General features: G+C 37.8%; 1 protein-coding gene across 1 annotated transcript; it reads right to left on the reverse strand.

The window, feature by feature from the left end:
* Positions 1-6: 6 nt before the first annotated feature.
* LOC131694875 (uncharacterized) lies at positions 7-33030 on the reverse strand (the record flags this gene model as incomplete). Its single annotated transcript, XM_058983394.1, has 3 exons — positions 7-311; positions 450-624; positions 32068-33030. Coding segments are annotated over 3 exons (1443 nt in total), but the record flags the coding sequence as incomplete, so codon positions are not given.
* Between the last annotated feature and the right edge of the window lie 39059 nt (positions 33031-72089).

The raw sequence follows: 72089 nt of genomic DNA on the forward strand, positions 1-72089 counted from the left end.
CTGTCGCCAATCCAGATAGGCCCCCAGCAGATAGGATATCAGCATGCCCAGGTGACCTGCTATCTTCTGGATGGCACTCAGGAAGCCCCGGATGTCCGGTGATGAGATTTCACTGATGTACACCTGGGTCACGGTGGACACGATGGCACAGCAGAAACCCCCGACGAAGGCGGTGAAAAACATAGTTTCCACCGATTTGGCGAACACCGTCAGGATCCAGGATAGTGAAAACGGGAGTGCCATCAGCGTTAACACTCGTTTCCGGCCGTACTGCATTGCGACGCCTCCGAACATGCCGCCGAATAGGGCGCCTGTGGGAGAAGCGAACGGAAGGATTGTATTCAGATAGGATTTTAATTTCCCTTTCAGATTAGCACCCGAAGACGGCACACGTGCATACTCGTACGGATAACTTTCACTATCAGTTCTAGCAATCATTCGTTACTCACCTAGCAGCGAAAGACTTGCAATCCAGCTTGCCTGCTGATCGTCCACAGAAAAGGCAGTGTAATTACTTCGCTGCCGGAGGTGCACCTCTTGGAGGCTTGCAATCGCTGGGCTGGAGTAACCTTTTCCGAGACCGGCTGCAAGGGGACCGATGGATACTGCGAGGGCTGCGATTATCTAGAACGAGACAAGAATAATCATAAACCATAAAGGCTAAGTTTACTCTTGTAGGGCGAGGAGCATAGTTTGGATCCTATTGGCATTAGCATCTTTGCTTCGATCCTAAGAACTGACGTAATAACAAAAATAACTGGAAAATGGTGAAATATATCCACATGAGCGAAACGAAGGCTCAAGTCGAATGCCCCAATTATTGCACTACCATTTGAACCAATGCATTGAACAAATATGACACACGCTGTTCTAGCCAATGGCTCAAATGGGTAGTGTGATAATACGGACGGAAATGGGCTCATTACCCTATAATGCAAGAAAGTTTTGCATAGGATGTATGAACAACATTTTAAAGATCAGTTTTCCTCTAATTAAGAAAATACAGTGTATAGTACAGGACAAAATCCGACCCACGCCGCGTAAAGCAAGCGCATTTTCACGAAACCACGTTTTTGAACATATGAGCTTGATTAAAAACTGTTTAACATATTGGTACGGTTCAAGGATTATTTTCAAGGATGCTGGACTCGTTAATGACTCCCCGGAAAATAGTTCGATTTTATTATTTTTACCTTTCGCATAGGTTATGCAATCGCTCCACAAATCGACTTGAACTTTTAGTTGATCGGACTTCCGGTTCCGGAGTTACGGGTTAAAGAATTCGATCACAGCAAACTCCCACGTAAACGGGTACCACCATGATGTTGTTCAAATGATACAATCAGTGCTTTATTACTTATGGTCTAGATCACTAATAACCAATCAAAGTAGCTTTGACCTTATTGGCCACCTTCGAACAACAGCCACTCGTGTCCCCTGGTCACTATTGAGCTACGGGGCCCCTAGAATTGAATAGGTATAAACTGCTGTAGAATAGGATAATCAAAAATGATCCCCAGCATCGCGGAACCATTTCTACTCCATGCCAAATTTGACTAAAACCATTCAACCATAGAGAAATTATTTAAAAAAAAACCGACTTAGTCCACCTAACAGTGAGATAAGACATGTCTTACAAATATCACTGTTGGATCATTCATTAGTTTGCAAAACTCATGCGAAAAAGATACCCAACTAGTGGTGGGATGAAAACACTTTCGAGTTCTGCGCGGATAATACCTCGAATAAATTAATCAAATTAGTACAGCTCATTCAGTAAAAAATGGACAATATAAAAGAGTTGTATAATTAATAGAATAAATTAAATTGATTCAAACTAAAAAATTACGCAAAAGGAAACAAAAGGAATGACTGAGCAGAATCAATAAAATTAATAATACGAAGAAAACGAAATAAAATGAATGAAAAATAGAAATAATAAAGTTGAAAATGTGCAACATGAATAGAATGAATAAAATGAACAAAATAAATTAATTGAATAAAATGAATAAAATAAATAAAATGAATAAAAAAATAAGAAGGAAAAAGTGGATTTATATGCTTTGATTAAAGTCCTACAAAGTGCATAGATGAATTGAGTCCATCTTTTTTCATATTTTTTAATTGCATCGTAATGAAAAATGACGCGGTGGGGCAAATCAGACCTCTAAATAGTGGGGTAAATCCGATCGCTTTTTTGCTAAGAAAATGTTTATTTATCAAATTGAAACATTTTTTTTCTTGTCATTATTTATTATTTTTTTGGACAATGGTTCATAATTACAAACGAAAGACACAAAAACGTGATGAATATAGTATTCGTCGAGCAATTGCTCCGATGCCAATGGGAATAACTTTACGTGCTACTCCTCGTAATTTGGACATTCCAAGATTGACCAAAAACATAGGCGGTCGGGTTTATGCCACCATTTATGAAAACAAAAACGTTTTCGTAAAACGAATGTAACTCAAAAATTTCCCAAGACATGAATAAAATGCTATACACTGAAAGTTGCCCAGAAGTCTAACCTTTAATTTGGTATACAAAACGACGTAAAATAAGCATTGTATAGCCAAAACCATTTACTATGTCGGATTTGCCCCACCTTACCCAATATATCAAATTTTGAACAGCAATACAATAAATAAAATATATAAAATTGGTAGAATGAAAAAAATGAAAAAAATGAGCAGAATATGGAAGAAGTGATTAAAAAAAATGCAAACTTGAAATCGACCTTCAGGGATTTTAACCAAATTTGTGAGGAATTGTGCATCTAGGGCCAATATTTGAACCCAAATTTTTGTGTCAATTGAACCACCCCTCGGGCCATGGGAGCACCCCCGTTTTGACAAATTTCCAAAACCCTTGATTTTCTTTTGATCATATCTCCGGTTCTATTTACACTAGGATCTAGCCACAATATGCTTTTCGAAGAAAATTGTCCAAGAAGTCTAGAAAAATATTAAATTTTGGCGGTAGTGTTGCTAACTAGGCGATTTTTCAGTTGAATATTAAACGTTATTTTTCTCTCAATGCATATATTTCATTTTTTTTTGTGTTCTTCAGACATTTTTACGTAAAAAACATTAATAATCTCAATACAATTTGAGCGCATTCTGAGATACATCGATTGGAAGGAAAAACTACAAGTGGCAGCCCTATTGGGTTGCACGAACTGTTGACGTAGGACTATACTACTTAATGTAACATATTTATTTTCTTAGTACATTTATAGTAATAATAAATCAAAAATATTTCTTACGTATAGTTTAAGCACATAAAATCAACATTAAATGTTACATTTTGAACCAAACCTTCTTGGTTATTAGGTTATTTCATTTGCAGTAGGTGATTGAAGCCGATTAAACTTATTTGAAAAGATCTGAAGAAAGAAAACAGAAAATTGTGACTGAACTAATATCTGGAACTAAATCTTTATAGCACAAGATCAACTTTTAAAAGTTGTAAAAACTTTTCGATTGTATGTGGTAAAAAACTTGAACCGGTGAAGAAAAATCAAATTTTAGACAATATAATATAATCATATTTCACAGTATAGACTAAGCTTTCTAGTTATATTTTGCCTTTATTATAACTTTCCTAATGTACGCACACAAATGTAGCGAATGCACTGGTATTAATCATATATCGAAACTATAAATATACTAGAATCTAAACCAATTTGCAACGATTTTTCGAGTGGCAGTTTATTCATTCATAAATAGGTTTTGTAGTGTGTACCTATTAGCAGAATCAAAGTAGGATAGACTGAGTGGAAATGAATCACGTGAAGTGGAAATGAATCAATGAATTGATCGAACGTAAATAACAAACTTTCGTTGTGCTTTCCATCGATCCGCGTAAATTTGTAACTAAGAAAGTTTTCGTCTTTGCGCAACGAAAGCACAGATTGCTATCATGCAGGTTACGCAACCGCTAACAAACAGAGATGCTACATTGAAATCTGTATTTTGGTCCATCTGTGATAACTGAAACGGAAAAAAATAGTGATAAATTTCCGACAAATCAATGGAAAATCACAATATTTCCAAAAAACTATGAAATTTCCATCAAAATGCCAAAAATCTGCCATCTGAAAAAAAGAATCTGTGATCAAAAATTGTGAAAAAATCTGTGACATTACAGAAAAATCTGTGAATATGGTAACCCTGCTAACAAATTATATATACCTACCTCCAATTTCACCTTAAACATTGAACCCAAGCGCACAAAGAAAAATGAATCAATGCTGATAATGATGGGTAGAGCGAAAGAGACAACTAGTACCACGACACTATGTTATTCGTGTTTGCAAATGCTCGAATGTACAAGCGATTTTGTATATGCATAATTGTGTTCGAGATTGTGCTTAAAAGTGTTCTAGAAACGAGCACAACACAAAAGAAAGCATAGTGTTTGAACGGACAAGCTCAATCGCGTGTTGAACGGCACTGGGTACCTGAGCAAAAACGAACATCAAAATTACAAAAAGTAGAAATCATATTTTGATAATGGCAGCAAATTGAAATCTTATTTTGCTATCAATTTTAGATTTTTTAAACATGACAATTTTGCTATCCTTGTTTCTTAGAAGAATTTTCTATGTTTGTATTTCTTTGGTGAAATATCAAAGTGAATACATATATTGTTATCAAATTTTTTTTAACATGTGATGAGCTTTCAATTTACTCTCACTGATAACAGAATTAGTTTTCTGTTTGATAGGACAATTTTGCTGCTCTCCCTTTTGATCTTTTAATCGTTGAAACGACTAAAACGACAACAACCTGAGTAATCATTTGCCGAACATCACAACATCAAGTTTAGTTTTCAATTTGTTGTCAGACTCTGCTCGGGTAGCGTACCTCCACAGCCAGTGTAACGGACTTCTAACTCAGCTGCACTGGCTGTGAAAACACGCAGCGCAGTGATCTGCTCCGCCTGCCGTTCAACAGACAACTGAGCTTGTCCGGCCAAATCCGTTCTTTAAATAGTCGATGATGATGTCATTCATACAAGCGTAGCGCGCTAGGTACACAAATATGTCGTACCGGACTTGGGAAGCGCTACTTTCTGTGTGTAAATGTGCGATGTTTTGACTAAGTTGTACATTATGTAATTTTTTAATGCTACGATATCAAAAATCTTTGGGTTTATCTATTGGAATCTATTCTTAGAAGTATTTCGGAGCGATATGCGCAAAAATAATTGAAAATTTATCGTGAGATGACAGAATTATATGCGTTTAAAATTGGACTTTTTGTTACATACCTTTTTTGTAGAATTTGCAAAGTGCACTGCCATATCGAAAACAAAGACGTAGTCCTACGTCAAAAATTCATGCAAAAACAAGATCCGGTGTACAGCAAAATGGAACATATTATAACAACAGCATTTTACTTCACGTTTCCATTTCCACTGAGTGACATTACTTTGGAGTAACTGAATAGTATGTTTTGAATTATTTTAGAACATGATTAGAAATTTTAGTTCCATATTTCACTGGAGGGCGCCAACGATAACTTTTAAAGCACGAGGACGAAGGAGATTAAATGTTCTTTAAACACTCTTAATGCCCATATAAAACTACATATCCTTGTCAAAAATAATGATAAAACCAGTTATACTCAGTCTTGCATCGATAGAACTGCCGTAATATTTCAATCAAACCATTGAGCATTTGGTTTGTTACTTGGAATCGGATTATAATCAGCGAACACGTTATCGATTGAAAAGACATTTTTGGTGTGAACACTATGTGGTAGTATCATTACTTAACCATAGTAACGTTATAAAGCTGTGAGAAATTTTCAACAAAATTAAAAAAAAATTTGTGCCCTCAAATGTTAAAATTCGCCAAAAAAGACTTTTCTGGTCCGTATACACTACACAAGTCAAACAAATCAAAAACAAAAAAACAAATCAAACGATTCGAATGACGAACACTGTTAATGCCGATCAGATGAACCACACATATCGGTTCTATGGATTCCGAATGATACACTTTTCAACGAACAATTCCATTGTCTGTCGCCAGCGAAAGGAGAAGCGAAACACCATTTACATAATTGCTCATCCTGTGTTGGGATGGGAAGATGGAAATAATTATGTGACATGCATGAAATGGGGAAAGGAAATAAGGCGCCATCAGAATTATAGAGTGCTTTACTCGTTATTATATCCAGATAAATACAGAGGAATGGGATGAGGTGTGTAATAACGATGCCAGCGCTTTATCAACCATCATTCCCTATTTTGTCATCCCTCATGGTTTGTAACGTTTTCAAGCAGGTTGTATTGTTTTATGACATTCTAACACAGGATGGTATATTCATTGGTCTCATTTGAATAGTCTACAGATAAAAAACTACATTCATTTCGTAACTGTATATAGTTATACAATGTATGCTGGACACACCTAAGTTATAATGATTACTGAAGAGTTATTGCTTTAAAGCATATACCTACTGGATCTAACGCAGAGCTGGCATCATAATCGATGGGTTAGCTGCAAGGGAGCTGAGCTAAAAAATTATATTGAAACACGATTTTAAATGGCTGTAATCGACTTATTAACACATTTTAATTAAATTTACATCGACAGGCAACACCCTCCGTAGTTTCACAGCAAAGAAGAAAAAAACTACAGTCAAGGATCTCTCGCTCCAGGCTTCTTCAATCGTTGTGCCGGTCGTAAATCGGCAGGTTCTATGATATTCCCACGTTCAATTAAACGGCAGGTAAGTGGCGGCAAACTACTCGTAATCCAAAGCAATTAGCATATTAAAAAGCATGCTCGTAAAATATGTATGACCAGTAAAGAATGCCCAGGCTTCAGTAGACCTTTATATAGGAAATAGTACCGCAGGTGGTGACGGCGAACTACGCGCGCCCATACGACAGGCAAATCGCAATTCAATTAACCTGTTCCAGTTGATTGAACGACTCAGTAGTAACTGGTCATTCCTATCCAACGCATACATTAGCACATGTGTGGCATTGATACCGATGGGGGCCAGGAATTGTTTAAAATGTATGTTCAATCACTTTTCGCAATAAACAATGAATCTGTTAGCGCGCAACTAAACTTTTTTTCAAAAATATTCATATTCAAAAATACGGTGCGAATTATCTTAATGCAATAATGTGCCTAAATTCACTATACCACCGTGTACGCATTAAACGTCTAAGATATCATCGTTTTTTATCTAAGCTACATGCGAAAGTTTTACTGGAATTGTTTTGGTGAATCCCAGGGAAGTATCTTAGGTTCTATTTTAATCATTTTTTTTATGAACGGCATATTTGAAATGGGTCTTATAATTTCACAGCGTAAATTTTTAGCGGATCAAATCGTTCTCTTCATTGCAGCTCACAATATAAATACGTGCACAGTTGATCGAGCATTTACAACCCCGATATTGACATTTGAAATTGTTTCAATCACATTTAAATACATATTGCCCAAATAAACCATGAAAATAGGTAGTCACATAATTTGTTTAAAATTATGGGTATATTTCCGATAAACAATTCATTAGTTTGCTTATAAAAGTTCAAATTGAAATCGCAGCTGGTTTCGTCAAACTTGCGCCTCTAATCAGCCTATTCTGTCCATGCTACCAACAGTCAGTGAGTTTACTGGTTGGATCAACTGAAGCAAGACTTGATAATTTTTGAATGTTTGCGAGCATAGACGCAATGAATTGGAAAAATATTGTCGATAAAATTAAATTGTACAGTCGAACGTAAAATGTGAACTGTACTTTAACGGACAGTTTATTCATAACACTCTTGCGAGCTATATGTACCGATCAGGTAAAGGTGCACATGACAGAAACATGGCGCTAATTGTGGTACCCATTTACCAGTCAATATAGACGGCTCCAAGGAGTGGCATTGTGGGACCTGTGGTCCCCTACGTATTCTAACTAGAAGCTCGTTTTGTAGAATAATATTTATTTTCCTCAGTCTTTTTTTATTTATCTGTCATTACAAATATTTTGGGATTGTTCCACATGATGTTACGTTATTATATTTTTGCACTTTAATATGCAGTTAGAAGGTTTCTAGTGATATTCAAACACTATAAAATGAAAAGGCAATCAATATAAATTGTATGATCGTGATGCAAGGACTGTTTTAATAATTAAATATTACTAGTATTATATTTCGAAAAATAAACTTGAGTGTCTAGCAATTCCGGTCGAAAAACTTTTGTTGGCAATTTTGTAAAAACACCGCTATGTTCCTCACACACTCATATTTACACATACAATATGACAAAATTAAACAATTTCGCGGTTTGTGCAAATAGAGCACGAGAGGTGTTAGCGAAATTAATATGCGCTTAAAGGGATTTTCCGGCAAAAAAATGAAATTTATTCATATTAAAACGGAAATGCAACCAATATCAATTCAATTACACATAATTGTATAGCATGTAACCGAAAACTCAATATTAAGAAGACATATATCTCTTTCCTTCCTCCATACAAACGAGAAGCGACAGAGGTTCCAGCGCCTCTACTGGAGGAAGGTGGGAAGCTTAATGTAAAAGTGTATATGTATGTGTGCATCACTATGGGGAGTACCACCTTTACCCGCAAGTGGCGTTGCTGTTACTGTCTCCAGACTCTGGACAGAGTTGCCAGTCTTCTTGATATGCAGTCTTCGATATAACCCAAATAACCTCTCAACCAAGAAATATTGAACTTTCATGCAATAACAAGTTTTATATTCAAGAAAATGGATTATAAACGCAAACGGAATTTCAACCCCTGTGAATCGAAAAAACTTTGATGCGAGAGGATAGCGTGGATTGCCTGCAAAAGGTTATGAGCTGAAATTAGAATGCGTCATCTGAGAGGTTTCAATACGTGCACTATTTTATTTTTATTTTTTTTATTTAGTTACATAATCCATCCGACAAAAATAGCCTTAAACTGGTCAAACCATAACATTGGGAACTGCGACACTTTCTGTGCAAACTTATGCGATGGATCAGCAAAATGAAACATATGTTCAATTGCGGAGTAAGTTCGAATGAATGCTGTTAGCGGTTCATTGAGATCAAATGTCGTACGATGAATTCGAGCGCAGGGATCGTTGCGAGGCGCGAAATTCAAGAAGGGGCTGTGTCTTCAGGGATTTGATTTCGATGTTTAATTATTTTGCCACAAATACTGCTTGTTCAGTTTTCCTACGTCGTTTCAGTGAGTCAAGATCGAATAGACGAAAATGATCCGGGTACCGTGGTATATCCAGAGGATTCTGCCAGGGAAGGAATCTCAGTGCAAGTTGAATAAACCTTTTTTTTTCAATCCGAATGATCCACACTAGCTAATGAGAACTCCAAAGCAGGCATGCAGCATAAAGGAAACCGATACTTTAATTCTTGCATGGTGAGTCTCATTAACAAAACGTGATTATTCGGCCTAATACGGTGGCCGTTGACTTCTGGTCTTTCGCATAAGACCGAGCATTCGTGAATATTTGCTGAGGGTGAAAATACAGCGTCGGTTTTCGGAAGTAACTTTCATCTGGCTCGAACATATCAGGCACGCGATGCTGATAACGATCAACAACTTGGTCCAAGCGAAACGATTCATTACGCAGATCAACTTAAAACACGTTCTTGTTTTTAACAACGCTAGATCCCCATGTATATGGATAATCGAAACATTGAAGTCAAATTATATGATCTGGCACCACGGACTTACAAAGTGGCTATTGAACGATTAATGTCGTATTTGGGAGTAGTTGAATCTAAAGCCAAATTTGTGGCTGTTGTTCAATTAATAATGACAACTGCAAGAACAACGTCAGATACCACAACTTCAACGCTACTACCAATGACGGAGGGTTCGCGCTGGTGACCCGAAGTTTGGGCCTGACCGAGAACATCAATATGGGGGCTGTGGCACCTGAGAGACTCAATCAAATGCGTGAAGTTATAAATAGAAGTACCGCGTGTCCGTTTGTATCATTCGTCGCTCGCCTGCCAAACGAGCAACATCATAGCTATACCGACAATAAACACCGTTAACCGTGTTCGAATTTGCACTTGTTTCTTGCTGTGTGCTTCTCACGCACGCGATTTGGAATGAGCAGTTATAGTAATGCTATGGTATGGTTCGAATTGTGTACAGTTAATGATTTGCAAAATTAAGTTGGTAGGGTGGGTTTGGATTGAGCTCAGCACACTGCAGAGTGCGACGTGTTTGTGCTGTTTGTTAGTTAGCGTTGTGGAAAAAAAATTCTTGAGCTGGTAGTTCTTATGTCTAAATACTTTTGGCGGTTTGTAGGTATCTGGGAAATGGACCTATTGGCACACACATTCCATATTTTGGATATACGTGATTCGTTTTTATCACTAAGGTATCTGCTGACATGTTTCTGTAGGTATTTCTAAAGCACGGGCGGACTCAACGAGGTTTGTGCTTACTGAACGACGGGCGTTAGTTGAGGATTTTGGTGGGGTACTGGAGAAAATGTTCATTGTTTTAAAGTCCTTGCACATTCCATTACACTGCAATGGCATTCTATCGAATTCGATTAATAACGATTATTGTTCAACAAATTTGGAAAAAAATCAGCCTTACGACTTACCACAGATAACAGACATTTAAGCTAGAAGGAAATTTCTTATAAATCCTGTGTAAACTTTCAAATTGATAAACGTTGGAAATCCGCGTTTCACTATTGCCATCTACGCAACTGTTTGCTACACGTGTTTGACAACTGCATTTCACCTGCATTGCGTCGATCACTGCGCCACCTACAAACGTTTGTCAAACGTGTTACAGTGTTTTATTTATTCGGAATTTCAGCGGCGGGTATTTGCTCGAGCGTAAACGACTGCTATTTGTGGACTTAATTATAGTTTCCAATAACAATTCACGGCACAAGTTAGAAGGGAAATCTTAAATGTATTCTACTTCATTACGGTTATATCTCAGACATTACCCACCCACCTTTTTGTTCTCATCCTTTATCTAGCTCAAATTTTTACTGATCATATCAAGACGAAACTTTTTCTACTGAAACACGTGTATTTTCCAAACAAACCGATGTGAAAACTTTCCAAATCTGACCATTGTACAGACCATTGCGACTGAATTAATAAAGTGTTCGAATATTCAGTCCTTCATGCTTTAACATTTGATTTAATTTGTCCTAATTTGCTCTAAGCCAATTTGGTAGCACATTGAAAATGCAGCATGACTAGCGAACACCATGTGCAAATTTATTTTATCGCATCATTTTTCAGGGCACAGGCACAATACGTTACTTTCAAAGTTATTGGTTTTTGATAAAGATACAGAATCGATCCTTAACAAGTACAAAGTTACAAATTAATAAAGTTAATAAAAGGAATTATCTAATTCAATTCTTTTTCCATTATGTATTCGTCCTAATAAGGACGGTTTGCTGATAACTGTATTGTGATTCAGGTCGAGAATCCTACGAAACGATTTGAACTTTGTCGCCAAGGCTAATACACACGGTATAATCCAGCAATTCGCCGTACTGCTTCCGGGAACTGTAAACGACAAAATCCTTTCAGTACGCACAGACAAACGCTCTCCTTCCGTAGCTCATGTCAAATGAGAGATGCAACAGCTATCCTGCCAGCAGCAGCAACAATCCTTCTCGTTCTGCTAAGAGAGTAGGCATTGCAATAATGAAATTAGGTCAAAAACATTCCTTTTATATCAAGCGATGAAATTCGTTATTGCTTGTTTTATTTATGTGACTTTAAGCTATAAATTCTTTCGTCACGTAAGCGATGAAATGTGTAGGACGCTTATAAGTGTCGAGATGAGGTCTGTATTAGGGAAAGTCTTGCACTAATTTGTGAAAATTGTATATGTATTCAAACACACAAAAAATTAGTATATCTTTTTACTGGCAATTATTGGGACACGAGAATTTACTTTTTTTTCTTTTACTAATTTTCTTCGGGGTAGCTTTCTTGGCAGGTCCGGTGGGCCGTCTTTAGCTTAGGGGTTTTCTGCTTGTTCGCTGCAGCGTTTGACGGTTTGGTGGCCTTTGTTTAATGGCAGTTGCTACCGCTACGTCGCAGCTTTGGCCTTCTTCGCAGCCGGTTTCTTAACGGTTGCAGTTGCCTTTTTGGCGTTCTCACCACCATCAGCGTTTTTCTCCTCTCCGGTAGTAGCCGGTCTTCTTTGGCAGCAGAGTGGCCTGGACATTAAGCAACAAACCACTCTGGGGAAATAGTCACGCCGGAGAGCAATTTGTCCAGCTCTTCATAATTTCGAATGGCCAGCTGCAGATAAAGAGGGATGGTCCTGGTCTATTGGTTAACACGGGCAGCGTTAACCAGCTCCATTGCTTTGGTGGCAAGATATTCATCACTGCTGACAGGTAGAGGGGTGCTCCTTCATCGACACGATCGGTGTAGTTCATCGACACGATCGGTGTAGTGACCCTTTCTCAGCAAACGATGGATTTGACCAAAAGAACGTGAATGATGCCGTACTCGAATACGGCCCCCGGTTTTATACTGGGTTCAGTTTATGTCCAACCCCGAAGGGGCCGGCCATCGAACAAAAATAATTTACTTCCATCATCAAAGAGGAGGAGCTGGTCTGGTTCGCTTGTAATCAAATTGTACGAACCAATCATGGTGCAGTAGTCATTAACTTTCACAAAATCCATTATTTTCAGTAATTGTGCATACTACAGAACTAGTTACAAAATTGTTTCTTTAAATATGATTTCATTCAGTATAACAGCAGATATTCACGTTCAAAAACTCGGGTAAAATTCCGGACGAATATTTTGAAACGGGGCCGCTATATTGAAACGTTAGAAGTATTCTACCTCAAAAACAGAATTGATCATTAATAAGCAGAAAGTTACAAGTTAAGAGAAATAATTTTCTAATTCGATTATTTTTCCATTATCGAGAATCCGATAAAGTATTCAAACCTTGTCGGCACGTTATTGTTCACTGCTAAAGATACAGAATTAACCATTGACAAACGCAAAGATAAAACAAGTTAATAACTGGAATTTTCTAATTCAATTTTCTTTTCATTACGTATTCGTTCTAATAATAACGGTTAGCTAATAACTATGTCTTGTGATTCGGGTCGAGAATCCTATGAAAGGATTCTAATCTGGTTGGCAGGAACAATACCTACGGTATAAATAAGCAGTTCGCTATCTCGCTTCTGTCGCGCAATCTTCGCTCGGAACTGCGAACAACAAAATCTTTCCAGTACACACAAACAAACGCTCCCCTTCCGTGGCTCATGTCAAAGGATAGATGCGCATTTATCCTGCCAGCAGCAGCAGCGATAATCTACCAACAGAGTAGGCATGGTAATGAAGGAATTCGGGAAGAAGCATTCCTTTTATATCAAGCGATCAAATGAGTGTTACCAAACGATTGAACAAGGCTCTAACGGTAGAAGCGACTCTTTTGCTGGTATCGCAGGGTCGGCTAGCTACCGGGTAATCAAGGGCAACGCGGATCAACAGCAAAAACCTACAACTTTCATATTTTGTCCACTTTTTTATTTGTGGGTATTTATAGTGTGTGGGTGTGGGGTGTAATTTACATTTGTTGTAATGTGTCGTGTGCACTACTGCTATCACTCAACGTACCGTACTTTTGTTGCTTCTGTATATGTGCGTCTCGACACTGATGATGCCGACGGGCGAGATCCCCTCGCGGACGTCGGCGAAACGGGCCGGATGAAGGCTCCGAAGGTTCCCGGTACGATGGTGATCCAGATTGCCGCTGCGCGGACCACAGGGTGTTGCTGGCTTGGATGCAGGCAGGCGTCTTCCCTCCTTGGCAAGCATCGGCGTGACCGCGGCTAACCGCAATGGCCAACACCAAGAGGGGACCCTCCTTTACGATTAGGGCCAGCGGCCCGAGGGTTTGGAATACCGGCGTGCAGCGCCGGTTGACGGATGATGATCCTTTACGGATTAGGCGCGGAGTCCTCCTGTATTCGCGAGCCGAACCGTGTGCTGGATGATTTGAAGTGGTGCGAAGAAGCGCTAAGATGCACTAAGAGGCCCTGGTGAAAATTTTTGCAGCACAAGGTTGCTAAATAAGATGATCGCTGCTTCATGGCAAAATACTAAACTACCTGAACGATCGCAACACTTTTTAAAACTATCTGCCCGCTCCAAAGGGGGGGGAGGTATAATAAACTTCACCAGTGAGATGCGAACTAAACACACGGACGCCTGATTTTAAAAGAGACCAGAGCTGAGAACTACTGGACCTTTCATAATAATTTCAATTATATTTCCCTCCAATTTCTATCCGAAATCCATTTTTAAAAGTTTCGCACCATCCGTGAACAGTGCCATAAGTTCTCGTGAAGATGGCAAACTCTCTTTACAGCGGTACGCACCCTTTAGCTTCCCTACTTACTGTTGTGTATTGTAGCATATGAAACGTGAATGTTCAACAAACAACAAATATTTACAACAAAAATCTAAACGATGGAACCAACATGTGTATGACGCTGATGAGTGTCGAGATGAGATCTGTGTTAGAGAAATTTGTGAATTTTTTTGTTTTCTCCATTTTTTTGCAGATTTACGGTTTCTCAAATAGTGTACCATTAAAATGCACAAATAAATTTGATAGCAATTTTTTACTGGCAATTGTCTGAAACGATTGGTGTTCGAACCATAATAATCCATCAACAAGCAACGAAACGTAAGCGAAAATTTGGCTGCTTTTCACATGGTTTATACAATAATACGGAGTTTTCGATAGTGTACAGTTGCAATACCAATTTGAAGCTTCAATTAATTTTTAAGTTGGACTTTTCTAGATCGATTGGTATTTGAATGACGCAAATCTATCAACAATTGAAAGTGCTACAGTTGTTTGAAATTAAGCCAAAGTTTCGTGACGCGGATCGAATTTCAGATTTTAGTTCTACACCTAGCCCAGCTCCATATAATGGAGAAAAGCATCTTCAATGCTAAAACATTATCGAAAAAGAGAAGAAAAATGAATCCAAAAAATAATGCTCCGAAGCACAAACATGATCGTCGCACAGCTAAGCAATCGCACAGATAAGCAATGAACAACTTCAACTCCACACTCTGGCGATGACGAGGACACCGAAGAAGTCGTCCGCAAGTACAAAGCCAGACGCAGCTGCTGAAAAAACATGTTTTTTTTTAAATTTCTTTCTGCGATTTCGTGATTTTTCACATCATTTGCCACTTCTTTTCTTACCTGAATGATGTCAATGGATTATATTTATCATTTGTGTTATTAATTTTTAAATGATCTGCAGTATTCGTATTTTTCAAATAAAAGTTGAACCGATTATTTTCTAGGCGTGTACATTGATTATTTAACTTCGAATATAGTAACCTATAGTACCATCAGATTTTAAAAATATCGAAAAAAGTACCTTCACCTTATTAGATTTAGCTTTAAAATATTTAGCCAGGCATAAAATCATTATTGCCAAAACGTTGCCAGATGTACAACTTGCCCAACGAATGCTTGTCAAAATCAGTGTCAAAATACCATCGCTCGAGCTCGCCAAAAAAAACTAACCCACTTGACCGCACTCTCCATGAATAATTGTTTATGTTTTTATCAACTTTTTTCACTAGCACGGATGGCGAATCGTTATTAATATACTAGGGATCATGAGCCAGTCCATGAATCAATGGATTATATTCTGATTTCTGTGATATTGTTCACAGGAAGTTATGACCATCAATCACTAAGTTACATATTTTATGAACTACATCATATAAATGGAAATAAATTTTATGATTGTGTGAACTATTTCTGGAGAACAAATGGTGAATAGTGACTAACTTATTCGCGTGGAAATATCCAGGCTGTTTTGATTTTGTGATCTTATTCACAATCAAGAAAACCAGATCATGAACAAGATACAATTAATCGTGGATTAGTCCACATCGTATAGTCGGACCGTAAACAATGTTCGTAAATTTATGAATAAAATTACGAGTCAACCTTTGGTTTATAAATAATGTTCATAAAGTTTTGAACTAGTTCATGTACCGAAGAAACGATTTGGTAATAACGGCGGAAACCGTGACTGAAATATTCAACATATAAAAGCGTTATGCATGCGTTACTGAGACAAAATTGAAAATAATTATAAAACTGAATTCTTGCTCACGGTGTAGTTTTCGTAACGTAAAACCATGATTGTACCAGTATTCATGGACCATAGTATTGTATTCGCGAATCTGGTAACAATTTTTTCTGTGTGTCCTTACTTAACATCCGTGTTTGGAAACGCTCACTGTTTTGTGCCTGATATCTTTAAAATGAGCATAATAGAAGATGATCACTGAGGGAGAACGCTACTGCTGGGCCTAATGATGAGTAAATATTTGTTAATGCTTGCTTAGAAGCCAGATTTTAAACGAATGCCATTTTCCAAAATCTTCTACTAAACGAGACAGAAGAACCGTGTCGGAAAAAAAGTTTCTTTCATTCGATATGCCGAAAATAAGATATATTTTTTCAAGAAGCAATGTCCCTCTTTGTCGCCAGGCTAAAGCCACCTGAGCCGGTCAGTTACATGAATTGGAATGGGGAAGGCGCCGTGAACTCTGTGCTAGTTAGATCAACCAGATCGATTGATCGAAGGAAAACCACTTAGATGTCTTGTTTAGCTTGAAATAGTGCTTGGATTATAATTGCACCACACTACACGATTACTTGATCAATACAATGGATAGAATTGAACGTTGTTCAACACTAAACAGAACACCTAATAGGTTGTGAAACAGAAAGCGGAAATCGTGTAATATAAATTATTTGAGAAATGCAATAAGCTAATCAGCATTGAGCCTTCAAGCAAGAACGGTGTAATACTACTAGACATGAGAAAAGTGTACCGACAAAACTGCGAATCAACACTAAGCAACTGGACAACGTTTAAATAATTCAACACAATAAATCATTCAGCACAACTCAATCCAAAAGTATCACATTCGACGTAACGGTCATTTGTTCCAATTAGTCCCAGTGCGGGTGTGCCAATCCCAAATTGCAGCTTAATATTAATTTGAATAAACGGTGGTTAGGCGTTAACATTCCAACACTAATATCGCGTGCCTTGTTTACCTTTCCGCAAAATTGAAGCATGTTGCGCTAACAATCAAGTATCGTGTGGTACTTTATTAACAAAACGTGTCCATAAAACTAGTACAACAAGGCAATTAGTATTTTTGGACCAGAGCGGAAACCAGCACTTATTGTAGGCAGTTTTCCCATTCACGTGCCACACAGCATACGTTTATTTAGTAGAGAATAGCCGGGTGCTTTGTCCAGTACTCCCAGTTGTTCGTTTTTAATTCTGATAAATTGTTGATGGTTAAATGCTAAGAAATCTTTTCTTGTCAGATTTATGAACAACTCATGAGTGAGTGGTATTAGTCGTTCGTGATTCAATAGTAAAAATCATTGAACTAGTTGCCTTTACAATTGAGGAACGAGTAACCAAAACTAGTGAAAATTGGACACCAAAACTATTTTCCCCGCTTACACGATTTTCGACAGACATGGGAAACATGCAATGACTAAAAAATACCGACTACTATATAAATCGCAATCGATAACCAACTGGATAACTAATTAATGTCAAAGCGGCAACCAGTCATGCCAAACTGTTTCGTGGAGTGTTAATTCGACAACCATTTAATTTGACGTATTTCAGAAAGAAACACCTATAGACGTATTCCTCTTATATAGTTTAGATAAATATGCAAAAACATCTGCTTGATGGTATCTAGTGGTGCTAGATTTTTTATTGATATGTTAATTGCTACCGTACACCGAAAGACCTTGACCCACTACAGAAGCTCTGCGAAGCCAGTCGACGCTGTTCAGTATAGCCGCATCTCGATTAAGTAAGTTATTGGATGCTTTTTGCTTATGCAGATTAGGTAGCCTGAAAGGGTTTATGTTTGTAATAAATTGCAGCCCGTCTTAAATTTTGTACCAGCCATAATAGTGAACAGTGTCAGTGGGACCACATGGACACTTTTATCTTTTCAAATAGTTTTACCGATAGTATTTTATAGCGCTGCATAATACGTGTGGTTTTTTATTTCACACACGGCTAACTGCGGTATCTTTACTTAGTGAGATGGGTGTCTATTTCAATGTTCTGTTAAATAGATACAGTACGAACACAAAATTATTGCCACAAATTTAATTCACCATCCTGCATTTATCGTATGTATCGAATTAAAATTAAATGTGTAGGGCGCTTTTATACAAGTATTTAGCACAATTCATATATTTCGGATCAATCGTTGGAAGTTGTGTGATAAAAGATTATTGGAAGTTGTTTGGTAAGGTTTTTGACAAATTACCTCATTACATCGCAATTCGGAAACTACAATGGCTTAGAATTGCAGCTTGGCTGACTTATTGGTTGTAGTCCCATCTTTCTGACGCAATGCAATGCAATGTAATCAGTTTCACAATGTAATCAGTTTCGGAAGCTTGCGAGCGCTATGCGGCTATAAATATCGCCTAAAAGGACGAGTTCTAGAACGAGTCGATTCTATTCGTGACCTGGGAGTACTCTTTGATTGTAAGTTAAGTTTTTATGGGCATGTAAGTGTGACAACCGCCAAAACTTTTGGGATGTTAGGTTTTTTAAACGGAATTCTGCAGACTTCGACGATTTCTACGCATTAAAGTCTCTTTACTGTGCTTTGATTAGAAGTGTTCTGGAGTACGCTGTACAAGTGTGGTCCCCATATCATGCCGTTCAAAGATCCCGTTAGATTACCGTCATATGCAGATAGATGTAGGGGAAGAGGGTATAATACGCCCCACCCCACAGTGGGACGAGCCCGGACTTAAGTCCATATATGAATGTTATGCGATATTCTCGCTAGTATTTTTCTCCTACCAGCTGAGTCATCGGAGACATTTTTGCGAGATTTTATGTGATTTGAACGTAAAATTTTTGGCAGCTTTTTGAAGGGCATAATTCAAGTGTTTTTGCATAATTTGTCCATAGGAACTACATCCGGTTATTTTCGTTTTTCAAAGAAATGGATTATCCGTGTGATAAAATTACATCGTAAAATCGCCAAAAATAAGTCACTATTTGTTTTAGTTAGTGTCTAGACTCTTTGTCATGATTTTTATTGAATTAGAACTTCTAACGCGATAACAACAACGACGCCCGTGAATGCCCGTGATCACACTATACTCATTCGAAAGCTTTTAATTTTCTCTTTAAAATGAGTACACTAGTTTTGCGAAAACTTGCGATAAACAGTCAAAATTAAAAAAAAAACTGTGAATGGAGGCGCATGGTTATTACTGATATTGAATTTAAATAATCACTTTATAGCTAGAATAATGACACGAATACATGCACAACTTTAAAATAGAATTGAGAGCATGATCTACAAGGGTTTTACTAGTTCTCAAGAGGAAAGGAACCAAGTGGGAAGTATGTTTTTTAGATGGTGGAGGTATTAAAAATGTTTGAAAATCAGTTTTCAACCATCTGGAATAGATTTTAAAATGTTTCTGGAACTATTTCTTGCTAACTTGCGCAATAACTGTCAAATAGAGTGAACACAGTTGAGCTCTACTCATTTGGTGAGACTATGTTGATCCGAATTTGTAAAGCAATGATATGCACACTTAATTTGCACACCAAAAAAATCTGAATTTTATCGTTGACGTAATTGTAAACATGACACAATTCAACAAACCGTAATTTACGAAATGACGGAATATTACCGTGTTCCGTTTAATTTTACATGAAACATATACTTTACATGCGCAATGACATAAAATGACACTTCCTACCATTCAGAACAAACGCTGTATGAGAAGTAAAATTACACGATTTACGAAATTAAACGTCATGTAAAATTAAAATCAAACGTAAAACTAAGTCATTTTTGATGCTCGTATATGTCATGGTCAGGAGACGTAAATTTACACTATTTTTTCTAGGTGTGTGGTTCTACCGAACCCCAGCTTTTTTTCGCAACTTTTACCGAGTTTTACACAGCCGAGCACTCAGCTAACAAAGCGTTTACCGAGATCTCAGTAGAAAGGACGTTTGTTTTGCTGAAATTCGGAAAATGTATCACTGAAAATCAGCAAATCAAATCCACTTTACTGAGCTATCAGTCGAAAATTTTTACTGACTGTTCAGCTGTGCGGAAATTACCGAACTGAGTTGAGTGTGTAGCTTAAGGGTATGCGATATTGTCCAAATAAAATAAGAGCATTTTTAAATATACCATAAACACTAAAAAAGGGATTTGGATATATTTTCATTTAAGATATGAAATAGGCAATCTAAGTAACTTAAAACACACTTGCGAAAAAAAAATTCCTAGACCATCTTGTTGATTTGTGAATGAAATTAAACATTCCACTAAGACGCTCAAAATGTTTGTTTTAAAAATGAAAAAATGTAGCTTTCATATCAAGTAACCCACTAATGAATTAAATGTTCCAAAATTAGTCGAACACATTTTATTTGATCCGTAAAAACAAAATAGTCATTTCTGTAGCCCCACAATGAGGTGTCAATCAATTCGTTTCAATAGGGACAATAAATTCCAGAATTACTATTGAAAAAAAAATCATTATAAAAGACAAAATACACAATTTTGAGCCACTTTAATAAGTAGTAAAGTTAATTTCTATTTTTATAATTAAAATAGAAATTCAGCGCACAAAAACTTCTTTAAAAAATTTTGAACCTTCACAACAAAATATTTTTTTGAACCAACCTAACGTATAATGATTTTTTTTACATGTGTTAATATCAAAAACGATTTAGCAAACGAAAATTAATATACACAAATTTTAAGAACGATTTCGAAAAAAATATATTTTGAGACACCCTAATGAATAGTAAACGTTTATTTTTGAAATATTTCAATATCAAAAACGAATTCAGCATACCAAAATTACACAAAATCGTCCTATTTATCCTATCGATACGGCAAAGTTTGGACTTTAGTACACCTTTTATTCTAAGTCGTGCCACTGTGCACCCGGACAAAATGCCCCAATTTTATTTCCAGCCCTCCCGAATTGTCTGGAAAGCATGCCTGATAACAGTAGCATTTCATGAAATCAATGTTCTAGGTTAGTTTGGAATTTTTATTATGCTGCAAAACAACGATATGCACAAAAGTTTCAAAAGTGCCATTTCGATGTAGTTTCCCGCTATATTTCTATAAGCATTTCAACCAATTAAAAAGAGTCAGATTTGGTAAAGCTATTTCGAGTAGCTTATTAGAATATTGAAGTTCTTACCTTAGTTTTTAGAATGGTTTCAAACTATGTGTTAGTAGACTTGTGTATGTTTTCACAAGAGGTCATCAGCGGCAAAACGCCCCACATTGCATTGTTAGCACAACTGAAAAGCAACTATTTAGGAAATTTTGTATATTAAACAATGTGAAATAATACTTGTTCTAGGTAGTTTTTAATAAAAAAAATGAAGCAGGAACTAATTTCTAACTAATATAGCAATAAATTAGAGTAATTCATGCGGTGATCACATTGTCCAACGTTGAAATATAGTTATTTTGGCTTGGGAGGCGTATTAGACCTGTTTACCCTATGTTGCTTGATTTGCAGAGTTTGGAGATCCGGAGCATCTTTCTGCAGAGAATTTTAATATTCGACTTGCTGTCGCAAATCGACATCGAATCTAGTTGTTTCGCCCAATATTAGTTTGTATGTGGCTCTCCGCACTCTTCGTAACCCCACTAAGATATGGATCTCCAACCATCGAACTTCGTATGGTCAAAATAATCTAATAATCTAATTCCTTGACCTGATTCAAAGTCTGTACTAACAGGTTATCGTGCTCAATAAAATTACAAATTAAAAATTATCAAATTAAACAAAATCTGCAATGTGTTCGATTTTAATATGTCGAAACATAGAGAGAAGTTACTAAGAAGAAACATTTAAGTCACAATACATCTGCGATCATCACAGAAGATTTTGGAGTAAAATAAAATAAAATTCAAAATAAAATTTTCAACACTTTCGCTTCACACGGTTGGGTAATGCATAATAGAGACCCTGTGGTTCGCCACAGCGACCCTTAGTCTCTTGTCCAGTAACAGTACGAGTAACCACAGGAAAGATTGGGTAACCATCCCCGGTGGGACCATGGTAGTATGCTGATAGGGAAGGGGGGCTCCTCTTTTCGGAGGGTGAGTCCATCCGAGCGTCTGTTCCCCATTTTAGGGGCGGCTCAAAACAGCGTCCGTTCTCCATGTTAGGGGCGGCTGATGTATCGTCCTCGTGTCAGCGTGGGACTCTAAACAGAGCTGACACGATGGTCCTCCGGGGGGTTGGGGAAGGCTCAACAAGCCGCCCTGGAAAACTAACCGTTACGAACAATGCAGAAGAAAATACGAATCGGAACAGTCGGCAAAGACCTACGCGACGAAATAAGGACTACGATTGGAAACTCGGTACATGGAACTGCAGGTCACTCTTTTCGACAGGATAGTCTACGACGAACTCCAACCACCTAACTCTGTAACACTGCAGGAACTTTGCTTGACAGTACAAAAGGTATGGAAAAGCGGGCATCGGGCGGCTACTTTCTACCAGAGCTGTGGCACCACCAACGAGCTGGGAACCAGATTTGTAGTGCTGGGTAGGATGCGTCAACGCGTGATTGGATGGACTCCGATCAACGCAAGGATGTGTAAATTGGGGATCAAAGGCCGTTTCTTCAACTACAGCATCATCAACCTACACTGCCCACACGATGGGAGACCCGACGACGAGAAGGAAGCGTTCTATGCGAAGCTGGAGGAGGTGTACGAAGACTGTTCGCAACGGGACGTGAAAATCGTTATCGGTGATATGAACGCTCAGGTAGGACAGGAGGTAATGTTTAGACCGGTAATCGGGCCAAATAGCTTGCATACCGTATTGAATGACAACGGCCAACGATGCGTGAACTTCGCAGCCTCCCGTGGCATGGTAGTACGAAGTTCCCCTGCAAAGATATCCACAAAGCTACCTGAAGATCACCTGACCAACGCACCGAAACCCAAATCGATCACGTTCTAATCGACGGGCGAATCCTCTCTGATATCACCAACGTCCGTACCTACCGCACACCATGGGCCACAAATCGATTTTTTTGGTCGAAAATCCAGAACTTATAAACCGTTAGTACTAGAATTTCAGTGTCTTTGGAACAAATTCTCTACAATAAGTATTCTTCATTTTAGGGAAAACAAAATTGGGGTGGCCCTCTCGATTTTTAAAATAAAAAAATTATCTCCTGAATGAAAAAAGATAGGAGAATATGACCTTCCAAAGAAATGTAGAGAAATTAATTTTGAGTAACTTTGCTGAAGACGTCGAAACTCTATCTTCAACGGTTTTTATTTTACAGCGATTTCCCGTGTTCCGTTTAGGGTGGCTCCTTAAAATTCAGTTTTTTAATTATAACTTCTTTGAAGTTGATTTCTCGTAAATGTCGACTTCAGACAAAAGTTAGCTCTTACAAATGCGCACATTTCTTCTTCAGAGACCAACTCATTAACTTTTATATAAACAGAGTTATTGACGATTTTATGCTCAAAATTCGACATTTTCTAAGCTAAATAACTCCGAAGGTGGCAAAAAGTGGCAATCAATGTTACGACCAACTGATAGTACTTCAAAAACACTACAAAATAAGGGGTACATGGTTTGTCTCCTAGCGACTGTTCATGTGAAATGTTTGCTTGTAAACTCCCTCTGTTATAGAGAATGTATGCGGAATTCATCTAAATTCGCACTTAAAATATATATTAATCATAGTTGCCGTTCTTATATACACATATCCGGATCTCCGATGCAAATCAAATGTAATGGTACTCTCGAAACATGTTATTCTAAACTTGTTTCGTGGAGTGAAATTGTACATAAAACATGTGGTTTTCGGACAACGGTTTATAAAAAGAATGTTTGGAGTATTTGCATGGCATTCGTTTTATTCGCATGACAAAAAAGAAATTATTATCAACGTATTACAATATATTGAAAGCTCAGGTCAGGGGCGGCGAAACATTTTACGCCCGAGTGGTAGAAAGCATAGGATGAGGGGTCCTTTAGTAATGATTTTTTTCCCTTTTTGCAATGCATACTCTTACATTATATTCACATTAAGTCACGTTCGTTTATGCAATTGGAATTGTGGTACATCGATGTTTTCAAATGGGTGTAGTGCGAGATACTTGCGTTGCACATCTAAATTTTTTGAAATGGTTCAAAATTTCGAGTGGGTAATTACCCACTCGGTTATTTTCGAGTGGGTAGTACTACCCATACTACCCACGCTTTCCGCCGGCCCTGGCTCAGATTTACCGTAACGGAAGCACCCTTTGTTTAGCATTAATGATTTATTTGTCTTTTATTAATTATATTATCTTCTCTGTTTCAGCTCACTGTAATTTGCTCTAATAGTTTCCCAACATACAATTTTTTGTCTTTGGAAATTAACAAAAAAAATCCACGTGAACGTTGGGGGACAAGCTGTTCAGCTCTCATTATTAGTATTTTTACTATTATCAAACGGATAGATTGGCAGCCTCCTACTTCGGAGTTAATATGGAAAAATACGCGGCAAAAAAACTTTATCAATGATATCAATCCATTATCCATTTCATAATAACTCGATGAGGTTATGTCGATGGATTAATTGATGCTAATAATGGGTCCTTTATGAATTACTTCAAGCGAGATAACCTACATATTAAAAACGGAAGTTTATACTACTAAGGATGGTGCAAATATGCGATAATTCAACAATTTCGACTGCTCTGGAAGATTCAGGGATTCTGTCAAGTAACAGTTTTTATGTTGATTTTAGGCTTTTAGGATAGAGATTCTATCAGGATTCTTGAACTTTTCACCGAGGAAAATAATGTAAAACTGGTGTTGTATAATATAAATTTTCAGTATTTTTCATTCTGGGACGATTTTTATTAATGGGTATTTTTTACGTATTTCGTTGTAAGTTTTCCACAAAAAACAATAGATAAAACGTAACCAGGTTGACGTACAAGCTCTTTACCCATTAAGTGGGTTATTCCACTTTTATTCAAAATGGGCAGTTTTCTATGCATTAAAAGGTACTTTAATTTATCAGAGTAGAAATTGTTGAAACGCGCAGAAAAAAATTTACCACTGAGAAAATTATTATAGGGACGATCCATAAATGACGTAGCATTTTTTTAGTGATTTTTAACACCCCCCTCCCCCTGGTAATTACGTAGCTTGACGGTAATTCTACCCCCCCCCCTTGTCCACGAAAAATATAAAAAAAATGAAAAACGTTGTTAGTTAGTCCCCTTTAAAAAAGCTACGCAGCACGACATGACCCCCTATCCCTCTGTCGTCACACATCATCACAAAATACAATACTCCCCCTCCCCCATATAATGCTACGTCATTTATGGATGATCCCATGTTAGTTTTTTAAACTAATAAGTTGGTTTCCAAAGAAAAAATAGGCACTTATCAGAACGAAATTTCAAATTTTTTGGAAAATTTACTTCAAAAGTATTTTATTGAAACACTATTTTTTTAAAGGTCAAGCCAAACCAAATAATGAAAAATGCCGTAAAATAAATGCCTCTGACGATATTTAAGGAATTGTCAACAAAGTTACTCAAACATGATTATTTTTTAATTTTCAGTAGGTCTTTATACTTCTATTGTTATTATTCAGGAGAAATTATTTTCATTCCAAAAAGCAAGAAAACCACCCTGTTTTTTACACCGAAATGAAGCGCACTTATTGTGAAGAAATTCTTTTGAAGACTCTGAATGTCTAGCACTTACGGGATATAAGAACTGGATTTTCAACAAAAAATCGATTTTGGGCTCATGGAACAGAGGTAATTTATAAGCAAACATTTCACATGAACAGTCGCTAGGAGACAAACCATGTACCCCTTATTTTGTAGTGTTTTTAAAGTACTATCATATGGTAATAACATTGATTGCCACTTTTTGCCACCTTCGGAGTTATTTAGCTTAGAAAATGTCGAATTTTGAGTATAAAATCGTCAATAACTCTGTTTATATAAAAGTTAATGAGTTGGCCTCTGAAGAAAAAATGTGCGCATTTGTAGGAGCAAACTTTTGTCTGAAGTCGACATTTACGAGAAATCAACTTCAAAGAAGTTATAATAAAAAACTGAATTTTTAAGAGCCACCCTAAACGGAACAGGGGAAATCGCTGTAAAATAAAAACCGTTGAAGATAGAGTTTCGACGTCTTCAGCAAAGTTACTCAAAATTGATTTCTCTACATTTCTTTGGAAGATCATATTCACCTATCTTTTTTCATTCAGGAGATAATTTTTTTATTTCAAAAATCGAGAGGGCCACCCCAACTTTGTTTTCCCTAAAGTGAAGAGCACTTATTGTAGAGAATTTGTTCCAAAGACACTGAAAGTCTAGTACTAACGGTTTATAAGTTCTGGATTTTCGACCAAAAAAATCGATTCGTGGCCCATGGTGCCGCAGTGCGAATATAGATTCGGACCATTACCTAGTTGCAGTATGTATGCGCTCAAAACTCTCGACGGTGTACAACACTCATCGTAGTCGGACGCCAAGGCCCAACATCGCGCAGCTTCGGGACGCCGGGGTTGCCCAAGACTACGCACAGCGGCTGGAAGCAGCACTACCCACGGAAAAACAGCTGGGCGCAGCTACTCTTGAAGACGGCCGGAGGGAGATCCGTTCCGCCATAGGAAGTACTGCTATAGCGGCACTAGGTACAGCGATTCCGAATCGAGGAAACGACTGGTTCGATGACGAATGAAAGCAGTTAATAGAGGAGAAGAATGCAGCACGGAACGAGAAAGAATGAGGAGCGATACAAACAAGCACGGAACAGGCAAGCCTCGGTCTTCCAGGGAAAGAGGCGCCAACAGGAGGAACGAGATCGCGAAGCGATGGAACAACTGTACCGCGTAAACGACACATGAAAGTTCTAGTTGAACAGTTTGCGCAAAGGCTACGCTCCGCAAGCCGATATGTGTAGGGACTTAGACGGCAACCTTCTTACGAACGAGTGTGAGGTGATTGAGAGGTGGAAGCAATAATATGACGAACATCTCAACGGTGAAGCAGCAGAAGACGAAGGCGTTATGGCAACGGATCTTGGAGCACGCGTAGAAGACGATAGGCTGCCGACCCCTGATCTCCAAGAAGTCAAGGAGGAGATCGGTCGGCTGAAAAACAACAAAGCTGCCGGTGTAGATCAAATACCCAGCGAGTTATTAAAATACGGTGGTGAAACACTGGCTAGAGCGCTGCACTGGGTAATCGCCAAAATTTGGGAGGAGGAGACTCTTCTGGAGGAGTGGATGGAGGGTGTCGTTTGCCCAATCTACAAAAAAGGGTGACAAGTTGGATTGCTGCAACTACGGCGCGATCACACTACTTAGCGCCGCCTACAAGGCCCTCTCCCAAATTCGTTACCGTTGATTGATTTGCAAGGGAGTTCGTGGGGCACTAGGAAGCGGAATTCGTGGGTTCCCGCGCCACGACGGGCCAAATATTCGCGATTCGGCAGGTTCTGCAGAAGTGCCGCGAATACAACGTGCTCACGCATCATTTGTTCATCGATTTCAAATCGGCATATGACACAATCGATCGAGATCAGCTACGGTAGATAATGCACGAGTACGGTTTTCCGGATAAGCTAATACGATTAGTCAAAGCGGCGATGGATCGGGTGATGTGGGTAGTTCGAGTATCAGGGACACTCTCGAGTCCCTTTGAATCTCGAAGAGGGTTACGACAAGGTGATGATCTATCATGCCTGCTGTTCAACATTGCGTTAGAAGGTGTAATAAGGAGAGCGGGGATAGACACGAGTGGCACGATCTTCAGGAAGTCCGTCCAGCTTCTTGGCTTTGCCGACGACATTGACATAATGGCACGGAGCTTTGAGGTGACTTGCAATTCAAGGTCGGAAACGTACATCCGACTGAGGGCTGAAGCCTGCAGGATTGGACTTGCCATCAACGTTTCGAAGACAAAATACATGAGAGGAAGAGGTTCTAGAGACGACAATGTGGACCTCCCATCCCGAGTTCCGATTGACGGTGACGAAATCGAGATGGGTGACGAATTCGTGTATTTGGGCTCACAGGTAACCGCCGACAATGATACCACCAGAGAAATTCAGAGACGGATCTTGGTGGGAAATCGTGCCTACTTTGGACTCCGGAGGACGCTCCGGTCGAACAAAATTCGCCGCCGCACGAAGTTGATGATGTACAAGACGCTGATTAGACAGGAACAAGAAGACTGCGAGGCTGGCAACAAGCAGCAATGGACCGAATGGAGTGGAGACGGCTTCTGCATACAGCAAGAGACAACAAGGCTCTAGCCTGAACGGTAAGGTAAGTACTTTCGCTTCACGTCATCCATAAGAGCTTGTACCTAGAGTTGTATCCCATACCTCTGTATCATTTTGTATACTTTTACTAAGCGACCCAGTCAGCCGTTATGCTGGCATATCAATCGAAAAGACTGCTTGGCGTAGCCAAGGGTTATCCCCCACCAAAATAATTTAGATTGAATAAATAGAAAAGATATAAAATATGTTTCAAGAGTATCATCTGATAAACATTTCGGAAACCTTTTCTTGCGAACATCGTAAGAGCATTCGGAAAATTTCGGGAATATGTTAATCTTGAACCTGACGTCGTAGTGATCTCTAAATTGTTCAAATGTATTAAATAAAGGCATTATTGTAATGAAGCGACCCACGTAGAAACTATTCTCGAAATTCAAACTAATCTTTTCCCCTCGATTTCAACTAAAGACTATTTTTGATGAATTTTACAGTTTTATCAAATATCGATATTTATTCCATCTAACAAAATTTGAAACAATTCCCAGTTGTTTGGTTGCAGTATCCTGATCAGAATCAAATAACAAGATTATAACAGAACACAATTTTTGTAACATATTGTGTTATAAATTAGGTATCGTTAGTAGTTAAAATAACAGAAATTTATAAGAAGTAACAATGCGAGATATAGTTTTGAAATATTTCTGTTATGTGTTTGTGATCGGGTAACCACCAAAACACCCACCAGTACACAAAAACTATTGAAATAAAAGGCCAAGATTTTACAAAGAGTGTGATACTGATACTCCTTAAGCTCGTACCACGCATTGCCCCCCTGCTCCCAATCATAACAGAATGTATTGTAGACTTCCAGGTATCTTGATATTGCGCCATCACTTTTCTTGTACGCACGCGCATGTTCTACGATTGCATACAGCCATTGAGTACAGGGCTAACCAGAAATCGACGGCCGAGTTTTCTACTGAACATAACTCTAGCAGGTCTTTTTCACGTATTATCGCTACATGGCCAACCCACTCTAAAAGGTGTACTGATCAAAACTTGGTCACACAAGAATGTGCGTAAATCTGGCTTCCAGTATTCTTGTGAGTATTCTGCGGATTTCGCTCGACGATAACCCCAGCTCGGGTATGTTGGGAAGGTTCCTTGAACATCACCTGCACGTTGTTTGCGACAAACCACTTAACGACCTTTTTCTGTCATGACAGCAGTTGTTTTACCAGATACTTGTTCGAAGTTTTGTCAGATACTAGATGACGATACCGGTTTCGATGAAACTTTTCAAGCTGCAGGTACAGACGGCCTACCAAACTAAATATTTTTTAGGCAACTTCGACAGTATTATTTGCTTGAAAATGTCGTCTTTCGTATACAGTTTCCAGGATAGGCACTATATCCTGATATCATGCATAGCTACAATATAAGGGATGCTGAGGTTATTGCAATTCCTGACTAAAAGATATGCGAGAATCAACTTTAAGATGACCAAACGGAATTTTTGATAACTAAGCCAACCTCAGAATGTTCTATTCGAAATATGCTTTTTTACCCCCCGGCTAACATCGTTATCGTCACTAGTGTTTCAAGCTATATGAACGGGCTTCGTACCATACTTCATAGTCACTGGAATAGAGAACAAGGCAGCCGGAACCAACACCGTTCCAACTGTTTTGTTCTCTACCATCAACCATGTCCTTTGTCTTGTAATAGTGTGTCGTCAGTCAGCCTTTTTTTAAAGGCCGTAACATCACTTCTACAGCTTTGAGATCGACTTCAGTGATGTCAACCTAGTCCGCGAAGCATAGAAACATATGGGATCTGCTAATGATAATTCCGTTCATTTGTGCCAGATGCTCGAAAAGAATATTACTTTATATGAAGGTACAACTCTTCAAGAATATTTTCCTAAATTTTTATAGAGATCCGAGCCATACATCGAAAATTACAGCGCTGCGAAGCGCGCCTCGGCTACCAAGAACTTGAAGTTTCAAACTAGATTATCTCGAGGTGTCGTTTTCCGAAAATAGCTTATCCGTGATAACGATTGCTGAAAAACTCGTAATTAATGTTCCTCGAACCTTAACCATTCCCTTTTTATGTATAAATTTTTGTTTTAGAAAATTTACAATTTTTAGAGTTCAAAACATCGATTTTTGGACAGAACGTTTCAGACAGAAACAAATATTATTAATTCAACTAATCGTTAAGGTACGAAAAATACTTCTACACCAATGAATTTTTGAGTTTTGGGATTTTAGCCTCTTAAATAAAAAAAAGGTTCTGGAGAAAAAAACATAAGTGCGCCATCAAAATACTATAACTTTGATGTAAAAAAATCATCGTTTCATACCTTTACATGAATTCAAATTTCATCAAATTTTTCTCGCAAAATGGTATGTAACAAGTGTGGGGTTGGAGAGAGGGTCTTGCTGACGAGTAGTATAGGGAAACGAATTCTGTCTTATGGCATTTGAGCCAAACGTCTGGGGCTATGCCAAATTTATTTTTCACGGAAAAAAATTGGACTAACCAATCTGGCACATTACCTAACATAGAAAAGTTGAATTTGAATGTTTCGTTTCCACTCGTCAGTAACTGACTGACACCAACTCTGTGCTTGGCTAACCGAGACATCACTCGGTACCAGACAGTTTCGTTGGGCGTTCACACATGTTGTGTGAACTGTTTGGATTTAGTGTCTAACTGGCGCTAAGTTGGTGTTAGTTTGGATATATCGTCTAACTGGCAGCAAGTTTGATGTCAGTTACTGATGAGTGGGACACGAAACACTCAAATTCAACTGTTCTACCCTGAGATGCACAAAATCCTCTAGTATGAGGAAGTTACAATGAAACCCATAGTATTTTCATAAAATTTGTCCCATTTTGTCAAATTTTACAAATTCAAACGAAAAAAAAAATGCTGGTAGGTGTACTATCGAAGATACGTACTCTAGAGATATATCTGTATTTCTATAAAAGTGTGATCATAAAAGCAACAACTTCGCCAAACAAACTATATTTTTAAAGTGAACGGTTTAGACACTATTAACTTTGAGCAGAAAACGGCATTTTAAAACACTGTGGAAAGACAGGATTTTTTCAATACAGGGTCGTTAGGATAAACGTTCATTAGTCAGAAGCACCTGTTCATTAGGCAGAAGCAGCTACTGCTAATCCTAAATTTACATGCATAGTGGTGACCAAGGCCATCTACGTTATTGATTGTATAAAATTGATGTTTCACGTTGAGTGTGCTGTGCTTCTCCCAAGTATCATGCAATTGGATTGGTCAAGGTAAGCTAGGTAAGGTCAGTTATGTCAAGCTAAGTAGGTATGGTTAGGATTGCCTGAAACAAATTCTTTCATTCAAGAGATCCAACATATTATTCGATGATTTCATCTCTAGCTCGAACTACTACTGACGACATGGGGAATTATCCATTAATATTGCAAAGCTCTGTTTCGCTTCGTGCCCATACGGGTCAGTTGACGCTAGTCAATAGAAAACCATATGCCCGTCCATACATTGTAAGTACAGTACAATGAAGTCAACATGAAAAACGATATGTGGGGCACTTCTGCTGCAGCTTCCCATCAGCGGATGGTGATGCGTACACTTATGTACATACCTGCGTAAAATGATGCGACCGGTTGATGGCCGTTAGCTTGCCACCACCTTTGCCGCCGTGTAATAGTGGCTGCTGTCCCGCGCGCGGGTCCTGTCCAGCAGGACCACCGGGCGGAAGTATGACAGCGCCTGGTCCACTTCCGTCTCCAACCAGCTGACTGTGTTCGATGATAATCTCCTCCCGTTGCATCTTGCCACCACCGTCCATCGGTAATGTGATATCTCCCACCCCGAATGGCGGCTTTTCGTCCAGATAAAAGGACTTGGTCGAGTGGTGCTGCTGCTGTTCCTGATGGTTGAGATACTGATTGTAGTTGTTGTAACGATGATGGTCGGCACTGATTTTGTTATTCTTGTAGTTTCTACCGTTGTTCTGATGATGGTACTGATAGTGGCTGTCGAAATGATTGTTTTCGTCGTATGATGGCACTGCACCAGGTACCAAGCCGGGCGTTGTCGTTGTCGTTGGAGGCGATATCAGTATGTTGTATTGATTTTTCGTAAAATTCAAATTGTAGTTGATGTTATAGTTCTGGCCACTGTAGTGCTGCTGTAGCACGCTGTTGGTGTTTTTGGCGCTGGTCGGTTGTATGGTGTTACTGTTTCGGGTAGCGTTGTTGAAGTACTCATACTGCTTTAATTCGTAAATTAATGGACGCCGTTTGGAGTAGCTGCCGTTGCTACTGTAATTGTTATTGTTTTTCAGTATCCCCGCGGGGCCGTCGTGATTGTTCAGCAGCTGCTTCTGATAGTCGAGGGGTTTAGGTTTGGATTTCGGCTGTTGAGCCGAATAGTAGTTGTTGTAGTCACTGGGAGGAACGCTAGAACTGGCATCCAGAACGGATGGTTTCAGTTTCACACGTTTCCCGGTTGACGGTTTGGGAAATCGTTGCGTTGCCGATGGATAATGCTGCGGTTCTGAGGGTTCGAAAGGATGCTGACTCTGGCGTTGCAAATGTGAAACCTGGAAAATAAAGAAAAAATATTAGAATTTATGAAAGTATAGCTTAAGCAACATTTCCGTGCATTTTCGCATTAATCATGTCAACCAATCTGTCCACTAATGTGGTACTTTGTATATGAATAATGAACCACCATTTGAAAGGAAAACAAATTGCTTCATTCTTGGGTGCGTGACCTCTTGCTGACAGCACGCAGCACATTCTAGTAAACATCATTTGTCAGTTAAGTAGACCCAGCGAAACACCTCTTTCTCTCGTCTAACTGCCAGTTCCTTCCACCAATAAATTATGCAGATTGAGTGAAATGCTGTGAAAGGCATATAAATTACAAAATTTGTATCAGTCGCCTTGCAGCTGTTGTAATGTGCGTGCTATAAGCACTCATTGGCCAATCAAGCGCCCAAATCAAGTCACCGCTGCCGACCGTTGGACAGACGCTGCAAGTCACGAAATGACACGCTGCTCCATACAGCTGGGATCAAATCGCAATTATAGACTGTACCCCTATACAAACACTCCTATCTACAAGCACTATTTCACACGCAGGCCAATTTGTAGTCACTAGCCACGGTTCGACCGCCCGCCATCGACTCCATCGGGTTGGGACCAAAAACCTACCACCGAGTCTGCTGAACGTTACATGCCATGTGCACAAGTACTAGCGGCGTGACACACCCATACCGCGTTGCACGAGGCACAAATAAATCATTTGCATAATTGATCATTGAATAAGTATGTTTAGCGCGCGCATTGCCATTGAGGTGTCACATACGAAGGTAAAGGGGGGAAAGGATCAACAACAATTGCGGAATGAGATGATACTTTTTGTGTCGTTTACCGATACCCGGAATGGGTGATTTATCGTTCGAACTTTGTGGTGATTGAAAATTCCTCTACGAAGCATGAAAAAATATATGCAATCAATTTTGGTTTGTTCGGGAGGCACGTTATGTTAAGGGTTTAAGGGTCAACGGTTTACGCGAGAGGGTTTAAACGATTATAGCACCATCATTCTTTTCTAACTCGCACATCTATTGGTAGGTACACGAGTTTCTGGAATAGAAGTTTTTCGAAATTGTCTGACGAAATTTTAATATTGGTTTTCGTTAATTCACAAATAGTATCCTTGTACTGAGAGCACTCGAATTTTTTTAAAAATAAATTTAAAAAAAACATGTATTTTCGGCGACTTTAAGCAAATTTGTAATTCGTTTGGGTTGAACAAATTATTGAGAAAAGTTTGAAGAAAATTGCTATCTACAACCACCAAAGAGAATACACAGTAGGGTGGGACAAAAATTAGATTCATGCTCCGAGCAACTTTTTGGGTTACATTTGGGTCCTAAAACAATCGTGCAAATTCGTAGCTCGATGGGTGAAACTACATTTTTGCGTCCATAGTTTAAAGTTTACATGGGAATTCGTATGGGAAAATTGATTTTCACAAAATAATTCCTCCCAATACCTCCTAAAAATAAATCATTATGTGGTTTTAGAAGGAAATTGACCAGTGAAACAATTAAAATTAAATTACTTAATCTTACAACATGTATAGCAAAGTTGTTGTATTTTACAAGGCTCTTCTTTTAGTTTAAATAGAAGCTAGGGTGGTTCTAATTTTAACAATACTTTTTATTGAACTTTTTAACGGTTTGAGATAGCGGTTCATTGTCTTTGATGGTGTTGTAGAACAACACATTTTAAACAAATTTGCTAAAGACACGCAAGCTCCAGCTTTTATACCTTCCATTGCACGACAAATCCAAATGTAAGCTTAAGGGTGTTCTTTAAAAAAACGGTTTTATTTCTGTGACTTTTGTAGTTTTTATTTTACACTAAAGTACGCTTTGGCCAACTTGAAGATTATTTTAAGGCGTATAACTTGCTTTAAAACACTAATTACTAAACTTTTTCGTTTCAAAGTTATGAGAGTTTAAAAAAATACTTTTTCAAAGAGCGTTATCTTCGATTAGGGCACTTAACATTAAATACCGCTGCTGTCATATGCATTCCGTGTAGTATAGATCACCAAAAATGACAAATGCGATGTTTTTATATCCTGCAATATCCACTCAAAAAATAGTTTATTTTTAGTAAAAAGTGTATATAGCTTTCTAACGAGAGTAGCTAGAGGTTCGGTAAATCGAGACAAATTGCTCTCCTTCAAAATATTTGAAAGTATTTCTAAAGTGATTTTAATGAAAAACTAAAACTGCAAAAGTTATATAAAGAAAACCATTGTTTAAGAAACACCCTATTTGTATTTGGTAAAGTTATTGTAAAGTGGAAAGTACACGACATAGAGTTCCACTGTTTTCGACAAAGTTTTTATTAAATTTTATTTTCTACAAATTTCTGGAAGACAGCGAAACTATCTCGGACCATTAAAAAGTTAATTCTCTGGTTTAAAAAAAATAGAACCACCCTACCCACTATTTAAAATAATAGAAAAATATTGTACAGTGTAATATTTTATCATGGAAGCGAAACTATATTTTTTATATTGTTCACCGTGAAAATAATCATATTACAAGTCATGAAAACCCAAAATTTTTTTATCCCTCATGCTCGTTTGGCTGCACTTTTTGACAGTCCGTTTGGTTGCAATTTTTTAACACTTCGCTAGTCTGTGTATAAGTGTCTGTAGTTCAAACTTGCGTTCAGCACATTGCGGTATCTATCATTTTGCACGATTTCTCTTGTATAGCAAAACGTAACTTCTATTGTTTAGAACGTCGCACTATGGAGCGACTAGAACAAAAAATTGGACAAAATAGGAAAAAAAATTCTAACCTTTTAATCAAACTATCAAACTATTTTTTAAACATTTTTCAATACTTTCTACATCATGTACTATTGTAATAATAACAAAAACTTTGACCTAAATTTGTGACATACAGTCAAACATTATTAAAAATAAACAAGCTTTTTTCTGTAAATCAGGTAATAGGAAACTGTTTCTACTGAAATTGAACAATACAATCAATGAAGTATTATTATACTAGGAAACGTTGCTAGTGACCTATTCTAACTTCCTAATGCTGGAAATATCGAAACAAAAAAGGTAAACTATTTTGTTTTGAAAAATAAAAGTACTTGTTTATTTTATGATTTTCGTACTATTTCGCAATTAAAAAAGTTATCAAATTAAGTCAAATTAAGATAGAAGGTTGAAAACATACGAAACTATCGGCTATTGTTAGTCGATCGCAGGTGGATACTGATGCGACCGCGTCCGACCGTTGGTTTGAGAGCAATTTTAAAATTGTAGTTTTTGCATAATTTTGGTGCTTTTTATCAAACATTATAAGCAACTATAAGTTTTATTTAACTGGATCGCCTGCTAAGATTTCTAATCAGTTTCGTAAATTGTTTACCGTTTATAGTAGTCATATATTTTCGATGACAAACCCTCACCTCCCTCCCTCCTCGCCTTTTCAAACCAGCGGTAGAACTTGAGTCATCGAGGAATATTAACGTTACACACTTTTCTTCAGTATACAGTAGCACTTCCGAAAAAAAATTTATAATGCTTTTATTCATAGTCGATAAACTGAAAAAGTGTTTCTTTTTTCTTTTATTTACTATTTACCAAGAGAATGAGATTCCCCTAGTAATTTTCCATCGATGTCGACACAAATATTTTCTCTAAGCGGTCGCTTACATCCGCATTTCAATCTTTGAACAATACATTCATACACAATGACGAACAACATTATTGTGACTATAATATTAAATGCATGCATACAAAGTAGCAGTTTCTGTAGTATATAATTGAATATCGTCTCTTTTAAAAATATTACTTTTTGCTTTGAGAAAAATAACATGGTTTGAAATAATTATCAATATATCAAAGTAGTTTATGTATTGTCCCCAATATCAAGGCAAATATAATAAAATACATTAGAAATTCGCCCTACAAACGCTACTATACCCATCAACCACAATGGTTTCATTTAGGTTAAGTTTTTGAAGAAATATTAGAAGAAAACAAATTTCACACTGCTAGGTGGATTTTTTATGAAAAATGTGCTCTATATCAATTATTTGAGCTTCTCTTGAATTATAATTGCAAAATAATATATAGAACAGCAGAACATGTCCAGCTTTTCGGCCTAGTTACCCCATAGTGCGTCGTCAGTTCTATTGTTAAAATTTAGTTTAACATATGTTAATTAAAATTATTATCTTAAATGAGGTTATATAGTTGTAACGAGTACGATACACATACAATATATGCTTTAGCGCAGTTATTTTCATTTAGTTAGGAAACTGAACAAATGTCACGCGGGATGGAGATCGAGAGTAGGTACACACTGATAAAATAAAGTACCCATTAATGCGTAGAAAACTACCCATTTTCAATTAAAGTGGAATAACTCACTTAATGGGTAAAGAGCATGTGCCTATTAATAAGTACAGATCTTGTACGTCAACCTGCGTACGTTTTACACATTATTTTTCTCTGTATAGTTGCAAAAAATGCTTAAAAATCCCATTCATGAAAATCGCCCCAGGATAAAAAAAATTTCTAAAAACAGAATTGTTTCTGAATTTAAAGAAAGCATTATAAACATTCATTTCACATTATTTCCCTCTCAACAGTATAGGAACCTCGATAGGAATCCTATTTTAAAGCCACAAAACAAAATAGAATCTGCCACTGTGTAGATTTTTTTGTTGATTGAATCGTCTAAAGCAGTCAAAATTTCAGAACTGGCGGATATTTGCTCACAAAAACAAGTAAGGCTCATTAATATGACAATTGCCTTTAATTTGAGTATTAACAGTTACAAGGATCAGCTCTAGAACTGAAGTTATTGCAATTAGTCTGATTAAATTCCGATGGAGCAGTGCTGCCAGGCACAGTTTACGTTGACGACGGAAAATGATTTTTTCATATATCTTCGTTATGGTGTTATATTATTGAAAACTGATAAAACTTATCAATTTAGACTGTCGTTGGCTACGTTCTCCACGTAATTGGACTATTGTAATTATTCTGGGAGAATTGTATTGAGCATAAGAAGGTAAAAATTGACCAGCATCTAGCACTGCCATGGAAGCATCTATCTTTATGAAAATAGGCTTTTCGTGTTTTTTGACCCAACTGTTTTCAAGGAAAAATAGTTTTGAAACCCTACATGCAGTAGAAAAAAGTTGGGCATGAAAGGGTTAAAGACAAATCTGCAGCGAATTTATATTTAAAATTTCACATAACTATTATGTTGTGTTGGTATTCCATACTGATGGCTTTTCCCGGAATAGGCTAAACAATTTCATTCATTCATTCATTAGATTGTCTTGTAGAAACTTAACTTCATATTCACCGCAGCATATTCGCTGACAATGCTGTCAAGGGCGCTAGAAGACTACGCCACGGCTCTGTGTAGTACCATTTAAAATGAAAATATAAAGTGGAGTTAACGCAAAATTATGGTGTTGCCATAGAACAAGTAGTAGTGACAAGACGCCTAATCAAGAAAATTGGAGATGCACCGTTTCTCCGCATCTACAAATCGCCTGCCTGATCAGAAGATTTTGAGCAATTTTTGACATTCTCTTTGTTCAAACTTATTCTGCAACAATGAACTTGGATTTCACGCTGATATATTCCTCTCCATGGGGATAATCTTGACGTAGGTTTCGTTCTTCATCACGATGAAACACGATCTAATTAGCAAATGCGTGTAAAGTATCGTGAAACGGGTTTTTAGATAATATTTTTCTACGCATTCCAATTTAGCGTCTTCTAAACCTAGAATACCTTGCATTTTCTAGCACTATCAAGGATAAATCCTGGCTACGGGTCTACTCCCTCATCATTTCCTGTTCGTCCTTCGCAACTGCAACTGGTCTTCTGAAGTTTGCGCTTCATTATGGCACAAATCCACCGAATTAGCCGTATACCACTCTTACACGGTTTTCGAATAAGAGCATAACGACAACTCAAACCAAAACAATAGTTTTCGATCGTGCTCTCTCAAAAACGGCAAAAGCCGTTTTGTAGGAACTCAGTTTTGTAAATCTGACCGTTCATGGTACCTTAGGTCACCAATGATTAGCTATGTTTATCACAATTGCAAATGGTCTGCAAATTGTGTATACTTCGCGCATTTCGACACCTTGTTTTCCAAGTTCTAAGATAGGCTCAACATTTATCCAATATGAATTAAATTCTTTTCAACTAGTCTACTGAGAAAACCTTGAACAGCGGTCGTCTTGGAAAACGAACAAAACAAACTGTTTTATTACACACCGTCGCCAGAATCTTCATGAAAATCAATCAATAGTATTCTAACCATGCCCGAATACGTGGATTGATTTTCATGAAAATCAGGTAAAGAGTAGCGAAAAAACTACTTTTTTCGTTTTCAAATAAGGTCGCTTTTTGAGGCTGTAAAACCCAGAAAAGCAACACCTTAAAGCTACTGCAATACGCCTTATCAAGAAAAAAAAAAACTAGAAAACATTTCCGCAGCATAACGTCATTCCAAGCTGTCTTTTTGCACGAAACAATAAAAAAGTGCTTGAAGCTAGATCTTGGTTCCAAATGTAGTAATGGATTTTTTACAATGGTCTTTCGAGTACCCACTTTGTACTGAATAGCCTTTTCAAGCGAGAAGATAACCTCTTCACTGAAACAGGTACACAAGTAGCAACAAAGTAAAAGAATCAATATTATTCGTTTCATTATATCTGCAAAAACCCACTGTCACACCTCTACTGGAATTGTATCCCCGTTCATATGCAAATCACTCTGTTTAAGTGTCGGTACTTGAGATTCCCCATTTTTTTTGCACTACATGTAGCTATAGAAACTACTACCTACTAGGTATGTACTAGCAACCAGAACCGGGCCGCGGGCGAAGCGAAGGGGCAACACTTGAATAAGTATCTTTTTCACACTCACTTACGCTGACAGACGGGACTAACAAGCCTTCCTGACCTGCGAATGGGGGTAGAGTGTGTGGTGGCTTTGATGGGTGGTGGAAAAGAGCAAACAAATTCGCCAGTTTTGCCTAAACTAACACCAAATGGGGCATGGCTAGGAATCGTGGCCAGACAGCATAACATACGATACACTTGATGTGGAGGCATTTCAGCCGGAGTTTGTACACCGTCAACAAATTTTGTTGATTTTGCTAATCTATGCATGAGTAGATAGAAATCTGACAAACAGGTGAATGAAAAATAAAGGTAGCACTCGTCTTAACCATTTTTTTTGTGGGAATTTTGCATTGAAACTATCGAACGGTAAGTTATTGACAGTGTACCAAGTGCAGCAACTCCCTTGCAAATGCGTAAATCAAATTCACAGAATATGGAGCGCTGGCAATAAATACCTCTCCTGCTGTCAAGGAAGATCCACTTACGACCGTAAAGCCGAGGGGATCGAATAAGACAGTGTTCCCCCCGGCAAGGCAACGGCCGCAGAACGTTCAAGAGTATATTGTAATGTGTGTACACACATTTCAGTTGCAATTGAAATTTATCACATTTTATTGCATTATTTGTTGCAACGACAGTTTATCATGTTGTGCTGCCGACACGTATGCTTTTGCGTACTGGGCGGATTGCTTGCACCAGCACTAGTCCACAATTGTGATGAGCGGGATCACGGTGCGGGGTTGTTTGCGGAGGGAACGCACTGACTGTTGTCTGACTGCAGTTGATGTTTAATAATCCCGCTGTTGTTGAATTGAATTACAGAACTCTGCTATTCAGGTTGACCTGTGTGGTGTGCATATGTTCGGCGACGGGACTACAGGACAGGAGAGGCAATGTATGCGAGGATTAAGTTGTCACGAGTGACTTTTGGCGCGCCATAAATGAAAAGGCTTGTAGACTTAGTTGAGGTGAGGCTTTTGTGTGAGCTGTTCTTGTTGATTGAATTAGGAACAAACTGTAAAGTAGCAACAATAAGAACTTTTATATTTAGAATACCAATCACTTATATCGATGTTATTCGAACTGATACCAAATTTAATCACGGTATTTCAGATGCGGGAGAAATAGTGAAATTGGAGTCAGACTTGTCGAGGAAGGTTAAACGAATCGCTTTCCCTAACTGCGAGCAGTAATTTTCTTATTTGGGAAAACTTTGATTTATTGCCCAAACGGCTACATGGAGCTTCTTGCTTCTGTGCTTAAAAAGGAGGAGAATCATGGAACATTCATCATTGGCTCGTTTACGACGTTAGCATCCCGAAAGGCAAACCGACCGTCGGTTCAGGCTCAAAGTCGCAGCACATTTCGTGTGCCATGGGAAATTTGTTTCGAACTAACTAACCAACCAGCAGCAGCGGCGTAAACTTTTCCATTTGCCGGTTATGCCAAAACGAGACTTTGGTCAACTCTTTGACCGCACATTCCAGCCTTTTACAACCAGCGCACCATCAGAAAAACGTTATAGATAAAATCTGTATATGCGCTGTCCATTTTCGGACACGAACAACTTTGTGTGAATAAGTTAGTCCTCATACCCTTGCTTGCCTGCTGCAGAGATTGAGAGTTTTGAGAATTTCTATTTTTCTTCCATCTACTTGATATAATAATTGACGTGCTTCTGGAGAATTTTCCTGCTTGACATAATCTTTTTTTTTTATATAAAACACGATACTGTTGTTGATGGATCACAGCTGTTTTCGACTGAATAAAAGTCGTGGCTGGAAACTTATATTTTGAGTTTGTTAAAGAAATATTAAATGCGTGGTATCTTAAAGGACTTCCCGAGCAAAGGCAGACAATAACACGATTTCATTGATAATATTGTTTGTGGCCATTACTTTTGAGCTAGAAAGGATTCAATATAGGGGTCCCGTTTCAAAAAAAATGAATATCTGTCGTTGTACAGAATAAAAAATTAGATGTCGCTAACTGATTGGAACAGTAATTATTTGCGCCATGATTGGTCCGTACAATTCGACCAAGCAGCGAGCGTTGCTACGACTGCCTCTTTGTCATGCAATGAACTGCGACACACGCATAGATGTAGATAATAAGCAAAATTCGTCAGTTTGCTTTCTGGCGTTGTAGTAGCTGCTACGTTTCATGTCAGCTCAAACTCAACGGTGGTAATATATTTCATGGTCGCCGTCAGGCATCACTCCAATAATGTATAGGCGTACCAGTTTCATACATACAATGATCACACACTACGGAAAAACCGTAATGCTCTTTCTTTTGGCGCTGAGCAAACGGATTTCAGGGGTGATAGGGTGATTGGGTGCGAGAGAGCCCGCTCTCGTGCTCTATAAATTATATGTGACGCGCGCTCCAGAGTGCACTGCGGTGGTTGTATACACTGCACAGTTGCACGACTTAGAACAAAAGGTGGACTAAAGTCAAAACTTTATCGTATCGGTTCAAATAGGACGGTATTATGTAATTTCGGCACGCTTAATTCGTTTTTGATAATAAAACATATTAGAAATAAACAATTACTATTCATTTGGGTGTCTCAAAAATATCTATTTTATCGAAATTGTTCTTAATTTTTTTTAATACTGGAAACCCGATTTTATAAGCCCCCGATTTTATCAGCCGCCGATTTTTTCTGCCCCCGATTTTATCAGCTTTTTTACCTGATTTTGTGAGCCTCATATGAAAATTTATAGTTGGTAGTTTGATGGGCTCTAACAGACGAACCAAGAATGCGAGTAAATACTTTCTTGAGCATATTTTTCTTATCTTAGATATCCGAAATACGCTAAATTAAAAATTTGAATTTCTTTTTGAAATTTTGAACTGTTAGACCCTCTTAAAGAAAATTTAGACTAAATAATCAGAAAGGTTTATGAGCCTATATCAATGGACTGAAGAATAATATTTTAAGGACTTCTGTTTATTAATCTTAGAACGTTGAACTGGGGTACAAATGTACCCCACGCCTTCTTTGGAGCCTTGTGAAGACGAGAATTCGGCATTTGCCGACCTGGGATCCTAACCATTATTCGATTTAGAGTTCCTAGTAAGAGTAGGAAAAGGTGGTATAGCCAGTTTGCTTATGGCTTTCGTGGAAGCAGGTCTCAAAGTTGGCGTGGAGTACATTTGTACCCCAGTGTACGGTTGCCGTTAGCGTTTAGTCAGGTTTGGTACTGTCAGTGGAAATGGGACTCGTGACAATACCAGTTTAAATACTGTTTGTTTTACTACGTAAGTAACAATTAGTATTATAAAATCGTTTTTAATCATTTATTCAATTAATTTCATTTAATTTTTGAGCAGAAAAAAATCGTTCTCATTTTTGCTGATTTTAATTGTTGTATTGTTTATTTTTTGTAGTTTTTCAAAACAATGGCTCGCAAATATAATTTGCGCACAGTAACTGCTGAAACAGTAACGTTGCGTGTTAGCAATGCATTACTGTTCAGTATTTTTTTTCATTTCAATTTTCACCCCATTTCGTGGTATTTTTCAAAACCCGATTTTTAAACTTTCACTCTTCCAAATAATTGCACTTTTTCAAAAATATCAAAATTATATTTTATACCATTTCTAGACCAAACTTTTAGAACCATTTAATTTTTTTAAATCGGTTGAAAATTCGCAAAGTTATTGTAATTTTTTGTGAAAAACGTTAAAACAGCGATTTTTTTCATTTTTTGTTCAAACCAATTTATGTAACATTTATTAAAGAAATTGCGTTCTTTGACCCATACAGCTGTTTTCGCAATTAAAAAACAAAGAAAATGATGTATTTTACATTTCTTTCGCTTGCATTTTTGCCTGCGAAAATTGCGATCAAACGCGTGGGGTACATTTGTACCCCAGTGCAACGTTCTAGGGAGTAAAACGCAAGTGCAACTTTCTAGGGTTAAAAACAAAGCCAAGCATATGTCCCTATTTTGTCAATCTCCCCGTTATATCAGCCTAAAATTCACCAAGGGGCTGATAAAAACGGGTTTTCGCTGTATTAATTTTCGTACGCTAAATATTTTTTGGTAATTTTACGATGTAATTTAATCACATGGATAATTTTGGTGACGTAATGCAATGCATAAAATCAACCGTTTCTTCGAAAAACGGAAATAACCGGATGTAGTTCTCATGACAAAATTTTGCAAAAAACCCTTGAGTTAAGCGGTTTAAAAAACTGTCAAAAATTCATTTTATGTTTAAATCACCTAAAATTTCGTAAAAATGTCTCTGATAGCTTAGCTGATAAGAAAAAAAATACTAACGATAATATCGTGGAACCTTCATATATGGACTTAAGTCCGGGCTCGTCCCACTGCACTATGGGGAGGCATGTGGCCAAAAATCGAAAATTGCATCAACTCCAATTCAAACCAATTCTATACTGAATGTTTATATATACTCTAGCTAAGCAATTCCCAGAGTATCTCGGAAATATATTTGACTTAACTGTGTATATGGGTGTCCAATGATAAAAATTTTGAAAAACAGAAATATCACGTGCGTTTTTTCAACTGTTCGTATCTTTGCTGAATTTTGAATGAAACATTTGTTCATATATGCCATTTTAAAGCTAAGAATGCCAGCTTTGTGATTATATTATTGAATTTTTTTTATATTGTAACGACAACGACAACGACATAGCAAGGGACTGGAAGGTGAAGTATTTTTCAAATATTAAGAGCCATAGTACTCAAGGGAGAGTAAAGATTTGAACTAAGAAAGTTTAGAAAAGCGTGGAGTAGGGTCAATGAACAAGCTTAGAGTTTCCCGGTTACTTAGCTTTTTGTCTTCTGCAGCGCAGGAGTCAGGATCTTTTGGCATTAAAGGCGAATCACCTGAGTCTGCGGCATGTCCGGACAAGCGTAAAGTCAATTTAATGACTTATGCTGTCGGAGCCGACAGCATAAGTCATTAAATTGAAAAAAAAGGAAAAAAATTATTGAAAATGCAAATATATTGCATTGGTATGGAGTTATATGAAAAATAACGATTCAAAGTCCTAAAATATACACAAATTGGATCCGGGAAAAAAAGTCCCCCAATGTCCTCCGGAATTCTCGATGGGGGATGCAAGGATAATGCATCTTCTAACTTATAGCGAAGATTTTAGTTGCCCGAATTTGCCCCAAACTGAGAACGCATCACTTGAAGTTTTAAAGGCAGTCTCAACTAGTCGACCAGAAAAGGATACTTCAGTACATGTTTCGGTTGAGTGCTTCATATTCCACAACGAAATGAGCGTGGACTACAATTTTGTTGAAAAGATAATTCATCTGACTACATTTTTGCTATTCAACATTACTGTGTAGCAATAAATGGTACTGAGTTGTACTGGAATTTCCAACTTACCGTTAACACGATCAATGTAACCAAATATTTGAAATTTTAAATAGCATGATTTGTAAATTCAAAAAATGTTCATGCTGATAATAATGAGCCCCGGAATCGCCAAAAGCAGGTTTTGTGACCAAGAATTTTTTTATGGCCACTCATAATATAAAAAAATGTATTTCAAGACCTATTCTGATAGTTTTAACTATTTCGTTTTCGTGATATTGGTTTATATAGGATTCATTATACTATATTTCCGGAACAAGAGTTCCAAATGAAACAACAATTAATCGCAAGCTATAAATATGAAGAAGATATATTGGCATAGCAATCAACTGAAAGAGCGACATTTCTTTTAAAGCTCATTGGTCATTTCAACATTGAAATAATCACTATGCACTTCAAACTACTTTCTATTTACTTCTATTTAGTAAATAAATTAAAATATTTTTGTCTCTTTGCGGCATGCATTTTTTCTCCGTTACTATTGGTTTGAGGGTTAAAAAGCACATGTTATCTGAGTTTTTCCTTTTTTTTTGCTTTTTGAGTTTTTTGTAACACTTTGAAGCCAAAGTCCCATTTTCGCTAAAAAAAACTACTAACATTTTTTGTAAAAATAGTTGTAATAATAATTTTATCGAAAGGTCTTGTAGTTACCTGGAGAATGATGTGAAGAAGAACTGTGAAAAATTTCGAAACCATTGGCCCAGTAGATTTTGAGTTATGATGCACACCGCATTTTTTCGAGGTACCTTCGGAAATTCATTTGACCAATGAAAATTTAAGAAAATATTGTTCAAATACTGCATCATTATATGGAAAGTGATTGAATTGAGTAAAACTCTCTGTGCCTCTTTTTTATTTGTTTAAAAAAAATACCTTGAATACCTATACCAACCCCCCCCCCCCACCTCTCCCCCTCCTCCTCCCCCTTAAGGTTTTTAAACCTGGATACGTCCATTATGAGTTTCGTTCATTATTAATAGCTCAAACAAGCTTTTCGCGAAAGAATATGAGACAAAAAATTTTTGGCCACCTGTTTGTATGGAACCTTCCCATAGTGCACTGTGCACTGGAGTGTTCATTTGAGTGTGCCCTTTGGTTAGTTTTCTTCTGGCAAGCGTTTGACCACTTAATTAGCACTGTTTGTGGTGTTCTGTGAAGGAGATGATGATATTATAAGTTTCTGATGGTGATATTATTAGTTTCTGCTGATGATATGATACAAACTGCTTCGTAAAGCTTACGAGTTTACGGAGAATTGTTACACTGCCTCGGGAAACACGGGCCTACTGTGAAAACTTTTGACATGCCATCGCATTTGCTGCTATAAACACAGTTTTATAACGATCCGTAGAACCAGATTAATTGTATAATAGGTGCATATTAGGGTGGGACAAAAATTAGATTCCAGCTCCGAGCAACTTTTTAGGTACCATTTGGGTCCTAGAACAACTGTGCAAATTCTTAGCTCGATCGGTGAAACTATATTTTCGCGCCCACTGTTTGAAGTTTACATGGGATTTTGAATGGGAAAATTAACTTTTACAAAATAATTCCTCCAGGAGTCGCCCATTACTTCCTAAAAATAAATCGTTATGTGACTTTAAAAGGAAATTTAACAAAGAAACAAAGTCTCGAAAACCACAAAACGATCTGACGCGTGAGAAAATAGTTATTAAGCAGAAACTGATTGATGCTCTGACGATTGATAAAATATTCATTTTTTCTAGCACCACTGCTGTTGGTTGTTCAGTTATACGCAATTTTGTTTCAATCCTCTCTTAATGTGTCTAAATCGTTTATCTACACTATTTGGCCACTTCGCAAGGTTTTGAGGGCTTCTTTTGTACATAATAAGAGAAAGTTAAATTTTTTTTGTATATAATTAGACCGTCAGAAGCAGTGATGCTATGAAAAGTGAAATTTTCATCAATCTTCAAGACATCAATCGGTTTTTGCTTAATAACTATTTCCACAAGCATCAGATCGTTTTGCAGTCTTCTAGACTTTGTTTCCTGGACAAATTTCCTATAAAAATCAGACATCTATTTATTTTTAGGAGGTAAAGGGCGACTATTGGAAGAATTAATTTGCAAAAGACAATTTCCCCATACGAAATCCCATGTAAACTTTAAACCGCGGGCGCAAAAATATAGTTTCACCGATCGAGCTGAAAATTTGCAGAGTTGTTCTGGGAGCTAAATGGGACTCAAAAAGTTACTCGGAGCCAAATTTTATTTTTTTCATATAACCATGTCCCACTCTAGTGCATATATGACCGGATTTATGCATGCATGTTAAGGGGAGGTTCACAGTCAAAATTTTCAAAAATTTGTTTTTCTCGTCATAGACGGGTCTTTCGATCCGCGCATCAAAAAAGTTTCTACATGCCATTGTTCGAAGCAGCATTTTGGCCCCCATTGGGACGCTCTCGGCTCGAGACGCGCGCCTCAGGTAGACACCTTTTTATAGTATTATGAACGTTCCTAGAATGCTATTAACCGCCTAAAACCTCTATTAACAAAAAATCTGCATATCGCATTCGAAAGATACAGTATCCAAGCATCTTCTCACCGAATTTCAAAATGATCCATCGAGAGAATCGAGAGATATTATGATTTGAAATTTTATGACTCGTTTAATAAGGCTATAACCATACACTCATAGGTTTTGTCTGATTTTTATTAACAAAGAAATATTTGTATACTTAATGGTAGTGGTCATTCAAAAGATATAGTATTCAAATATATTCCCTGCAAATTTGAAAATATTTCATTGACGGAATCGAAAGTTATTGCTATTTTAATTTTTATGCGGTCATCGATAGGTTTTCTGTCAGACTTTCAACGTGAATCTATGTTTGTACATTTCCTATTTAGAGTGTTTTTACGTGTTGCAATTTTAAACAAAAACCTTGCCATTTATTTACTTACATATAATGTGCAAAAGGTGCTATTTATATGCTACACTTTAAAAAATCTGAAAATATGGTTGTGTATCTAACGTTATAGTTAAACGTGTAAATTTAAAACAATGTGTAAAAGTTGGGATGTTTGCTTCAATAGGCTATACTAGTAGTTTGTTAATCGTTTCTAAATAATATTTCTATTGCCTACCTCAAGCACTAGACAATTTAATTATTTTCAACTATACTACTGGTACCCACATAACAGTCCCATATGAATTTTCAACAGTTTTGAGCTAACCCCAGGGTTAGGTCTCATTTTTATTGTACTATCAAATAACGTACTGAAAATTATCGATTTATTTAAATATGTACAAAAAATACCAACTAATGTCAGTCCCATATGACAAGTACCCACATGCCAGTCCCATATGCATTTTGAAAAAAATTGGTCACATTTGTTCAAGTCACATTTTAGTCCACCATATTGGAATCGCCATTTTTATTTTATTGATTGTGATATATATTAACCTAAATTTGTGTTTATAAATCATAAATCCTTTTTTCTCGATTTTGGCTGAATTATCATTTACTTTTTGTGGGGGTCTGCCATGTTGGTCTTTTTGAATTTCGAAAACCTGCCTTCAGATTTGTAATCAGCGGTCTAAAACCCATAATTCCATGCTATTGTTACAAAATTTTACATTCTATCACAAATAATTCATTGAACGTGTTCTCAAAATAGTAAACGCGTGTATCTCAAAATATGATTTTTCAAAACTGCGTGCAATCTCATTTCAAAACCGTTCAATTTAAAGACTTCATCTTTTGAACTCAAGAAAGAAAGCCTTATTCATTGGAGGAATGGCCTATAAAATCTACAAATTCTTTGTATAGTTGTTCAAGAACCGTTCCAATTTCCATAAAGGAAACTTCTATATTGGAAAGCTACTTAACTCCATTTTCGTAGCTCTCAAAAAAAATGGTATGACAAGTCCACGTGAAATGCCTCGTGTATGTATGTATACTGTGCCATCGACGCATGCCTTATATCCGATCTCACAACTCGCGATATTTGTGCTGTCACGGTACATATGACTGTTGACAATATAAGCAAGAAATACGTCTATTATTCGGCATATTTGCCGCATAATGAATCATCATCTTCTGATGATTTCAAAAGGGTTGAATCATACTGTTGCAGAAATGGGTTTTCCCTCATAATCGGCAGTGATGCAAATGCTCACCATATAATTTGGGGCAGCTCAGATATCAATTTGAGAGGCACCGAATTAATGGAATACTTGACTAGTACAAATTTGCATATACCTAATGCAGGTAACCGCCCAACATCTGCACGAGCTGGCAGAGAAGAGGTGTTAGATGTAACTTTCTGCTCTGACGGTATCAAGCATGAGTTGACAAACTGGCTTGTATCAAACGAGCTCGAACTGTCGTTATCTGATCATAAGTACATTATCTTTGATCACTTAAACGTTTCGCTAGATATTTAGATTTTTTGGAACCACTACGAAGAGCGCTTGGCGACTAGGCTGAGTATTATTCATGTGATCTTTGTGAATCTGATAACGGAACATCATATCATTTGATAGGTAAATGCCCTGCAGTAATGCAATCGCGTATCTGGACCCTACATATATGAATCAAGAGCCAAAACTTAATGATATGCTATTCCTAATTCCTAACCCAGTGTGGTGAAGAGTTATAGTTTAAGCCATATTTGAGAGGCAATATCTCTTTGGGTTGTTGTCTTTCTGTTATCTCAATATCCTCTCGGGGGTGTTGATATATCCGCCCATCGAAAAGTGTCTTTTATTCCCTTGGGAGTGATGAATACTTCTGTATTGTCTATGTTCGCTGTGTCGTTATTTTCGTTATCGCTAACCTTGCCACTTCCCCAATCCTTCCCATCAGGGAAAGATGAAAAGAATTTTTTTTATAAATTTGAGTGAAGCAAAATAATCAAAATTGTTGTGCATTATAATGTATCATTTCAATAACATTCTGTAACTGCGGCTGTCCAGAGTTCAAGGTGTTTTCGATGAAACAAATTCTCGATAAACGGTTACCCAGAGTTGAAACGCCTTCGCATCTAGAACATTTACGTATCCTACAGTCAATAAACTATTCAAACATTTTGTGCACGAAAATATGTTCTCAGTCACATCGCTTGCTTGAGGCGAATCCTGACTAACAACCCACCCACTACCCAATCCGTGGTACTTATGGGAGTGTTACTGAGTCGGGGCCTTCCGTTAAGTAAGTACCACATCAAAACTTCCTTTCTCGTATCCCAAGTTGAGGTAAAGATGTTCGTGGCCCGCAACGGTGGTTCTCAGGCAAAATTCTCGCTTGGACTGGATCAATTGTTATTCCCAAACAATGCTCCTCCTCTGGGTGGAAATGAGAGTCATCAATCTGCAATCTACGAAGTATACCGTGCTTACGCAACGCAACGCAGTGTGACAAAAACGTAGAGAAAACAGAAAAGTGGCATTTGTTTTGTCCAACGCAAAAATGTACTTTTCATACAAATTTTCTTAGTACGCAGTCGTTAAAGAGTTTAATGGCCATGTAGCGAGATCGAATAAAATTAGACCATCGAGCATCGATTAGGGAGGTTTGCTTTGTTTTTATTCAATAATTATTAAGATTACTGGCGCTTTTTAATGAGGATCGGTATTTGTTGCACATGTTTTGTCCGATAATGTATTTCCAATTCCAGCTCATTTCAGGTATCAGTAAAGATGATAGTGGTCGACAATGAAGAATTTTAGGCTGCTAGATGTTTGAGGGGCAGGGCTTTCGGAAAGTCATAACGGAAAGATAGTGAGAAATATTGCAGATAGAATAAAATTGTCTCACAAGTAGTTGCAGGGATGTGGTAATCGTCAACTGCAATCAACGAAAAGCCGCACGTTGTCACTGAAAACCTTGTAATATGCTACGTCACACAATTATTCAAATTGATTACGCTATCAATGCAAAATTATTATTAATTTAATAGCTATTGATTTTAAATATTGGTTATGGAGAACATTGCTGACCCGCATGTTGCCATCTTTGATTTTAAAATGGCGTCAGGCTGCAATTTCCGTTATATAGTCGTTTACTCGAATTTAAAAATACCTAACTTTCATTAGCAAGAGTTAGCTAAGAATAGGGTTAAATCGTGTACCGTGAAAAGGGGGAACATTGATCGCTTTTTCAAAAGTTTTTCGAATAACTATCTTGAATTCAAGTAGATGATGCAACTCTTTTGATTTTTCAAACAAGTACTGGTACCCATAGATTGTAAATGTTCAAATTGTTGTGTATTTTTTTCGTTTTACTATAAAAATAAAATTGCTTTGTTGTAAATTTCCATTTGTTGTTTTCAGGGTAACTTTGATCTGCAAAATATGTGCATCGAAATGAAAAATAACGCTCCAAATGTTGTGTGAAAAGCATATCTGCAGTTAACTTCATAGCCCTAGAATAAAGTGGAATTACCTAGAAGGATACTGTTGACTTTTATCGAACTTTTTAGGAAAATAGCCGAAGTTAGCAACAAAAATTGCAGATTTTTAAAATGATTTATTGTTTAAAAATATATACGTTTTCTAAAATAGTGATCAGTTCACTTGAAGTTGATTGATTTCATTAATATACAAGTGAGTGTTTGAACAGATTGAAACGAAGCATGAGAGTTGTACTAAATGACGAAATAATCGTTGTCGATAGATGCTGAACATGTTTAGAATATCGTTTGTATTTTGTTTCGATGATTTACGGTATAATTTCATAATGTACTGTATGTACTCAAACTTATTTTACAAACGTTATTTTTAATTTAGTTCGCAAAAGAGTTATTCAAATCGAATAACGCGTAAAAAGGTGTTCACAAATAAAAGCTCAGGTTATAATGCAAGATAAGATACTAATCAAAAGCTCTTCGATGTGAATTGTCAATGCTAAATAACACATCATCACCAAACCTTATTCCAAATGATCCATTCTTTCAGTCTGCCTCCAACCACCAGTTGGAATCGAGCAAAATGACAACTCATCATTATCATCCTGGGCGTCCACTTTAACATACACAATGGATCATTTCAGGAAATCAAATCGTCGTTGGGTCGGAAAATCTCTATGAAACTAGGCTGGATTACAACAGTGAAAAAAGAAGCGAAAATGAGAAGAGCTCGAATATTATCATGGTTGGAAATCATACACGCTTGAGCAACTCGTCCAGACGTCTGGATGGAAGCGACGGCAACCGGGCAGAAGGTGGATGATGTCTGGAACACGTTTATCACTCTCAATCTTCGGACTTTTTACAACTTCTTTGCCCGCTGGCTGGTGATTGTTGTTACATTGTCCCGCCGACGAGTGACCATCAGGAAAAATCAACAGCTGCAGGATTGTGGCATTAGCCAGCGGACGCCGAAAGACCGGAACAGTGAGCCACCATATGGGGGTAAAGGTTCGATCGAGAAATGATAAATGGATGGAAGTTTTACGGAACGACAACTATTAATTTCACAGACCCTTCTCCACCCCCGGAAGATGGCATTATGTCAATGTGATTTTTGCCTCGTTCTGCTATTGTTCATGAAGCGATAATTCTTAGAACTACTGGTGTCGTGAAATGGTTTCCTACCGAGATCGTACAATCTACACGCCTTTCTGTCTTCCTGGCTAGTGCTCGAGATGAGAGAGATTATTATGGTGATTAGTTGATGAGTGATCATTTATCATGTGAATTTTTATTGCATACTTCAAGTCAGTTTTATACGTAAGGGACTGTCTGTTATAACGTTAATTTATGAAATTCTGCACTAAATTGGTGTGCGCAAGGTGAGGGATTAGTTCCACTTGTTACTGATTGCCGAATTCCCACAAATCCTTTATGAAGTGATTTGAATTGCGATATATTGGAAACTGTTCGTGTGTATAAATAATTAAACTTTCGAAAATCCATCGGGCTTCACTGATAGAACATACGTTTAATTAGAACATTTACACATTTCAAATTTCTATGAGTTAAAAATACTTTTTCGTAAAACGCAAGACAAATGAGAAGAATATAGAAGCAACTTACTTCGACTTTTAATTTTCAAATGAATTCGATAATTTCTTAATTTCGTTCTCTGCTTGTACCTAGTTGCTTTTAACGGATTCATGAATAATGAATGAAAAAGAAAAAAACAATGATCATGACAACATATCCTAAAACAAGCGTTCGCACTGTTGATAAAGGCACAAGCTCATCAAGCGACACAGGCGAAGACCGTAACCGTAATCATTCCTTTCTTTTTTTATTACCCGACATGCTGAAATGAAAAGAATGCAACGGATTTTACGACTAACTAATAATCAAAAAAAGCCCCCAAGGCTCTCTTCACAATGAAAACGATCGCAAATACAAATTATAATAATAAGGTGCGGTTTTCCGTCCACAGAGAGGATACTTTAAAAAGTGCTTTGTTTTTCTTCCTATGCCTTTCTTTTATCATCGTTTATTATCGCCGATTTGTTTACTCTTTGCGCCCTGCTTTACGCCGGGTGTGTCGAGATTTTGATCTCGAGAGAATATCCTTTGGCACGATTTTTGGCACACAGTACACAGAAGGAACGGCGTACTTTCCTGGAGACTGTACCAGAAAAAGAAGAAGGAAAAAAATGGGAGCACCGATCGTCGTCGCAGGCCGTGTTCCACTTAATAATGGTGATTATTCGCTATAAATATTCGCTTATTGTTGCGGTCGGTTTCGCACTTTGCTCCACAGGTGATTGAAGTGTGTTGATAAGGTAAATGATGGGATCGATGTTTCATGGTAATAAATTAGTGCGACAAGGCGGCTTCCAGTTTGGGGCTTGCTTTATAGTGGAATGGAAAACCGAAATGAATCCCTTTATTGGTTTTTCGTGGATGGGTACATTTAGTACTCGTTAGGCACACAATCAGAATCGTGAATACAATGGGTGGTATCGAATATTCGAGAATGATCAGAAAAGGTTTTGCTTCTTCACCAGAGATCGCATTTCTTTAAAAAAAATCTGATCACCTGAGTCATGGAGATGTGATTCCGAATGAATTCAAAACTGATCGGAACTTCCAATTGTCCAATTGTCACAGATAAACATACATACATAAAAAATAATAATTCGATAATAAATTTTTTTAGAACCTAATTTTTTTAGGGTTTCGAACCAATACAGAAAAGCATAAACGTACAGCAACTGTGAATCCATCCCGCCTTGTGCAGGAAGGAAAAGCTTCCATAGCTTTAGTTCAAGAACCGTATTTCCGTAAAGGAAACTTCTATGTTGGAAAGTTACTTAACCTCGTCTTCGTTGCTTTCAATAAAAATGGCATGACAAATCCAAGTGAATTGCCTCGTGCATGTATACCTGCGAATAGTGCTATTGACGCGATACTTGTGCTGTCACGGTAAATATGACTGTTAACAACATAAACAAGAAATACGTTTATTGTTCGGCATATTTGCCGCATAATGAACCATCACCTTCTGATGATTTCAAAAGGGTTGTATCATACTGTGGCAGAAACGGGTTTCCCCTCATAATCGGCAGTAATGCAAATGCCCACCACATAATTTCGGGCAGCTCAGATATCAATTTGAGAGGCACCGAATTGATGGAATGCTTAAGTAGTACAAATCTGCACATTCTTAATGCAGGAAACCGCCCAATATTTGCACGAGCTGGCAGAGAAGAGGTGTTAGATGTAACTCTCTGCTCTGACGGTATTATGCATGAGTTGGCTCGTACCAAACGGGCTCGAACCGTCGTTATCTGATCATAAGTAAATCGTCTTTGATCATTTAAACGTCTCACTAGATATCATAATCCCAAATCTACGAACTGGAACCTCTAAGAAGAGGGCTTGGCGACTAGGTTTCATGGGTATCTTCCGACGATTGAATCTCCAAGTGACTTGGATGAGGTCGTGGATAAAACCAGCTCACTCATACTAGCAGCGTACCAAGACGCTTGTCCGCTTCGAGTTATGCGTGCTGCTAAAGAAATACTTTGGTGGAATACCGAACTTGTTCGACTCAAAAAGTTATGTAGAAGAGCTTGGAATCGCAGACGCAGGAACGGGTCGGAGGCATTTAAGTTGGCTCGAAAAGCATACAGAAATGCCCTTCGATCCACTGAGCGAAGTGGTTGGAAAAGCTTCTGCACAAATGTCTCAAGTCCCAACGAGACGAGTAGATTAAATAAGTTACTTTCTAAATCATAAGACGTTCATGTCAGTTCAATTAGAACCGCTAATGGTGAATACTCGTCTGACGAAGATGTAGTACTCAACTGTTCTTTTGACACACACACTTTCCATGCTGTATGGAACCAGCCCCTGAGTTCTTTTCAGGTAGTTCTGATTCTTGGGCATTTGCTCGTAGAATTGTGACAACCGAATCGATCAAATGGGCGATTGAAAGTTTTGCTCCGTATAAGTCTCCGGGAAAGGATAGAATCATTCCAGTTCTACTACAAAAAGGATATGAACACATCAAGCATGTTTTGAAAAAGGTTATTACTTGTAGTCTTGCAACAGGATACATTCCATTGGTGCGGCGGAAAATAACTGTCAAATTCATTCCCAAAGGTGGCCGTGTCACTTATGAGCAGGCAAAGAGCTTTAGACCGATCAGTCTGACCTCCTTCCTTCTCAAATCAGTGGAACGTTTAATCGACCACTACATTCGGCATGTTAGCTTGGGCGAGCACCCGCTGCATGCAATGCAACATGCATATCAGTGGGGGAAGTCTACTACCACTCTGTTGCACAATGTTGTCTACAATATTGAAAAAGCTTTTTCACAAAAGTAATCAAGTTTAGAAGTTTTTCTCGATATTGAAGGTGCTTTTAACAACGTGTCTTTCGAATCTATTTTGGAAGCCGCACCAGTTCATGGAGTATCTTCATATATCATGAACTGGATACACGCAATGCTTAGCAACCGACATCACACATCGTTACAACAAGTAGAGAACTGAGTGTCTGTGGATGTCCTCAAGATGGTGTGCTGTCACTACTATGGAACCTTGTCGCCGATAGCTTGTTGAGAAAACTTAATGAGACTGGGTTTCCGACGTATGATTTCGCCGACAATTATCATAAAATGATCACCGGTATTTGCATTAACACACTTTTTGATTTGATGCAACAAGCCTTATGTTTTGTTGTGTAATGCTGTCTTCATGTTGGACTATCAGTTATTCCAAATAAAACATCAAAGGTGTTTTTCACGCAACGAAGGATTACAACCGGAGCTCGTTCATTGCAGTTCTTTGACTCTGAAATTATAATCGCAGGTTAAGTACGTTGGGGCAATTCTTGACTCAAATCTTAATTGGACAGTTCACATCGATTTCAGGACCAAGAAAGCTTGCATGGCTTTCGGCCAATGTAGACGGGCTTTCGCCAAATCTTGGGGATTCAAACCCAAGCACATTCAGTGGATTTACACAACAATTGTTAGATCAATACTGGCATACGGGTGCCTTGTTTGGTGGCAGAAGGGAGAAGTCATGACAATCAAAGTTAAACCATCTTCAGAGGATGGTCTTGATGGCGATGACTGGTGCGTTCTCGACAACACCTACTGCTGCTCTCGAGGCACTCTTGAACATAAAACCACTACATGTGTTTCTGAAACAAGAAGCACTTTCTTGTGCATACCATCTAAAGGTTACTGGGCTCTGGAACAGTAATCCAATAGATCGTGTAACTAGCCACACAAGACTGTGGCCCCTAATGATTATTTGGGATGAGTATACACTTGCTCCCGGTGACCTTACACTCACATGTAGTTTTAGAACTTTCAATGTGAGAATTCCTCTTCGCGAGGAATGGCTGTCTGGCTGGATGGAGCGACAACTTGAAGAATACGTAGTTTGTTATACTGACGGTTCTTTGTTGGAGGGCCGGTCCGGTGCTGGTGTCTATTGTCATGAAATGAGATTAAACCAATCTCATTCGCTTGGTAGATACTGTACCGCATTCCAAACAGAAATCTTTGCGATTCTGTGTGGCGTACAATCAGCACTTCAACAGGGAATTTGCGGTAAAAGAATCTATTTTTGTTTTGACAGCCAGGCTGCCTTGAAAGCACTTAGTTCGGCAGATTCAAGATTGAAATTAGTACTCGCATATCGAACTCAAATCGAAGAACTATGCTATCTACCTTCTATGGGTACCCGGTCATTCCGGTATTACTGGAAATGAATGGGCGGACGAATTGGCTAGAGCTGATGTTGCGACTGACTTCGTTGGTCCAGAACCAGTTCTACCACTGTCGGTAAGTTGGATAAAATTTGCTCTTGGGCTGCATTCGAACATGCCAATCATTGGCGTAGTTTGCAAACTTGCGTTCAAACAAAGACTTTTCTGCCGGATGTGAGTCCGAAAATGTTTTTTTGTATTTTTCCAAGCACAACTGCAGTATTCTAGTCAGGGCACTGACTTGACATTGCAAACTCAATTATCACATGGTTACTATTCAGCGCGCTGAGTATTATTCATGTGATCTTTGTGAATCTGATTACGGAACATCATATCATTTGATGTGCAACTGCCCTATAGTAATGCAATTACGTATCCGGATTTTTGGTTCTCCATACATAGATGAACCTATGTACAGAGAGCTGAAACTGAAGGATATGCTATTGTTCCTAACCCAGTGTGGTAAAGAGCTAAATGTAGCTTTAGACGTTTTTGAATGACAATATTTCTTCGGGGGCGTTGTCGTTCTGTTATCTCAATATCCCCTCGGAGATGTTGATATATCCGCTAACTGCTTAAATAAATTCTAAATCCCTCCGGGGGTTGGTAGTTTAATTCCTGCTGTTATAGCACCTCTATTATTATATTATAGATCGTTCAGCATCCCTTCGCAGATGTAGAATGCTCTGTTTTAATTGTTCTGTGTCGTTATTTTCCTTACCCCTAGCCTTACCACTTCCCCAATCCTTCCCATCAGGAAATGGTGAAAAGACGATTCTTGGCAAGGCACAAATCTCAAATCAACATAAGAAACGTGTCATTTGAGCCAGACGCTACTGATTCCTGAAGCAACCACCCTATCTGTTAGTTAAGAGCAGACACTTGGATGATTTAATGTCCAATAAAAATGTCCTTCTGACTCAGAATCGAACTCGTGCTCTTGCGCATTTTAACACTGAATACTAGTACTGTTCCCTTAGCTCCAGGGCGCTTTACTCTCGTCCAAAATAAAAAAAACAGTTCAAAACAGATCATGGAACTGTGAAATAGGAAATGAATCCGATTACATGACACGTGAGAAGTATGATTTTACAGCAATCTGAATTCTCCTTAATCCTTTCATGCCCAACTTTTTTCTAGTGCATGTAGGATTTCAAAACTATTTTTCCTTGAAAACGGTGGGGTCAAGAAACACGAAAAGCCTATTTTCATACAGATAGTTGCTTCCATGGCAGTGCTAGAAGCTTGTCAATTTTTACCTTGTAATGCTCAATGCAATTCTCCTAGAATAATTACAATAGTCCAGTTACGTAGAAAACGTAGCAAACGACAGTCTAAATTGATAAGTTTTATCAGTTTTCAATAATATTGCACTATAACGAAGATATATGAAAAAAATCATTTTCCGTCGTCAACGTAAACTATCCCTGGCAGCACTGCTCCATCGGAATCCAATCAGACAAATTGCAATAACTTCAGTTCTAGAGCTGATCCTTGTAACTGTTAATACTCAAATTAAAGGCAATAATCACATTAATGAGCCTTACTTGTTTTTGTGAGCAAATCTCGCCTCAATCAAAAGTTATAGCCGTTTAAAAACGTTGTTTTCCACAAACAACATGGGCATGAATGGGTTAACAGCTCTACTTAAACTATCGTAACGTGCACAGTTAGGATTCGTGTTTCATTTTCCATAACAAATTCACAGACGTTATATTATACGACACTTCTCTACCGGTATTGTGGAAAACCACGAGTGCACGCTTTATGTTTATTGTTGGATCGTCTCGGCTGCACTTACCTGATCCATTTGGTTGCTATTACACGCTTCAGTTGGTAACGAATTCGTTATATCTTTAACCACCCTGTCAGAGCGCCGCCAAAGAAGCTGACAGACAGTTTTCTCATATTACTCTTTATTATACCTATGATAGGAACCATTATTGTGGGATAGACGGTAACTGACAGTCATAAAAGCGCTCAGGTTTTTAAATTGAACGATACTGGATCCAATTACGGAGGTAGTTTTGTGATAAAATTGTGGAACAAACGAAAAAAATTATTAGTCTTATCATCAATCCGTTCGAAATGCTTGGCAAATTTTTATTAAATCTAAGGAAAAATTAGAAATTTGATCACTAAACTCCCAGTTACTGTCCCGTGTCTCCCTAGGCATGTATTACTGACATTCATTTCATACTCTATAGTATTGTAAAAAATATTGAACGTGTAAGGGTCACGTTCAATATTTTTCACAATACTATAGGGTATTGACAAAAGTATTGTACGTGTAATGGAAAAAAGTTGCATTGACGATGGGAATTTCAAATGGGATAACAATATTGTCAATACTGTGACAAAAATATTGAACGTGGCCCTTACATAGACTGGCGTCGATTGGGATACTATCGTACACGCAGAAAAATATTGTAAATCCAATCAATTCTTATTTCATATCAAACAAATTTTCATGTTATATATAGGCTAACCAAATTTTGGATTAATTATAACCAATTGAATGGTCAGATCAATTTTTCAGGTATCGTTAAAACAAACATAATTTTTTATTGAACTAAAAACAATTTGTTTTTGGTACAAACTTTATCTACCATTAAAGTAAACGGAGAGTTTCATGGTTACAACAAGCAATATCAATTGTTTCAAATAGTCAGAATGGATGTTCCAATAAAATATTTGTTCGAAATAATTTTTTTCTTATGTCCACCTCAACTCGAATGTTATAGTTTAAATAAGAAATAAATTGTTTCACTTATAGGATCAGTTTGAAACAATTACCAAATATATTGGGTTAAAAAAACTTTTGATTGTTAAAGCTATTTTTATATTCAATTTTACCGCAATTTTCTTTGATTTAATAAGAAATTAACATTGTTTCAACTCAAGGACCATTTTTAATTAAAAACAAATCAGTTGAAATATAAATTTATTTTGGTTGGTGGCTCAATGTAGAGAAAAAAGTAATTAGGATTGAAAATATTCCTATACCATATATCACATATTATCACAGCCAGACGGCACTAAGTACACGGACGTAACGAAGGTTCCGGCCAGCGGAATATTCTTAATTTTTACATACATGTCCAAGCAGCTACTAAACAGGACGGATATTCCTTGTTTGCAAACCGTACAGCAACCGGCGCTCCAAGAGAATTCTGGAGCAGGAATCAGGAATCAGAATATATTGGCTTAAATGGCACGTTCCCCGTATGTAGTCGGGGATTTGTGCCTTTTAGTGTGTTTTCATCATTTCCTGAGCGGAAGGAAAGGACAAGGAATTGTGGGGAAGTAGAATTGGAAGGGTGGGAAAAATAACAGCACAAAACAAAAATAAACAACAGGTAAGTTAAACTCACAAGTAGTTCAACTTTCCTGCGAATAAGGCTAAAGCTCTTTACCACATTGGATAAGAAACTTTAGGATGTCTCTGATTTTCAGTCGTTCAAACATGGTTTCGTCTATATAAGGAAGGCTGAAGACTCGAAATCGCAATTGCGCCACCGCTGGACAATTGCATATCAGATGATATGAGGTTCCGTTGCCGGATTCACAAAGATCACATGAAAAAGACTCAGCGCGCAGAATAGTTTCCATGTGATAATTGAGTTTGCAGTGGCCGGTTAAAGCCCTGGTCAGCATGTCGCAGTGGAGCTTCGAAAAATGTAGCAGATTTTTCGAAACCACTGGGCATAGTTGTTCTAGAAACGCCTTTGTTTGGTGACACGTTTGTAGATTTCTCCAATAATTGCGGTGCTCGGACGAAGCCCAGGACCGTATTTTTTCCCTTATCCAACTTGTCGAAATTGGCAGCGCGGGCTCAATCGCTGTCGATGTCAATCGCTGAACCTGTCCTGGCCAATATGTCAGCCCATTAATTTCCAGTAATACCGCAATGTCCGGGCACCCAGACAAGGTAGATAGTATTGACAATGCGTAGTTCTTCGATTTGGGTTCGGCACGCGATCACTAGCTTGGACGGGGATTTGTCTGAGCTAAGGGCCTTGATTGCAGCCTGACTATCGGAGCAGAAGTTTATAACTCTGCCGGACAAAGTCAGTTGAAGGGCCGATTGTACCCCGCACATAATCACAAAGATTTCTGCTTGGAATACAGTACAGTATCTACCTAATGAGTGAGATTGTTCCAATCTCATTTCACGACAGTAGATACCAGAAAAGTATGCGGTTACCAAGCATTGCGTTTATCCAACCCGAGATACATGCAGGTATCCCATGGCCGCGCGTCGCTTCCAGAATAGACTGGAAGGACACATTGTCAAAAGCACCCTCAATATTTAGGAACACACCCAAGCCAGATTGCTTGAGCGAGAAGACTTTCTCAATGTTGTAAACAACATCGTGAAGCAGAGTGATCGTGAATTTCCCACATTGATATGCATGTTGCATTTTGTGCAGTGGATATTCAACTAAATTAACGTTCCTAATGTGATGATCGATTATCCGTTCCAAAGCTTTCAGAAGAAAATACCTTAAGCTGATAGGCCTAAAACTATTGGTTTCTTCATAGCTTGAGCGGGGATGTACCCGGTAGCAAGACTGGAAAGCATAATCTTTTTCAAGACATGTTTAAGAATTTCAAATCCCTTTTGCAGTAGCACGGTAAGTATTCCATCTTTTCCGGGTGATTTGTATGGAGCAAAGCTGTCAACTACCCACTTAACCGATTCAGTGGAAACCAATGTGCGTGCTAACGCCCACGAGTCCGAATCACCAGAATGAGATCTGTGAACATTGTTCAACTCCGGATCGATACAACCTGGAAAGTGTGTGTCGAAGAGACAATTAAGAACATCTTTTTCGTCCGTCACATAAACACCATCTCTGGTTTTTAAGGAGTTCATCTGAAAATCATTCGATTTGGAGAGAATTTTATTTAACCTGCTAGTCTCGTTCAGACTAGAGACATTAGTGCATAGGTTTTGCCAGCCAGCCCGTTCTGCAGATCTAAGACATTTATTATATGCACTACGAGCTGACCTGAAAGCCCTGGAGTCGTCACGCTGACGCCGGTTCCAAGCTCTTCCTATAACTTTCTTCATTCTTTCAAGCTCAGCCCTCCACCAAAAGGTTCCCCTAGTCGATTTAACAGTACGAAGTGGACAAGCTTCTTCGTAGGATGCTAATATAAATGAGTTTGTCGTATCCACGACGTCATCTAAGTGGTCTAGTTGACTAATTGTTGGAAAATATCCATGAAATTTGGTCGCCAAGTTTTCCAAAAAGAGGTCCCAGTTTGTAGATTTAGGATTACGATATATTACCACATTGAAGGTGACATCAAAATGATCGAAAAATATATATTTATGATCGGATAAAGACGGTTCAGTTTCATTTGGAACCTGCCAATTTCCCAGCTCATGCAAAATTCTATCAGAGCAAAGTGTTATGTCTAAGACCTCCTCCCTCCCAGACCTCGCAAAAGTTGGTCGGTTTCCCACATTCAGAATATAGAGCTTTGTACTAGTTATGTACTACATCAGTTCAGAGCCTCTCAGATTGATGTCTGAGCTGCCCCAAATGATGTGATGAGCATTCGCATCACTGCCGAAAGTGAGCGGAAGCCCATTTCTGCTACAATATGATACAACCCTTTTGAAATCATCAGAAGGAGATGCCTTTTTAAAAGACAGTCTAGATCATTTTTGAAAAAAACGAAGTATGCAAGTGGCTTTTTTGTGACAAAGTTCTGAGGTACAGAAAGTTTCATTCAAAAAGTAAACAATTTGTTTGTGCTATCACAGCAAAAAAATGTATTACCTTTAATACATTTTTCGTATTATTGCAACCAGCATTTTTAGTTTGTTTGATAACAATGTTTTTTATTGACAAAAACATAACAAAATTTTCATCGTGTGGGATAGGGGTCATATAACCTTCTCATTCCACTAGAATGCTATAAAATGCGACTTCTGCTCAACCCTAATATGTATGTCACGCGAACACGATAAACACCACGCAAAATAAAACAAAATCTCCCATGTTGTTGAGTTATCTCGATCACATGAATGTCACAGCCAAACAGCGTAAACTGCAAACAAATCTCATCGATACGCTCGGTGTACTGCCGCAGGAAATACAACGGCACTTTTTTGTTATGCTGTTATCGAACCCTTGTCAGCGCTATCTGAAAATCATCAACGGAGTAGAAGAAAAAAGGAAGAGAAAAATCAAAACAAACTTTTCCTCTGAATGACGAGCATCTTTTAGTTGGAAATGTTAAGTGCAGTGTGTAGGACAATCTTGTATCTATAGCTTCCTTCTATCTGTAGGACAACAGATTGCGAGCCACGCTGAAGAACGAGTCCTTCGCTTTTGCAGCCGCCTCGAGGAGGTGGTTGCTTTTCAGCCCTCGCCGGCATGAATTGAATAGTGATAAAGAAAAGTCGATAACGAGTGTCATCGACGTCAGTTTTGCTGTCGACCTTGAATGTACAGCTGGAAGAAGATGCTTTCCCTGCATAGAGACATTGAGGAAGTAACGAGAAATCGATATCGATCTCGTAACTACGGGAGGTGCGATGAATTCGAGGAATCTTTTCGCTTCAACGGCAAAATTAATTGAGACGGAACAGTTTTCTGATAAGAAATAACGATTTTAAAACATAAATACATTCTAGTAACGTGTCCAAATGGAACAAATCCCTGACCAAAATATGAAACAAAAGTGGCTTAAAACACGTATCCAATTAGGTTTAACGCTCTTCTTCTTTCGACTGTTACAGCTTTGCGGCTTTCTTTTATTTTCAAAATCTTGTTTGTTTGATGTACAAGACATTTGATATGATACCTAGTACTGAACGTTTTATTTAACTTTATTCCGTTTATCGCTTCGATCGCACCATTGTCAATGGTGGAAACCCCCGACTTGGTTTGGGTGTGGCTGATTCTCTGTTCATCGGCGGAAGGTAGTTCAAAGCCGGGAAGACCTCACACGTTTCGATTCCCAATGGTCTCCTCCAGGCACAGTCATTACAATTGGTTTCTTTTCGCTGGCCCCAGCTGGAAATGTGGTACTCGATTTGTCACACCGTTACTGATATACAAGCTGATCGGCTATTAATCTAAATATAAAAATATCAAATATCGTAAGACTTGACGGTAATGCCCAGAAGGCTCATAGGATTGTAGGCCGCTGGAGACGACAACACTAGGAATGAGCACTTTATGAGCGTCGTTTTTATTAGTTTTTGCGATCCTTTTAAATTAGTTTACGCTCCGTTTTCTGAACTCGTGGGGTGAATGTCGTTTAACGGCATTTAATTTAAGTACATGGTTATGATATGGTGTTTGAAGTTAAAGCAGGATAGGAGCAGCTCCATTGCAGAAGAATGACAGCATTTGTCGCCGGTCTTTTGTTCATTCTTATTTCCCCAACAAAAGATCTCATTTCTTTAAAATATTTTTTTAAGTCGAGTCCTATTTTTGCCCTTTTCAAATTAGTGGCAATCTACCAAATATGATTTTGCCCAATTACATCGAATGCCATTGCCCCCAATTCCATTTACTCAAAATTATATTAACCCATATGCTTCATCACCCCGACTGATATTACCCCTAATGCCATTACCGCATGTGCTATTGTCCGGAATGCCGTTATCCCGAGCTACAATACTCTGAATGTCATTAATCTGAGTTCCGCTGCCCCGAATATCATTCACCCGAACGCCGTTTTTATTTCAAGTATTCAAATTTCATTATAACCTGCTAAAATGCTATCGAACATCTTAACAAAAGCTATCGTGTATAATCAATAAACTGTGTTTATTAGAGCTCCATTGGTTAGGAGAATCTTCCTTCTTTTGAATATGAGCTATGACAAATTTCTGAGCATTTTAGATGTATACAACCTGCATGGTATCTGGTCATTTTGTACGTCTTTTGGTCATGTACCAAATGGCCGAAAGGATTTATTGGTCTTGTACAAAAATGTTAATTTGGTTAACAAGTTCAGTCAAATGTTTGGCGGAATGCTCTTTATCAGAATGTCATTTAACGAATGTCAACCTACATAGCACGTTGTGGGTGCAATAAATGACATCGCGAAACTTTGTGTAAATATAGTAATGAAAGATTACTCAGATTGTGATGTATTTCTGGTGTTTTGTGATTCAGCTCAGGAAACACAATAGCCTTTTCAAGACATCGCAGTAAAGGATGGTTGTTTTTAGGCCTAGAAATGGACGGGATCGAGTTGTTGGACCCGAAACCCGGACTCGACCCGAACCCGACGGGTTCGAGTTCTATAAATTTAAACTTGTCAGTTCGAGTCGGGTTCAGTGCTTTCAAATTTGAAATTCTCATGTTCAGGTTGGGTCCGCCATTTTGAAATTTTAAACTTTCGGGTTCGGGTCGGGTTCAGCTTTTTCAAATTTGAAATTTTCGGGTTCGGGTTTTAAACAGATCACACCCAACCAATTCTTGATGCGTCTTTACGTCTATACACAATACCCAGTCTTTTTGTAGTAATTACTTTACTTCGTGATACGAATGGATGACACATAACCATTCTAAATTTTACTACCTTAGAATCGCTAGAATTAATCATATTTTTGTGCTCAAATATTGTATTTTTTTATTCATGTATAAAATTTCTTCTAACCAGATTCCCGAACTGCCCGAATTAATTTATTATTTAAACGAACACTCATGAGAGAGCATTCAACAATAAATGTTTCGCATCTCAAATCTCCATGCAATTTATTGTTCATGGTAATCATCAATAAATCAAGTCAAAAGAAATTTGTCGGAAGATATCCCAAGTAACAATTGAAGTTTTATTGCACGCTGCAAATGCAATCTAAGTTTTATGAGTGGCTTCAAAACTACAATAAAACCTCGATTGTTACTAGGGATTGGTTCAACTTTCCAATATAGAATATGAATTACGACAGGCGCGGTCGGAGTATATTCTTAGCATAGTTGCGTGAGATCGTGAAAATTCATGTATTTTCATGAAGGAATCCGGATCATGCAACGACTCAGCCCTGGGACCAACAGACAGAAAATGCTTGTTTTATATATGTACCACTGGTTTGATAGTGGGGTCAGTATACCATCACCATGTGAGTGTCATGAACAACGATGGCACTCATATGGTGATGGTAAACTAGCGCCAGTATCAAGTCAGTGGTACATATATGAAACAAATACTTTCTTTCAGATTGTTCCCGAACTGAGCCGTTGCATGACCCGCAATCCTTAAGTAAAATACACGATTTTCCATGATCGATGAATGAATTCATCGTAAAATATTGTGTGTTCTGTTGAAGTCATTAAAACTCCATTGGAGATGTCGCAGTATCTCTACTGGCGAGCATACCGTACTATCTGAAGCATAACAGAAACTGTTTACCTCATTATAGACAATCATGCTAACGCCAATGACGTGACATCAAGAACGCGTCAGAGAATCTTTATTGACACCCTTCGACACCAGTTTTATCGTACCAACCTGTAACGCGGGTGACGTCGTGCAGACTGTCGAATACAAATTGCCAATTGCCATAGCATACTTTAATACACGTGATAAATTATACAACACTACTCTTGCAGGAATGGTTTTCGATCAAAAATTGGAAATCTTGGTTATGTATGACAGGTAAGGTTGTTTGAAACTGTCATCATAAAGCTTATTGATTCCTCATTAGTTAAACGCCGACATATCCTACTTTCAGATTAATATATCAACGATTTATACGTTTCTAAGAACATTACATTACATTTATACGTTTCTAAGAACATTACACTACAAACATTACAAATTCCACTCGCCAGTAATTTGTTTTGCAATAGGCAGACATAACTGGACGCATATGTGGCTACTTCGGGTAATTGAGTAATTCTATAATTCTTAGATGAGCCTAAGATCCAGCTCGGGTGACTAAAATTCAAAACTTTCGTGAACTTTGCTTGATTCTCCGTATTAACAGTGATTTTCGATTGGATTTTTTTAATTACAAATTTTCTGGTTCAGATAGAGTTCGGATTTTCAAATTTTGAATTTCTCGGCATTGGGTTGGGTTCGGGTTTCACAAAATTTTCATTTTCGGATTCGGGTTTTTCAATTTTAAAATGTTCGGGTTCGGGTTTTTTTTAATTTTATAATTTCGGGCTAGGGTAGGGTTCAGGTTTTTCAATTTTCAAGCTCTCGGGTTGGAAAAAATTGAATCCCTATCATCTCTATTTTTAGCAAGATATCTTTTTTGCGTGCGATAATATGTAAACCGACAAAAATGTAAAGCAAATTACATAGAAGTTTGCGTTTCGACTTTGTTTCACTAGTAACAGGCACAGACTGCGGATGCCCAATTCAAAACTAATATACCACTTGTGTTACAACTAAATTTCTAGTCAAAAGTGGTGTCCCGCATGTTCCTAAGGAGAAACTTTTTTTAATCACTACCCAAAACTAAAACCTCTTGAATTATTTGCAATTAATGTTACCATCTCTTGTAATTTTGCGGTTAAAGTTCCTTGCAATTTTGCAGTTATATAAAATCACTTCATCATTTGCTATATATACGTTTCTCTTCAACACAACTATAAATTCATAAACCACGTAAATCAAAATTTGACACTATTTGGGGGAGTCTCCTTGAAGACGCAAATTTTCTTCATCATTCAAAACTAGAACAATAATTCCTTTTCTGAAATATATTTACACATAGGATTTTAACATTTTCATCTCAAATAGAAAATTAGCTCCGTATACTACCTACTTTGGACTGAGTGAGAACTACAAAGGAATAAAGTGAACGATCTAGTGCGCATAATCTCAAGAACAAAGGAAACATTGTATTTATCCTTTCTGTCATGAGTACACTTTGGGAAAGAACGATGCACCAACGCACCCGAACCTTTATGAGCAGCGCTGATATCATTCGACAAGTTAGGCCAAGCGAAAGAACAACCGGGAGCACGTGGTTGAAAGTGGCAGCGCAGGAATTAAGATTCTCGTTTATATGTAAATTGACAATGTGAAGGTCAAACTACAAAACCTAACACTGCGCACAGCCTCCGAGGTCATTGCTAGAAACATGTCGCAATACCGAGCAGTAGAATCTGTCACACCTGGTACTTGAAGAAACTTCACGGATAATCCTAACGATGTTTTTGTAGTGAGGATGCGGATCCAGAGACCTCTTTCCTGTACTTAAACCAAACCGGTTTCTGGTTTGGTTTAATTTTAGTAAAGTAGCAACTGTTCAGGTAAAAATACCAACTACAAAAGCTGCATCCAGCGGCCCAAAATCCACGGGTAGCACCATAACAGTCGATGGCAAGAGCCACTTTTATGCCCTTTGTTCGAGAGGTCGTATTGATGTGCTCCGATTGTGATGAAGATTTCAGCGTTTATCAGAAAAACTAAACAGAATTAGATTTGATCAAGTTAAACCAGAGTTGAGAAATTTTTAAATTTCGACCTAGTTATTCGGACCAATTTTCAATATCCGTTTTGCCTTTGGAATCTAATACTTGACTGAAGTTCATCACACAAACAAACGCTGTAATTTTCATCAAAAACGGAGAACATCGTTACGATCAGTGGCAAAATTTTGAAAAATTGGGGGTGGGTTTAAGTTGGTGACCCGTAAGTGCAAGATTCATTTTTCTGAAGCTCCCCAAAGAATCGATTTTTTAAAACTACAAACAGAACTTAGATTTTGGTAGAGGTAATCAAGTCCAAGAGAACATTTCTCTCAAGACACTGTTGTACCAAATACATATTTTTAAAAATAATTTGTGTGAGACAATTCTTTCAAACAATTTCAAAAGTCAATTTGCAATATTTTTACATTCAATATTCCAATGTGTTAAAATGGATTCAACTTTTTGGTAATTGATAAACCACTGAAATACAACTGATTTAGTGGTTGAAAATTAGTTATGGATATGCATTTCAACTTTGTCTCATCAGAATCCGAAACTAACTTAGTGACAGGACTAAACTAACACCGCGTTGACGCTAGTTCCAAAAAAACGAAAACACTATTTGTGTTTCTGAGAAAAACCGTAGTCTAACTAAACTAACTTTTTGTCGGAATAGATTAGCGCCGGCTTAATCTATTCAAACAAAAAGTTAGTGTCGGTTTCTGATGAGGCGAAGCCGAAACGCAAACTTGTAACGGATAATTTGCCATTTCGACAATAAAAACTCCCATTTTCACACGAAAAGTTATTGGCACTCACAAAAAATAAATAAATCCGCCGGAAAATGAGCGCATGAGTTTATCACGATACCCTTTTTGCGCTGTATTTTTGGCGTTTTTCTAGGCACGACAAAACAAGTATATTATACTTATTTGTTACTTTTATTGGAAATGTAGTGCATATTTTGACATTTTGTTGATTTCCACGAAAATAAAACAATACCACCTTCTCCGATGAAAAGGAAAACATCAGATAAATTTTATCGGAAAAAATATTCTCACGCTAATTGTGGAGACGGAGAATTTTGTGACTCATCTTATCCTGGAAAAATTGGGCATCGGATAAGTTCCTTCTCGCGTGAGTGAGTGAGTGCGAACTGCAATGCGCGATCAGATGAGATTTTTGATGTTCATGGAAGTGCTGGAAACTTCTTGTTTAATGCTGAATTCTAAGACCAAGAGCTGTTTGTTTGGGCCTTGTGTCGGAGCTTCCTCGAGTGGCCTCTTAAAAGCAAAATTTAAGCATTTACAAGAAATCTTTTCTGCTTACAGTTTAAGGAAACAGTAAAAGATAACCCCATATAGGGATCGGCAGAGTTGCACTCTTCCGGATCTAAAAGAGCATAATTAATGACTTGTGATGGTGATTTTCGTAACTCTTTTTAGTTTTTTTTTTGGCAAAAGAATGTCCGCTTTTAAGCAAACGCTTCAGATTCTTCAACCTTTATACGCGGGACATGGTAATAGATCCTGTAGACTATCTCTACACTTGGCGCATTTGTAAGTTTTTCTACTCAAAAATCAAATTCACGATTCTTTGCGAAATTGTCACACCGAGCCTTCTTGCTATAATGGCTCATTTGCTTGTATTTAATACAATGCACGACGCGTCGAACGTACAAACGATCCTCGCAGAAGAAACGCAAAGTAGTCCTACCAAGGATCACCCGAAACTAGTTTGAAGGGACACACAATTTAGTTCCGTCCAGTGTGATTTTCATTCAAAATTCTCGCTCACTGGAGTAAAGGGTCCTTAAAGTTTCCAACTACATGCATCAGTAGATCCGTACATAAAAAACTCGAATCGGTAACGACACCGTCGATCTCAGCTTTGTGAGCTGGAATGTAGGCAGGATAGTAGTTCATAAAAGGCTTGTCGTCAGTAGCGTAATTCGCTTGCTTCAGACAGAATATCACAATTACGAGCTTATCTGGGCCAACTCTCAATCTCTGTCGCGGTTGTAAATATCAGCTACATTTTTTTACAAAATTCAAAACTTTTTGAGCGACTTAGTGGAATGTCACAATCTCCTTAAGATAGATGTCTTCTTTTTAATTCCACTATAACAATATAATGAAATTAAATAAAAGACATCTGTCTTAAGAGTATTAATTTAATATATCATCGAATGAATATTTCTGCGCCAGTTCTTTCAAAATATTCAAAATACTTGGCGGATTATCTGCAATGTGCAATGTGTATGAATTTAAACGGGATGGTTAGTTTTTCATGACGAACCTTGTTCAACATCCGTTTTATCATCAGCGGACTTTCAGGAGCGTATTTATGCAGGAGCTAGAGACTGGCGCGAAGTGAAAACTTAAAAAAATCAAGGAAAGAGACTATACGCCATAGTCAACAATCCACAGCTCCTAAAAATTGTCTTATCTGTATACTGGTTTTTGTCGCCTTTAAACACCTAGCGTCAACTGTTTTCACGAAAATACAAGAGCACGTAAGTCTCCCTGAATAATTCTCCCTCCGTTGGCTTCAAATACCAATGCAACAACGTCAATTGATTTCACAAAGTCTCACAAAAATGCCCTGTCCGTCATCCTAAAAGAATTTGACACCTTGTATTGCAGACAAATCTGCAGTAATATATATTTAAAATTTTACAAAATTTTAGTGTCTGTTGGTGCTCCATATTGATGGTTTTACTTGAGATACGTTGGGAAATAAGAGCCTTAAAGAAGTAGGAATGCTATTCCCAACGGTTTTAACCAAAGCTGTCTTGTTAGATAGGAAAAACTTTAAGGACCAAAAGAGCGCCACACTGAGACTCCGCTAAGGGCGCCAGAAGACCAATCTACGGCCCTGGGACTCTACACTTTTTGCTTTTATTTTTTATTTTAGTAGAGTAGATTTTTTGGAAAATCAATTCATTTTTGAGGGTATCATTTCGACCGCTCATTGCTAAAAATAAATTGCTTTTGATTTTATATTCATTAAGTTATATCGACAGTCATGGACCAAGTACGAAAACACATTTCATTTGTAAAAGTGTATACCTTGTCAGATTAATTCTGTTTTTCGTTTTCCCACGGTGCGAATACATGCGAAATTGTTTCAAAATAGGGCGTACTTTAATGTAACCCACCCACATCAAACAGTAGCCTTTCACCCCCAAAAGCCACCGTGTCGCAGGTGAAGGACACAACGTGATTCTTG

Source organism: Topomyia yanbarensis, unplaced genomic scaffold (assembly GCF_030247195.1).
Source record: "Topomyia yanbarensis strain Yona2022 unplaced genomic scaffold, ASM3024719v1 HiC_scaffold_179, whole genome shotgun sequence".
Taxonomy (NCBI): Eukaryota; Metazoa; Arthropoda; class Insecta; order Diptera; family Culicidae; genus Topomyia; species Topomyia yanbarensis.